Source organism: Mya arenaria, chromosome 3 (genome assembly GCF_026914265.1).
Source record: "Mya arenaria isolate MELC-2E11 chromosome 3, ASM2691426v1".
NCBI classification, from domain to species: domain Eukaryota; kingdom Metazoa; phylum Mollusca; class Bivalvia; order Myida; family Myidae; genus Mya; species Mya arenaria.
In genome coordinates, this window is record NC_069124.1 from 52,754,641 (window position 1) to 52,815,518 (window position 60,878).

Genomic DNA, 60,878 nt, shown 5'->3' on the forward strand with positions numbered 1-60,878 from the left:
TATAATTTTACAATATTTCTTGCGACTTTAATAGAGTTAATATGTTCATAATTATTTACGTTCGGACTGAAAAAGAGAAATTTAAAAAAATGTGACCATTGTTCGATTCACCATACTAAAAACTGCTCTAAACAAGAACACAATCTGTTGGCGTTTTAGCGTTACACTTGTTAGTCTGGCCTTTTGACCTTATTTAAACGGCTTGGTGAAATTGTATTCCGAATCGTTATTTTAATAAGGCAATACTATCACCATAAACCGAGATGCCTCGATTTTTCCAAACACCATTTAATTTCCAATAATAAGAAAAAGAATTGCTTGTATATTTAAGGGGATGCTGCGAGTTATTTTACTGGCGGCTGTGGTTGCAGTTGCGGCTGCAGACGAGTAAGTACAAGCTTCAGTGTCATATATCATTAATATGTACGTTTTAATGCTATAATTATAAATGCATAACATGCATAACAACGCCTCCCCAACCCTACCCTCTTTGAAAATTACATTTTATTACGAACATCACTCATCATCAACAGCACCACAGCAACAACCACATCAACCACACCAACCACCACCATCACAATGGTTTATAAATGTATTTTTAATATATGTTAATAAATAAGTGATTTGATATTGGCCCTGTTATTTGTCCGAGGACAGTCGTATTCAAAGTTTAAACACTAAATTAATTTAAAAAATATTAACGTTTTAATACTAACTCTAAAATAAAATGGCTGCCGTTTCCGAATTTCGAACTGCGAATCTATATCATTTTTTGACCCTGTTTAATTAGCCAATCAAATTCTTTAAAATGCGAGCAATATATCTATATCACTTTTCGGCCCGGGGCCGCTAACTGATATATATATATATATATATATATATATATATATATATATATATATATATATATATATATATATATATATATATATATATATATATATATGAATGCTGTGTTTAGGAGCTAATAATTAAAAGTTAATATTTAATAAAAAGAAATATTGCTTGCGTTGTTTACATTGATTTAGCTTAAAGCATACGTTTTACGGCGGCAGCCAATGGAATCGCCTTTCGGCCATGCAATAAGTACCACGCGTACGTCCGCTGTTCAATAATTTGGTTGGCAATATTTAAAAGGGATTTATGTGTAGAAAAAAGTGTAAATAAATGTTATACAATGAAACAACTTACAAAAAGACAGTTTTAACCTTGAAATATTACAAGTCATATGACATCTAATTTCAGTTAAAAAAGAACCAAATTACAAAATGGAATAATTCTATGTATAATGTGAATTCGGTAATTTATTTTACATATTTATCAGCAAGCAATTTCCTTTCAAATACCAAATATACCAAAGATCACAACTAACATTATCACCAATGGGTTGATCAACATGACACATTTAACATTATTGCCAATTGGTCGATCAAAATGACACATTTAACATTATCGAGCATCGGATACCTTAATTGTTTAAAATTTGCTATTTTACTTCTTAACAGACGTAAAAGGCCCCCTTTAGCGCTGAAAGCATGTAAAATATTAAAACGAATATTGGAAACAATCTTAGTGACTAAAATATCGCGGCACGCTTGCTTCACTCGGCCCGCCCATCATAATCGTTAACATTTGACACAATTTGTTCTAAAATACCTTTGAAATGACCCCTAAAGACCTATATATATATATATATATATATATATATATATATATATATATATATATATATATATATATATATAAAACGTACCCAATCCGGACTTGGAAGACATCCATGTCAATTGCTGGTTGATGTTTCTTAATTTACTTTCCATTTCACTAAAATTGAAAATGAATAATAACACACATAATAATCAGAGTTAAGATGTCCGGTTATGGTTTATATTTCAACATTTGAAGTGCAAAAACTTTAATATACTTGCGGTTTTAATAAAGTGACCGCTGTATAAACTACGAGTGGAGAAGCTTTAAAAGACAGAATAGGGATTACGGATGTTAAACTAGGTAATCCTGCAACAATACTTAAGTGTTATTTTGAAGCAATGAACTAGGAGATAGGACATGATATTAATAAGTTCTAAGCTCTGTCCTAGAGCTGGTATGTTGGGTTTAATTAGGGCCTTGGATGTCATTTTATTAAACCATTGACAATATATAGGCGGATGTCTGGTGACCCCATATTATTTTGATAGCACTTAACATGAATGACCAAAATAAACTACAGATAAAGCGATTGTTTTGTTTTTGTTTAACAACTGATATCGGAGGTGAAATGAGCTGTTTTGCTATCTTTCAAGGTGAAAAAGCTACTTTTTTGTAATATTGTTTTCGGCATGATATTTAAATAATCTTTCTCTACCCTTTTAGAGGTTACCAACACACATATGGGACTAATTGTACTTAGGCATGACTTCATCCATGCATTCATCCATTATTTATGAAATTTACTAAGTTGAAAGTTACCGTAAACGTAAACCACAATATTTGAAAGCTTTATGCGGTCAATAATTTAATCCACTGAGTTGATGAACATAAGTGAAACCATATTGAATTATTATCGATTGTATTATGTCACAACAATTCTGTATCAATAGTCATGTACATGTAGTTAGATTATAACCTTTATTTACAGTCAATGAGATCGCCTATTGCACCTTCGGAAGGTAGTACGCTAAATCTTTAAGCCTAGCAGTCTTGCATCTTAACAGACAAGGTGCCATAATCTGGTTACCCGCCTGCTGAAAACGCTGAAAACGCGTTATAATGTATGGCTGATAGAAAATATTGTGTTAAATCTTAACCTGACGAAGAAGAGTTCACTCGCTTGGTTTAAACATTTTTTTTCGCTCGATCAGCCTTATTAAAATCATTGAGATTTTACACAATTTGTTTGACTAAGATCATAACGTGTTTCATAAAAAAATGAAACCAAGATATAACGTCATGTCTATTAATCTGTAAAATTGAATACTTAACTATAAAACGAAGGCCGATTTGCGATTCCATTGGCAGTAAATGTAGGTCATAATCAAATTTAATTAGGCTTATAATGTCAAGGTTTTTGTGCATCTGAATAGCAACGCAAACATTGAAGAGATACGAAATGGCGTACGTGAGAATCTCGGTGATCGTTATAGTTTTGGGATACTTTTTGAAATCACGGAGATAACCTGTCAGTTTGACGTTGTCTGATAATGTTTCACAAGGTATCTTGTTCAAGTTTTGTAGAGCCTTTGGCAGTCCTTTTTTATACATCCTTTTATCTATATTTATGACCGATATGTGCAGGTGCAATGTTTTTTTTTGCGTATTCACAGACACACTTGACATTATAGTCAAATCAACTTGTTAAATAAACATTGAATGTCAGATCTATACTTTCACGTATATATCATCAACTATTTAACTATGTTAATAGATTTTAGCCTATTAGGCTCTGTAAATAAGTCAAGGAATGACTCAGTATCCCTAACTGTATTTCAATGCTACACATTTCTGTTCATCCTCATTTACAACCTGTTTATTAAGTTGTTACATTACTGCGTTTACATATTTATACCTTATATTAGTTAATTACAATTGCATAACGCTTCTGTAACGCAAATATTTTTTCAACTTTAAACTAACCTTGTACAAACACATGCCATATTTAATTGAATGATTATGTGTTTAGACGATGTACGTAAGTATAAGCCTTAATAAACTGTCTGTGCTGTTTTGTTCTATATAGATCAGATGTTGACTCAAATCATTGGTGAAACACGAACGACTGTGAAACACAGACCAGTTTACTAGTACATATTTTTATCTTAAAACACAAGAAAACAGCTGTAATTATTTTGATTTAATTGATGCAAACCACAAGCCAAGCAAACGTGTTCTTTTCCAGCTCTTACTTGATAATAACGCCAACAGACTTCCGAGCTGGCATTCCACTCGGTATCACTGTCAACATTCTGAATGGAGCCGGCGACGTTAACGTGAAAGCCGACCTTGTCAATGAAGGCACGAAAGCCACGATAGCTACTGGCCATGGGTCATTTACTCCCGGTAAGTTACAGAACGCATGGCGTATTGAAATAATATGAAGTTCATAATTCGCCCAAATATCCCTCCGCGTTATCTATGCCTCAGATAGAAGTCATAGAAGGTCTATGCCGTATATACACCCCGCTCCAGCATAAAAAACATACCATTTTCGATAAAAGTATACTTGTCCAATATGACCCAAGGAGTAGTTGAGTGATAGGATCAAAAGTGACCATGTACAGCAAAGAAGTTAATGTATAGGATAACAGCAATAATAAACACTTTGTTACATGTTTAAAAAATCTTCACATATTATTTTTCTTTATTTTCCAGGTAAAGTGGGGACCTTGACTATATCGGTAAGTTAAGTTTCGCAGCGGAAGAAGAACTCTGAATACTCTCGCGGATTATGTCGCATTTAATGATACACATTCATATTGTTAAACGTAAATGAGAAATATTGATATAGCTCAAGACTTTTAGAGTCACTAAATTTAAGATGATTTAGTGTTTGCTTTCAACTATTGTAACATTAAGGTACCGGACGATGTCCATAGCGGCTCGTATAAGTTACACGTGCAGGGCTCGGGCCACGGGCTTCACTTCTCTAATGAGACGAGCATCACCTTCCAGAGCAAGAGTGTCTCCATCTTTATTCAAACTGATAAAGCCACATACAAACCGGGACAGACAGGTAGGACATCTTACTGTGTTCAGATTTATAATTACAGGCCAGTAGACAAACAGGGGCAAACTTTTTGTTTTCTGGTAATATATAATCACTTATAGAACTAGATTTATATATGAAACTATTTTTCGGTTTATTTAAAGATCCGCTTTGAACATTTTATTGAAAAACTCGCGTGAATATTGTAAAGCATAATACTTAGAAATGTGTTTTGAACTCTTTTACTGATATTTGATTGGTCTAGTGAACTTCCGGGCGTTCGCTGTTTTCCCGACTCTGGGCGTCTACGACGGGACGTATGACATTGACGTTTATGTAAGTAGAAGGAGAACACATGGAAAAATGTACTGAAATACAACATTGATGTTAGGATAGCATTTATTTGCGTATAACGACACTATAGCATAAACATGACATTGACAAGAATCGTAACATTTAATTATTTGTTAAACTTTTTTGTTTTCGTCACCATTACCAGGATCCAAATACAAACAAGATCAAGCAATGGAAGGGCCTACAGGACGCCAGTGGGGTGATCACCAACTTCCTAAACATAGACACACAACCTGTACTCGGAGACTGGAAAATCAAAGTGTCTGCTCATGTAAGTCAATTAACACCGTCCTTCTACGCTTTCAGCGTTTTGATTATACATAGTATGTTCTTACCTAGTTCCTATATATGAGCCACTTTACGAGCGTTAAAAGTTATTTGATGATAAAACATGCTCGAAACCAAATCTTAATTTCACTCAAATCAAACACACCACTTTTAAAACTATATATGATTTATGTTGGAGAAAGTGTCTCAACATTTGAATTATGTACTATTTTATTAAATATAGGATAATTGTTGGTTTCAGTGAAAGTTCGCAACATATTTCAACGAGTGAGAACCAAAAGCTATATCTCACGAGTGGCGTAGCCACAATAAAAATTTAACAGCACTGACATAAACAATTTTCTGTTTAGCATATGCCTAGAAAATATATAAAATGAAAAATAATTGTAGTTTTCCAAAAAAACGATAAAAGTTACATATGCAAATGAGAGCGGAAAAAAAATGTTATTTTACTTTTTTAACTGTGAAATGTCACTTATTTCACTGATAAATCTGTATAGATCACCGGAAGGCAATTATAATGAAGACATACATTGGTATTTTCAGGGAAGGAGCGAAGAAAAGATTTTCGTTGTGGCACATTACGGTAAGCATTTGCGAATCATACATAATAAATGTGATATAAACGCTTATATACTTTTGTTTTTAAGTGATGTATTTGCAAAAAAAGACATTTTAAATTGTTAAATCGTTTTATACAAGTACAAAAGTAGAACTCAAAACTTGCATCTATTTTTACAGTGCTACCGAAGTTCGAGGTCAAGGTCGAGATTCCTTCGTTCATCCTGACATCGGACGGTACTATTGATGGCAAGGTCACGGCTACGTGAGTATATTTCTTTGTACAATTAAAACGAAAACAACAACAAAATAACATTTATATAATTCAATATAACACAGAGCTTAAAATCGCTTTTGAAAAAAACAACACAATAATATAGTAATTTTCAATAAAAATTGCATACTGTCATGAATACGTTATTTAGAAATTGACAGGATCCTATTATAAATATAATAATAATAATAATAATAATAATAATAATAATAATAATAAATAATAATATTCTGTATGTGAACAGTATCTCGATCCAAAGGCCTTAACAAGTAAAACACACTATAACTCATAAACGCTAAAGCCTAAATATTATTTTAAATGAGATCAATTGTTTAAATGAGATCAATTGTTTAAATGAGATCAATTGTTTAAATGAGATCAATTGTTTTTGGAAACAACAGGTACACCTATGGCAAGCCCGTGCAGGGTCAGACCGACATTCAGGTGAAGCTGACCAACTGGTATCGGCCCTACAATTACCATGGCGACGAACCAAGTGCTACACAATCCCTTACGTTAAATGTGAGTTACTGCCCTTTGTACCATAACCGTCATTGTTTTGAAATCTGTAAAACAAAATAATTTTATTGATACATGTCCCTCTATTTTATATACATTTATCTATTAGTTACAGATCTTTAGCTTTTAAACTTATAAATACATTTTCTAAGCAGATTTGAAAAATAATACTTATCAGAATATCAGAAGGTTACATTCAACTGAAACATAAATATCCAAAGGAGAATGGAGAGGCCCAGTTTTCCATCTCTCTGGATGCGATCAAGCAGGGCCAACATTACCTGAACGGACACAAGATTATCGTGCAAGCAAATGTGACCGAGAATCTCAACCAGATTACACTGTCAGGGGACAGCACTGTACAGTTCTACGACCACGCCGAGAAACTGCACTTCCTCGAGTCAAACCCGAATACGTTCAAGCCAGGTCTTCAGTACACTGCCTATGTGAGGAATAAAAGTTTCGTTAATAGATTCGTTAAAACACAATACACCGCATATGCGACAAATAGTAGTTTCGTTCATAGATTTATTAAAACACAGTACACCGCATATTTGAGCAATAGTAGTTTCGTTCATAGATTTATTAAAGCACAGTACACCGCCTATGTGAGCAATAGTAGTTCCGTTCATAGATTTATTAAAACACAGTACACCGCCTATGTGAGCAATAGTGGTTTCGTTCATAGATTTATTAAAACACAATACACCGCCTATGTGAGCAATAGTAGTTTCGTTCATAGATTTATTAAAACACAGTACACCGCCCATGTGAGCAATAGTAGTTTCGTTCATAGATTTATTAAAACACAGTACACCGCCCATGTGAGCAATAGTAGTTTCGTTCATAGATTTATTAAAACACAGTACACCGCCTATGTGAGCAATAGTAGTTTCGTTCATAGATTTATTAAAGCACAGTACACCGTCTATGTGAGCAATAGTAGTTTCGTTCATAGATTTATTAAAACACAGTACACCGCCTATGTGAGCAATAGTAGTTTCGTTCATAGACTTATTAAAACACAGTACACCGCCTATGTGAGCAATAGTAGTTTCGTTCATAGATTCATCAAAACACAGTACACCGCATATGTGAGCAATAGTAGATTGTTGTAGATTAATAAAAACACAGTACACCGCCTATGTGAGCAATAGTAGTTTCGTTCATAGATTCATCAAAACACAGTACACCGCATATGTGAGCAATAGTAGATTGTTGTAGATTAATAAAAACACAGTACACCGCATATGTGAGCAATAGTAGATTGTTGTAGATTAATAAAAACACAGTACAGCGCATATGTGAGCAATAGTAGTTTCGTTCATAGATTCATCAAAACACAGTACATCGCATATGTGAGCACTCGTAGTGTGTTATAGATTCATCAAAACACAGTACAGCGCATATGTGAGCACTCGTAGTGTGTTATAGATTCATCAAAATACAGTACATCGCATATGTGAGCACTCGTAGTGTGTTATAGATTCATCAAAATACAGTACATCGCATATGTGAGCAATAGTAGATTGTTGTAGATTAATAAAAATACAGTACAGCGCATATGTGAGCACTCGTAGTGTGTTATAGATTCATCAAAACACAGTACAGCGCATATTTGAGCACTCGTAGTGTGTTATTGATTCATCAAGACACAGTACAGCGCATATAAGAGCACTCGTAGTGTGTTATAGATTCATCAAAACACAGTACACCGCATATATGAGCAAAAGTACTTTGTTATAGATTTATTAAAACACAGTACACGAAATACCCTTACGACCGGTTATTTTTTTAAACTGTTTTAAGCTACCAGTAACATCACACCGACTGTTCAGACTTTTGTTAAACTTAACAACGTATTTAGCGGAATCGTTGTATATCGTAACTACTCTGAAAGATCCGTGGACGCACTTACGATCTGCATTTTTTTTCCAATAAGATTTAAGACAGCTGTTTTAGCTGTATTTGTATTGTTCCAATACATGAGCATACTATAAAATAGTTCACCTTTATAAGTTAACAACGATGCTGTTAACATCGTTATCAACTAGCACAATGTTCTGAACAATTGGCCTAAAATTATGAGTTTAATAATTTAACTAGAGAATTCCTAGTTATACATGTATTTCATAAAAGTGTGTGACAATTCTTACAATAACGTAATCTCCACATATTCCAGTTGCGGGTGTCCGCCCAAGACGACCAACCCCTGCAGGCGCCCCGTGAATCCCTGCACGTAAAGACGCGGGCCACGTATCGCGAACAGGGTGTCGACCCCACCCCCTACCCCTGGTATCAGGCGCCCTCGCACTCGTACTTCCTTCCCGAGGAATCGCTTATTGTCCCAGACAATGGTATTCTTCCTATACAAGTGGACATTCCGGATAACTCAACGTCTATTTCCATTACAGTAGGTTGTTCTCCATTGTAAAACTTTAGATAGTATTTGAGTATTTTTGCACGAAGCAGCACAGGTGGATCCAGGGTAGGGTGGGATATGTTTGGTGTCAATATCGGAGAAAAAAGGGGCGCATGTCAAAATGTTGCGTCCTTAATTTACGCTCCCTTTAAAATCAATTCCTGGACCAGCCCCTGTGAAGAACGTTATATGATACAATAACTTGGTGCAAACTAGTTTGTTTGGAGTCAAGTTTGGGATTTTTTTTTATTTATGCCAATAACTAATATTGCATCACTGAACTTAAACAGTCTGCGGTAAAGGTTAATAACTAAATAAATAGTCTGCAGGCGCACGAGAACAAACGATTTTACATCTTACCTACGCTTATATGTTATATTAAGACGCATTGATAATTTTCTCAAAATATTTTGCAATACGAAGGTTTTTTACGCATTTTCAGGTCACATACGGGAAGGTGACAGCCTCCTTGTCTCTGAGCAAGAGCTACTCCCCGAGTGACAACTACATGCAGCTTTCCCTAAAGTCTGCCGGGCTCAGGGTACGCATCTTCAGACTTCTACGTGCGAAATAAAAACGATTACAAAATGTATTAAATAGTTTTTGACAGTTTTATATTTTTTATGTAAAACCCATGATAAAACTGCCTGACAATACAATACACTGCCATACAAAAAGAGTCATTATACGAAACTTATATTTTCGAAAATCGAACAAAACATCGTTATAAATTTCGCTGCCATAATAGTATTGTTTGAATTACTTTGTATGGCTTGTTTAAGTATGGTATGTTTTTGTGAACTTTTTAATTCAATAGCGATCGGCTTCAGTAATTAGCCGACACACATACTCCCATTACGTATCTTACAGGCGGGCGACGTAGCTATGTTTGAAGTAACGGCGACTGAGCCCATCTCCAACCTGTCAATCCAGGTATGTAGGCCACCTGGATTTGAAGCAGAAAAAAACCTGAATCAACCAATTTAAACATTGCAGTCATAAACGTATAAGGCTTCGTTATTTTTTGTAAACATTGATCCTCCACACAAGTATACTCAGTGTGTGTATATCACGTGATAAATTGCGCCATAAATGCTACGTCGGAAGGCAACATTTTGCTTCAAATGAAGACTTTAAACAAAGATATCTTACTATTTCTTCACCATTTTTAAATAATCATAGCGCAGTCTACGCCGCTCACGGAGCCCCGCCTTTGGTCTTTAACCAGAGTTTGATTGAACGTTCAGTTTCTTAAAACACTTCGACAAACCTTTTCACAATACGGCCGTCTGTTGGAGCACTGTCAAAACCTTATTTTGGAAACAGGTTTGTCGAAGTGTTTGATAAAACTAATCACCTCATCAAACTCCGCTAATGAAACGAAGGCGGGGCTCTTTTAGCGGCATAGACTGCCCTTTGTTTCATTTAAAATGGTGTTGTAAAATAAAAGTTATCTTTGATTTATGTATTCATTTTAAGCACATTGTTGCCTTCCGATGTAGCATTTATGACGTTATTTATCACGTGGTATACACATACTGATATTGTTATACTCAATGTTCTATACGTCTTAGTAAATTAACTTAAACAATCACACAAAGACGTTCTTTTTTATTATTCTTTATTAATTAATTTATTCAATGGGCTATATATATTAAAAGGTTTGAACGTTTTACGAAATCGAAATTATTGGTGCCTAAACAATACACTTGAAAACATCTTCCCTCCAAATTCGTTGACTCATGTAGGTGATGTCCCGAGGGTCAGTGGTGATGTCCGGCACGGTGACAGGAAGTGCTTTCAATGTCCCTGTAGACGCTAAGATGGCACCGAACGCGCGCGTTATCGCTTATTACGTTAGAGCTGATGGTGAAGTGGTCATTGACAGCATTAGTTTTGACGTCAGCGGTGTCTTCGAAAATCAGGTACATGTATATTTGGATTAAATTAGATTTCTCGGCAAGTGGTATATTTTCCAAATTCCTTGAATACTATGCATTCTTTATTATTTATCTAACAAGAAACACTTTTTCTAGACGTACAGACGTGTTGTGCACTATAACTATTCATCAAACTAACGCTGGACGTTTGATGACTACACGCTTGATATTATGATAAAAAATAATGCAAGACGTTAGCAGATATGAATGTGTATTGATCATGATGACTGTGTTTTGCAGGTGTCCATATCATTCGACAAAACAAAGGCGACCCCAGGAGATACGGTGAACGTTGTGGTGACGGCGGACCCGAACTCCATCGTCAATCTGCTTGCGGTGGACCAGAGTGTTCTCCTTCTCAGGGGCGGAAATGACGTCACACCATCCGAGGTATAATTAAATACATTTATACATAAATAAAATAATAAATTAATAGATAAATAAATAAATAAATAAATAAATAAATAAATAAAAAAAAATGAACGCACTCATGTATTGATAATTAAATCAATAAATCCATGTAAAACAGAGACGAGTTATATGGGATGAAGCTGTATACTAGGTTCTTGATGTAGCATAATAAACGTCTCAAACCTATATTTTAATCTCTCAATTCCTGTTCTCATAATTACAATGACATGATATTTTGACAGGTTGTTGACGAACTCAAATCCTACGACACGATAATTCATCCCCGGAACAACTTCTGTTGCGACTTGATGCCGATGGCCGTTGGTCGCAAGAAGCGAATGATCTGGTGGCCATACCCCACATATTACGGTGGTTCCGACGCCCAGTCTGTCATCCAGGTACAAATTTGCATATAAAATAGGCCTAATAAGTGGGCAAACAGCAGTCGTTCTTTAATTAATATCCCATAATTTTTGTAATAAGTCGTTAAGGATATTTTAGATAATACACTGAGATTCAATGAAAACGCAACACATTTTGGTGTTTCTTTAATCTGAGTGTATATCCAATTTATGATTATCAACAACGTTGTGTTTTATTCACATCAACGTCAGGACCGTAACGTCATTAGCAAATCACGTAAATCTATAAATTGGCTCTGGTTTGGTTAATAGCCTTGCGATATAGTTTCAAGTTTCATATTTTATTAATAATTAACCAGAAGGTCGTAGACCCATGAGGCATAAAGTGCACAATGGTGACCCGACGAATGTTTGTTGTGTGACTATTGATTGGAATTAATTGTCATACCATGGGATTTCTGTTTTAGTAAGTGGTGCGTTTTTATTGACCATCAGTATATTATATCAGCCGTACTGCATGAAATCCATCCTCGAGGATGCATCCAATCATGCCATCTTACAAATAGTTTTAGTTTTAGGTATTAACAACGTGTATCTCAAAATTAAAATGAGCGCGTTGTCACATGCATTCGGATTCGTGTAATGGAGCCTTACTTTGGAAGTAACAAAACCAAATGGCTTAACCGTTTTTGTTTAGAACTCCGGCGTAAAGGTGATGACAGACGCCGTGGTGTTTCATCACAAGGAAGAAATTATTTGTAAGTACACCCACCGTCATAAATATGCCATAATGGATTTATTAAAAACTAATTAAAGACATACGCAGTATTTTTGAGAATAATAAAAACAGATGTGGTTGGCATTTTTTGTATCGCCGATGAAAGGTGTATTAATAAGATGACGTCATATTTTCTGTTCTTACTCATATATGGATACTAGAACCAAAACATACATTACAAGACTAACGTGGAGTCCATCATCTTAAGAACACCGACATTTATTCCTGATATGTTGATCGGTACAGACCCTATGTTCGGTGGAGGAGGGATGGTGGATGGTGCCTTTATGGCCCCGGGAATGGCTCTTCCGAATATGGCTATGGCCGGAGGCATGGCTCCTCAGCCGGCTCCCCAACAAAATATGGCCGTTCAGCGAATCAGAAACGTGTTCCCAGAAACATGGCTCTGGTCTAATTCCACTGCTGGGTAATTGTAGCTTTCGCGTGTTTCTGCTGAACAGATGTAGTCCTATATAACCATCTTAAGCTAGTTAGGTTTCCCTTCTAGTTTATTCATGCTTGCTTGTCCGCATTAAAGTATGACAGCATTGATCTAGCATTGTTCATACACAAGTCATATTACATGTCTGCTACTTCAAAAGTTTCGGGATGCGGCAACGGACAACGCTGCTTTGCCGCTGCGATGGTCGACGCAGTAACGGACAAGGGCTCGAATCAAGCTCCGTTACAAGATGTTACTACACTACGAACCGTATTTCCTGAGATGTGGCTTTGGTCAAACGCAACATCAGGGTAATAAAATGCCGTGAAGTGGCTTCCCTGGGAGCTTATTTGTACACGCAGCATATCTGTTTCGTTGGTGATGGTATTCCACAGCTGAATGGGTGTGCAATGCGTTCCCCGAAACGTTTAAGTGGTCCAGGAGTAATGCGACGGTTGGGTATTTGCAGCACAGTAACGTTAATCACCTACTTTTTTGCATTGTAATGCTCGATATACATTTTAGTATGGAGACCCTGTTGTAAAAATGTCGGCTTGCGGTCAGCATATTTGCACTAACTTGGTTGTCAAAAAGCTTTCTTTAAAAATATTCTATACCAGGTATTGCCTGTCCCTTTCTTTACTCGTAGCAAGCGAATCTGTACCTCAGCAAATAGAACTATAGATATTTTGCTTCGTAGACTTGTTATTTTCGTTAGATACCAAGTAAGAATAGTTTGATCTAACAGATCGTTTGCCGATGCCCGTAGACGCTTTGACAGAAACTTATGCTCTGGCAATTTGCAACAAATTATCAAAATTTGAAATTTCTTTCAAGATATCTCGCTTTGACCTAATGCAACCACCAGGGAATTGAACAGTTATACTGGGTTGCACTGTTTTAATTGTAGTACGAGTCGTTTTATGAATCGCAAGGCACACATATTCCCACTCGTTCTCCAAAGCCTACACTTCGACTACAATGCCAACGTTCGTAGTAGCTACACTTACGGCTGTATGCCGTTAGCATTTATTTTAACAAGAAATAAGAATTATCATTTTACCTTTCTTCTTAACAGTCCCAGAGTTCATGTTCGAGAAAGGATCCATGTTTCCCACAACGCCATTCAATCCATTGGCTAGCACCGGTGAAGTGCAGCCTGTATCTAAAATAAGGAAACTTTTCCCTGAAACCTGGCTTTGGTCAAATCATTCAACTGGGTAACTGAACGCCATCAGTTATTTTTTCTAGTGCTTTTAAACAAAGTAGAGAGCATACAGTATAGCTATCTTGTTTTGGGTGGTGGCATATATCCTTAGGCTTCCAAATCTGGTCGAACGCATGCTTATCCCCATTCCTCAGTCGGCTCCACAAACTACGCATCATAACAAGATGACACTGCAATACGAACATTGTTTCCAAAAACATGGATAATTATGGGTAAAAAAAACATCAGGGTAATCGATGGTCGCCGATTACCGATGCCTTTGTTTTGTATTTTTATACACCAGACTACCCGATGATGGTGGACAGCGCTTTTGGTGGGGCTGTAGGCACTGGCACTGCAGGTGGGGGCTTTCCCCAACCCAACCCGTCTCCAACCCTTGAATCGGTCGATCGGGTCCGCAATGTGTTCCCAGAAACCTGGTTATGGAGTAATACGACTGCAGGGTAAATGCAGCAGGATGGCTTTGTAGAGCTAGCGTCTACGTATACGTTTGCTAGAAATTATTTTCGTACTATCCTAGTTTTTTTTTTGCTTACAGCTTACTTAATGCCCAATACAGGGAATCGATAGCGGTTCTGTGCTGCAGAGTAAATTTTGCACAAACGTGCATGCCAACGATGTCGTGCATAGGAATTAGCGGTTAACGATACACAGCATACCTGTCATTATTCTCAGATATTGAAACGAAAGTCACAAACAACGATGAGGCTACAAAATGATTACTCTCAAGCTATCTATCAACACTCTCGGCAAGTTCGTCGTGTACCTCTACTCGTAAACAAAAGAAAATGTCAGGGTTGGGATTATGAACTTGCTTAAAATAATTTTCAGATCTACCGCCTAATGCTGGTGCGATAGATTTTGCAGCAGGCGCTCTGCCTGGTGGTTTGCCAATGCCCGTTGCCCCTATGACAGGAGCAACTTCCTCTGGAAACTTGCAACAAGTTACCAAAGTCCGAACTGCGTTCCCAGAGACATGGCTTTGGTCTAACGCGACAGCCGGGTAATTTGGAGCGCATACGATTTCTCACGGTGTTAAAGATTGCGCTTAAATATAGTACAAGTAGTGTTTAGAGCCCCAAGAATTACATCACAAGCAGCACAAGCATTACACTCATTAGAAAGCGCGTCGAATGCGTAGCGTGGCTAGAAACCTTATTCCCAGCTCAGTAAGCGTAGATACTACAGCCAATTGTACAAAACCTCGACAAATTGCCAAAAGGATATATTTTGGGTAGTTTGCACAATTAAATGAGTTGATAAGTAATTAACAGATATATATATTGGCCAATCAATTAACATTTTGGCTAACTATTGCCAAACCAAATACAATTATTATAGTTATACAATTGGCTGCAGATAGAAATATACCGGGTAGAAATATCACACAACGATACGGTTTTACGATACCATTTATTTTAGCCTTTGTCTTCTTAACAGACGAGTTCATGAAAGGATCTGTACATGGACCTATGGCTGCGTCATTGCCAGATAATACACCAGCGAGCAACGTCAACGTTCAGCTTGTCTCTAAAATAAGGACAGTTTTCCCAGAAACCTGGCTCTGGTCTAACCACTCGACAGGGTAGCTGGATGATGCCTGTTTTTTTTGCTAGTGCTTTTAGCGTATGCAAAATAAACATGGTCCCTTCTACATGTTCATGCCAATAACTGCAGTCTGCATTGTTCTGGCCGACGGTTCATTCTACAACATTATAGTTGAAAAAAGGAAACACATATCATTACATCTTACCGCAAATCGCACATATTGGTCGACTGATGCTATCCTGCTAACAAATCAGGGACGCAATATTGTAGAGGTGCCTCCTCCTGTTCATATATATGGTTACCGAAACATACATGGTTTAAATGCGGGAAGAGAGGTTTCTGTGCCTCTCTCAAGGTAGTTTTAGCAATTTTTAGTCGAAAATGGTGCATTTTATTGTTTCCTTTCTCCGATATTGGCATGATCAACTTTTCTTTGACAATTTTAGTGCTAGATAAATAATAAATATGGATAAATGAGTATTCTCTTTCAGATGTTTCCAAACTCTCGAATAGGTGGGGTATGCGTCAGATATAAACACATGTCTTTTGAGTGAGGGAATTAACATAAAAGCTAATTTACAGTTTCACCTATTCGATTCGAACATTTGGCAATGGCGGGTGGCGGAATAGGAGGAGGAACCGGTGGCGCCATGCCTTCGCCCCAGGGTGGCCAGGCACCCCTTGCCACCGTAGACACAGTCAGACACGTTTTCCCAGAAACATGGCTGTGGTCAAATAGCACTGCAGGGTACAAATATGAAATATAATGGCACTGTAGAATAATTCCAAGCTAGTGGCATCGTATTCCTGTTCTGCTCATTATAAGATAACGTAGTATGAGAGCTTATGCAGTGCATGACAATTGTGAATGAATGACTCGCTTAACTCGTAGAACCCTTACATGCTAGACTATGTGTAGTGTCATCATCCACTCGCTTCTGGGACTGTGCGTTCGTCGCCAATATATCACTTTTTACTCATACCTCTACTATGTTTACATCTATAGTGAGTTAAATCGACATATGCTTTATCGTTGCATTATATGTTTTATCGTTGTATCATACGCCGAGATGATCGGGCGCAACAGAAACGCTAGTCAATTCATATAAACCACATACACCCAGGCATCCTGATCACTTCTTTTGAAGGTATTGGATCTTTTAGCATGACTTGGTGTTGTCTACCTTTTATGTCTTAAACAGGGGAGTATCATGGCGGATTTCTCGGCGGAGGCGGTGGGTTTAGGCCAGTACCGGCTTCATCAGTAGGAGCAGGAACAGCCACTGGCACCAGTTCACATGCTACAGCGATGAAAGAACCTGAGCGGATTCGAAATGTGTTCCCAGAAACCTGGCTCTGGTCTAATTCTTCGACAGGGTACTTTGTTGTTGTATGCAATTTTCATGGTGGCTGTTCTTGGCACATGAATTGATGGCTGTTGTGGAAATATATTTGCCTCATGATTGTGTATGTTTAAAGTTATACATTAACTATGCTTTAAAGGACAAAAATGACTGAACAATTGTTGACGCCATCTGATCATGAACGCCAGCTGAAAGAACTCCAATGTTATCAGAGAAGTTTAACCTAGAAGTTTCTTAAACATTTACTCTTTATGAACCCTTAAATGCTAGACTATATGTAGTGTATTCACCCAATTAGAGTTGCTAAGGAGCAGGTGTACTATCATCACAATACGTTCACACTTAAGTTGCCCTATTCATGTTGAATGTTGATTCTGCTAGAACATGACGATGCTACTAGCATTAATGCACTAAACACAGCGATGACAAATCCTGAAAGGAATCGGCGGATCTAAAGAGTACCTTTTATTGATACAGTTGTCAACGACAGAGTTCTCTTTGTTTATTCTTAACGTGCGCGACTCAATGAGTCTCCGCCTTTGCCCGACATACTCTTATTTCGGGATTTACTATTTGGTTGGGAAGTGATGTTTTCCAGTTTGGACTCGCTCCTGGGACTGTGCGTTTGTCGCCAATATATCACTTTTTACTCATACATCTACTATACCTACATATATATTGAGTTAGATCGGCATATGTTCTAACGTTACTCAATATGTTTCGTCGTTGTATCATATGCCGAGATGATCGGGCGCCACAGAAACGCTAGTCAATTCATATAAACCACATACACCCAGGCATCCTGATCACTTCTTTTGAAGGTATTGGATCTTTTAGCATGACTTGGTTTGTCTACCTTTTATGTAGCACCATTTATGTACCTTTAACAGGGGAGTATCATGGCGGATTTCTCGGCGGAGGCGGGTTTAGGCCAGTGCCGGCTTCATCAGTAGGAGCAGGAACAGCCACTGGCGCCAGTTCACATGCTACAGCGATGAAAGAGCCTGAGCGGATTCGAAATGTGTTCCCAGAAACCTGGCTCTGGTCTAATTCTTCGACAGGGTACTTTGTTGTTGTGTGCAATTTTCATGGTGGCTGTTCTTGGCACATTGATGGCTGTTGTGGAAATGTATCTTCCTCATGATTGTGTATGTTTAAAGTTATACATCGACTATGCTTTAAAGGACAAAAATGAATAAACAATTGTTCACGCCATCTGATCATGAACGCCCACTGAAAAAAAACTCCAATGTAATCAGAGAAGTTTAACCTAGAAGTTTTCTTAAACATATACTGTTTATGAACCTTTAAATGCTAGACTATATGTAGTGTATTCACCCAATTCGAGTTGCTAAGGAGCAGGTGTACTATCATCACAATACTTTCACACTTAAGTTGCCCTATTCATGTTGAATGTTGATTCTGCTAGAACATGACGATGCTACTAGCATTAATGCACTAAACACAGCGATGACAAATCCTGAAAGGAATCGGCGGATCTAAAGAGTACCTTTTATTGATACAGTTGTCAACGACAGAGTTCTCTTTGTTTATTCTTAATGTGCGCGACTCAATGGGTCTCTCCCTTTGCCCGACATACTCTTATTTCGGGATTTACTATTTGGTTGGGAAGTGATGTTTTCCAGTTTGGACTCGCTTCTGGGACTGTGCGTTCGTCGCCAATATATCACCTTTTTCTCATACTTCTACTATACTTACATCAATAGTGAGTTAAATCGACATATGCTCTGTCGTTGTTTTATATGTTTCATCGTTGTAACATACGCCAAGATGATCGAGTGCAAAAGAAACGCTAGTCAATTTATTTATACCACGTACAACCAGGCATCCTGATCACTACTTTTGAAGGTATTGGATCTTATAGCATGACTTGGTGTTGTCTACCTTTTATGTAGCACCATTTATGTACCTTTAACAGGGGAATATCATGGCGGATTTCTCGGCGGAGGCATTGGTATAAGGCCATCAGTAGGAGCAGGAACAGCCACTGGCACCAGTTCACATGCTACAGCGATGAAAGAACCTGAGCGGATTCGAAATGTGTTCCCAGAAACATGGCTCTGGTCTAATTCTTCGACAGGGTACTTTGTTGTTGTGTGCAATTTTCATGGTGGCTTTTCTTGGCACATTGATGGCTGTTGTGGAAATGTATTTGCCTCATGATTGTGTATGTTTAAAGTTATACATCGACTATGCTTTAAAGGACAAAAATGACTGAACAATTGTTGACGCCATCTGATCATGAACGCCAGCTGAAAAAACTCCAATGTAATCAGAAAAGTTTAACCTAGAAGTTTTCTAATACATATACTCTTCTTACCAATGATCTATTACACCAGTGTTGGTTGTGAGGTTTCCATTCGGCAAACCATAAAAGAATGTCCCTTTGGAAATATGGCTTGAAATATTAATGCTCTCTGCACGTATAGTAGATGTAACTAGTAAACCATCACATTCATTGTTCTTAGTTATAGACACATATGTGGTTCTGTGGGGAACATTTAAGAATATATTATTTATTGTTGCAACTGACATTTGTTTTACACGTTATCAGATGCAAGGTGTATATTTGCACTGTCTTAAAGCATTTATATGGTATTTGTTCTTAGTAGCTTACTGCGATTAATTGTAGAAGGTAGATTTACAAACGAAATCGAAGAAAGTAAATTCAGCTTGTTAAGATGGTGATTCAGAGCATTCTGCAATAAAGAGGTTTCAGACCATCACACATGGAATCGATACCTAAATCCAACCAATAGCTGATGCTTAACCGCGTGTTTCACTTGATGCATCTGCAGCATCCAAATTACATGGAGTACTAGTGTTACAGTATAAGGAAATGCAATTCTTAACAACACATATACACTTCGATCATAGCTTCCAAACCTTAGCTCCAGCTGTCAAAATTTAAGTCAACATCGTTTAAGTACGAATATTATGACTCCATGCTTCAAAAATTTCTGCTTTACAAATTTCCTATTTAAAGCGTTCAAATGCTATCAGACAAATTGGCTGGATACAGTATATTTCTAAATCCGCAAAATATAGTTTGTGCGGTATGAGCAATAGCCAGAAGATAAAGACGTGTATGGTTGTGGCGTGATTGGACTAGGAGCGTTGTGGTGTTGGTCGAATTGCAGGTATACAAACCGCCTAACCTTCAACTTGCACTAACAGCATATTTCAGAGGCAGACAAGCAAGGACACAAGAACAAATACACATTAGTTCATGTGGAGAATCAGAAATGTTAGTTAAGTTTCCTTTCAGCTGATGTTTGTCTTTTAGATATACCGGTTTGCATTTGGGTATGGACATTTTGATAACAGCCTCAATACCTTTGCTCCATTGTATTACACAGCTGAGGCAGCTGTGGCAGGTACACGAAATGTTAATTTTCGTAAAAATAAATGAGTTCAGAAAACAAATCGCTTGGGATCACTCGGAGGTGTTAGTAAGCTCGGTGATGTAGACGATCCAGGTTTCTGTGCTCCACTGCAACCTGGACAACTAAGCACATGTGGGGATGTTTTATTGTAGTGAGTGATCGCAGCTATAACGAACGAGCGCTATTTGAAAACATCGAAAAAATCGTCGTGTAACATTACTTTGTTTTATACATGTATACTCCTAATTTGGTTTCATGTTCTTTGCATACTTATCCCTTTTTGAAATATACATGCTTTAACTGTCTTGCTTTGCAAGTGCTTATGAGTGTACACATATACATATTCAAGAAAACAAGAATAAATACCTTATTGTAATAAAAACATTAGTTTAATTGTTGTAGATGTTTATATACAATCTGTTGAATTTAAATGTAGAAAATAATGTTTAACATAACAATTTTCGACTTTACATCGCAATTTTTAATAAATAAAAATAGGTTCCTTTGCAAACAGACCAACAATACAAATAAGATATACTGTATAAAAACACAACTTTGAACACCTTCAAGTTGTGCACACCTACATCTTGTGTTACAGCGCGGACGGCAGTGTGACAATCAGCACCACCGTCCCTGACACCATCACTTCCTGGATCGCCAGCGCATTCGCCGTCAATGCTTTGACCGGGCTGGGCGTGGCTGATTCGCCTGCAAAGGTGGGCATATGTTTAACTTCAAAACAAAACAATATATGTGCGGAGGAAAGTTATTATTTTGAAAAACAGTTATATGGGCGAACTTGTTTTATTCTGAAATCGCGTTACCCAAATCCAAAAGTGTGTCAAAATATGCATGGATATACAGAATGCATATCGAAGTATGCTGCACGCTATTCATGTGCCTAGTATCTTGATTACTACGAGCTTCCTGTTGCCTTTTAACCGATACTCAACCAACGAATGAGCTTAATTAATACGTAAAAGCCAACATAATTGAACTAAGCTTATACATCCCTTAATTAACGAGTCTCTTCCGCAGATCGAAGCATTCAAGCCGTTCTTCGTGAGCTTAAACCTGCCCTACTCTGTTGTGCGGGGAGAACAGCTTGCTCTGCAGGCTAACGTCTTCAACTACATGGACCAGGATATGGACGTACGTATACCAGTCCAATTTGTTCTAGCACATTTTGATCCGTATCTACTGCTTACTAACGAACGCGAATAAAGAGAAAGTCCATGTCACCTACTGCTTACTAACAATTGTGAGAACGCTACTATTCATAAACGGATCTAAATTGCTATCTTCTAATTTTATGACGTTTTGTTTGAGTACCATCTTACCTCCTAGTAATTTGACCTCCAGCTTTTTCTAATTCCAGGTCCTTGTCACACTGAAAGCCTCCAATGACTTCAAGAGTTTGGTCGTGGACTCCTTCGGAAACGTGAACTATGTCTCACAAGCCCAGACTGAAAACGTCCATGTATGTTGCGCGAATTAGGACACTAGTGGTTTTTATTCCACACTGCCCCCAGTAAAAATTACTAGGCTATATAAATAGTAAATGACATTTTCATAATGAAAAGTTTTCTTCATTTACCATTTTGCAAAATGAATATATTTATGCCAGGGCTTTGCCATGGTGATATTTTAATGTTTACGATTGAACTATATGAAATGGTTTTGAATTATTAAACATCCTGATCAAGATAGTAAATCCATGTCACCTCAACTGGTACAGGCATGCTATACAGTATACTGTTTATATTAATAGGCAAGTAAAACATACATGTACAGCAAGCCAGATATGTAGGACACCGCATGTACTCATATTTTGTTGCAGGTGCCTCACGGTACTGCCAAATCCGTGTTTTTCCCGATCGTGCCAGCGGCCTTGGGCAAGATTCCCATGACCGTCACCGCCCAGTCGCCTCTCGCCGCCGACGGCGTACAGCGACAGCTGTTGGTTGAGGTATGTTTTGGGCTCTGACCTTCTATAGTTCTATCATCATTATTGATCATTATCGGTAATAGTTGTTTGCTTTAAAATAACTGCCATGTATTTAAAATTCGCCTTAAACTACAGTGTGTTTTCGTGGCTTTGTTTATCAAAAAGAAACGTAGTCATGCTTAATGGTGCGGCGTAGAAACATAAGCCATATTGCATATCTGTTTTCGTGAAAAAGGAGTTCACTACAGTTTGCATTTAAGTTTGTACAACTTCAGAAAACCCACACCTTTGCTTCACAAGTCTTGTGAAGCAAAGGTGTGGGTTTTCTCTACACTTGGTCGTTTGGCATGTTGATATCACGTTGGTATTGACTACGTGTAATGTATTGGGCGTCTCCTTGTTTCTTTGTTGTTAAGGCTGAGGGCGTTCCCCGCCAGTTCAGCAACCCTGTGATGGTTGACCTGAAGAACGTTAGCACTTTCGACGAGACCGTTGACATTTCACTCCCAGCCGGCGTCGTCGCGGGATCACAGAGGGTCGTCGTCTCAGCCATCGGTAGGGAGCGGCCAAATATTACAACAAAACAAATAATGGTTTCAAAAGTTGTTTACTTTTTAAATATCAAAACACATCTGCTAAACCCACTCTATGTTTAAGGATGATTTGGTCTGCAGTTAACATGCGTTTCATATAAGGGAATGCATGTGTGATTTTATTTCTGACTAGAAACGTTCTCATTATTAATATTTTTCAATACTTTTAAGTCTCAAACATTTTAGTACATACATAAATGCCATACCCCTCTGTCTTGCCTATCAAGGTGATCTATTGGGCCCCACGGTCAACAACCTGGACAAGTTACTGCGCATGCCTACCGGATGTGGCGAGCAGACGATGCTCGGACTTGCCCCGGACGTTTTCGTTACCAACTACCTGACATCCACAAACCAGCTGACAGGCGATATTGAGGAGAAGGCTATAGGGTTCATGGAGTCAGGTAGAGACGATATTTGTGTTTCTTGCTACAAATACTGTTTCCTATAAAATATACGTATATTATACAGTAAAATCTGACAAATAAATTGATAAGTTGCAAACATGCATGGTATTTTAAGCCAAAGCGATGTATGCAACGTGCATGATTGATACGTTTTAATTAAGGTTGAACAATAACCGTACTCAAACACTAAAGCATATACAATTGATATCTCTCTAGGATACCAGCGGGAGTTAACCTACCAACACAAGGATGGTTCCTTCAGCGCTTTTGGTGACAACGACAAGTCCGGCAGCATGTGGTAGGTTTAAACAGTAATTGATAAGTAGTTCATGTTGATAATTAAAATGTTCTAACCATAGCTTGTAGCATTTTAAATGATTCTTGCGTATATTGGCACACATCGTTCCAATTGCTTTCACCTACAATTGAATGTAATAGCTTACTCAAAGAATACTATTTGATATATTTTACATTGGTAGTAACATAATCATACAAATACTATCATTCAATAAAACACAGAAGCGGGAAAAAAGTGTATCTGGCATTATTATTATTATTATTATTATTATTATTATTATTATTATTATTATTATTATTATTCAGGTTGACGGCGTTTGTGACGAAGACGTTCCACCAGGCTAAGAAGCAAATCTTTATTGACGACGAGACAATCAAGCGGGCTGTGGACTGGATGATTGCCCGACAGAACGCCGACGGTTCATTCCCCGAGCCGGGCAGGGTCATTCACAAGGACATGCAGGTCGGTTTAATACAACAAACAGTTTCAAACAGTTTCCAGATTTGTAAATTTGTTAAAGATGAACTCAGACTCCCGGATAAGATTTACCACAATTAATATTGTTTTGATATTCCAAAACGAATGAATAAATGTCGAAAACAATGGTTCATATGAGGGATACCGAGTTTTTTTTAAAAAATGAAATGAGCGTTAAACACGGTATTTCTAACTTATGAGAATATAGAAGACCACAGTAAATCTTTTAGCATTCGCCAATCATTTAATATTTTTTGCGCGTTCTGCTATTAAATTCACGGCTACAATCTTGTTATCAGTAATTAATATTGTCCATAAATGCATTATTTAGTAAGTAGTTAAAGGTTTATCAGTCGAAATTGAGGTTTATTATACATGTGTATGTATTAATTTTGAATAAGATTGTCACTTTAAAGTTGTGATAATGTAAGATACTATAATGTTGTCAAAGAAGTGTCCAAACAACATGGATTGAAGAACTGTTTTCACAAAGAAATTTGTGATTTCATCCGCTACAAGTTGCCTTTATGAATTATGTGTTTGCATGTGTTTTAGGGTGGTTCTGCCTCCGGTGTTGGACTGACGGCTTTCGTCCTGATCGCACTTCTTGAGAACAACGACCTTGGTGATGTAAGTAGGAAAACAAAAGTTCAAATAGCTAGTTAAAGAGTTGGAATTAACAGGTTGAAAATAATTTCTAAGTTATTGACAAAATCTTTACTAGACATGACTAAGGTGAAAAATATTTTTGGGGGGCAAAGGATACATGCTTATTTAGATACGAAACAAAACTCATGACATTTAATACACATGATTCTATTTTTTATCCAATAAAAAAGTGCAGTACTGTGTGTTGAACATGTATCGATCCTGAATGTTGTGTGTATATATATATATATATATATATATATATATATATATATATATATATATATATATATATATAGTGCTATAGTCTCCTTTTTTTTTAAAAGAAGCTATATCTATTATGTCGTTGTAAGGTGTATTTATGAGACTCAAATAAACTATTGAAACATAATACCCATACGGTTTTGAATGGAGATGAAAACAATGCTTATATAATACAATGAAAACTACAGTGACAATCACAGTAGTCGAAACTACAATAAGAAAACATGTTTATAAGCAAACGGCAATGGCCCAATCGACAATGAACTAGAGACACAAACTTATAAATACCACCAACAGCAGTCGTATATAACTAGTTTCCCTGGATTTTCGAAAAAAAAGGCTCGTTCCAAGACAACAAATAAAAAAAACGTTGTCAAAACGTTCAATCTGTGAGAGTGCAGCTTTAAAGGCCACAAGAGAATAACGGAAGACAGAAGAACAAAAAAAAAATAATAAAACAACAAGCAGTAAATTGATAAATATTGAGGTACTACATTGGGACGGTCGATGACAACATTCAGGGTTTCAATCGGGTTGAATTTAGTTTATATGACAATAACTTCACTCTGTTCCTATCAATATTACAAAACATAAAGTATTAGCCTTATCAGAGCAAGCACCATCTCCAAAATATAAAGAATGAAGTAAAAAAATAACATATAAATATATGACAATAATTGAAGTCATATTTTAGACTTAAACTTTTTATCTCAGGGCATCCAGCAGCGTATCAGCAGGTCTGTTTCCCTGGCCACCACGTACATGGAATCTCAGATCGCCACCACCCATGACGACTATGTGTTGTCCCTGGCTACCTACGCTCTCACCCTCGCCAAGAGCAGTAGCGCAGACGCCGCCTACCAGAAATTGCAGAAAGACGCCATAATTAACGGTATGGTTGCTATATTTTTAATTTGGAAAAAACTACAGTATGTAGCAGTCTTTGTGTTTAAACAGAAATGACAAGATTTTTTATACGTTTTCGCAATTTTCTTACTAGACGGTCCTTTATGAAGTATAAAGATCGCGTTCTCTTTGAAGGTAGGTACTTTAAAAAGTAGTTTAGAATAATCCCAACAAAAGGTAAACAAATTAATCATGAGAGTAATTTAATGAAATCAAAGATTTTAGAACAATTCTAGCACTTGTGAAACTTTTATAAAGACTTTAACTTTACCAAAGACCAATGATCAGAGAGGTTTGTGCTTATACCAAATGGGAATTTCGAGAACATACTTCAAAATCTCCAATACGTCCTTCAAGTTGTATATTTTTTGTATTTTCTTAAACCTCTAAACATGAAATAAATAAACATTCTTGAACATATTTAGCAAATTATGATGCATACATCATAGGTTTTTTTAGATCACCAAACAATGAAACTAGATCAATAAACAATAAGTCCTGAATTTAGAATACATATACATGTAACAGTCCCAATATACGACTAGTTCGTTATATATATTTTAGGTTAAGATAAATTTCATTTGCCACTGGGATATGATCATTGATAAAACTTCTAAATATCTCTGTAGGCGGCACCATCCACTGGCACAAGGCCCAGACATCCACGACATCAAGTCACTGGCAGCCCTCTCACTCGCAGGCGAACCCTATCGATATCGAGATGACGTCATACGCGCTTCTCGTGGAGGCCATGCGAGGCGACATGTCAATGGGTATCCCCATCATGAAATGGGTCACCGGACAGAGGAATTCCAACGGCGGCTTCAGTTCCACACAGGTATTTTACTACGACATACCAATTTATTCTATTTGGAAATAAAATTTAATGTGAATTGAATAAACTCGTATGTGATCTATAAATCAGATTGGATGTTTTTGCTTGGCTTACATCCTCAAGACGAACTTATACGCACAAACAGCAATGTTCGGGTGCATTATAATATTATAAATGCACCAGTCACTTAAATCCACGCCCCCCAGGTCCAAGGAATAGCGGGGACTTTGACTTTCGGTCCAGCCAAGCCCGGGCAAACTGCACATGAAACCTTCGCCAAATGCCCCCGCACCCAAGGGACTCTAGGTAAGGCCCTTTCCCCACTATATTTAGCGGGAAGACAAAACCACCGCATTCACCCGGCACTGCGGGGCCACCTGGAAGGTAAAAACACGGCCCATTTCCCCGGTTATCCCCGGTATACCCCCGGACCTGGGGGTCCGTGTTTACAATTGACTGGTGCATGACACTGACACAGTCTATTGCATCCTCATAGAAATGGTGTAATTCGCAGTTTAAACTGTTGAATTTTTAATGCCCGGTTTAAAAAAAGTTGTTTTTTTATTTAATCATCGCATTTTTTATTAAGGACTTTTAATGAAGCTATGAATTCTTATAATGTATACATCTTTCTCCCTAGGACACTGTTGTAGCCCTGCAGGCTCTGTCGGATTTCGCAGCAAAGATCTACTCGAACACGTTCGACATCACGGCGACAGTCACCGCGGGAACATTCACGCACACCTTCAACATCAACAAACAAAACGCTCTCGTTCAACAGTCTGTCGTGGTAGGTAGCAGGATAAGTTTATGGAACAATGATTTAACGTTTATACCGTATTTCTTGCACGTGCCATATTGCAAATTTGATCGTTTGTCTTGGTCATTGCACTTCTTTCAATATTAACAGTACATATTGAAAAACATGGGCATCTGTTGTTTTCCAGCTCCCGTCAGTGCCAAGTCGCGTCCAGATTCACGCTACAGGTCACGGGATGGCCCTTCTAGATGTATGGACTATTGTGTCTGCTGTTATTTTTAATAATTTAAAAGTTTATAATGTTGTTCAATACCGTAACGTATAGATATATCTTTGTAGATTTCCTATGAGTTGCACCTATACCTTTTCACAAATACGCATTAAGAATATTTTTATGTCATGCATAGAACTATAAAAAAGCTCAATATTGCTCACTTTTTGCATTGTGTTGCAGGTTGGCCTATCGTTTAACGTGGAACAGGAAATTGAGTTGCCAACATTCCAAGTGGATGTTACTCTGGTTACCGAAACTATCGACATGCTCACAATCAAGACGTGCACGAAGTGAGTGCGGTGTGCTTGACATCGAATTGTTTTTACCCCAATTGATTTATATTTCAAAGTTATATACATGGGAAATGAAAATGGAGTCGTAGCAATATAACTGTTTTTAATTCTGCTAGGTGGCTACAGACGGGAGCGAGCGGTATGGCTATCCAGGAGCTTGGTATCCCCACAGGGTTTGAGGCGGATCTGGAGAGCTTGGACCAGTTCACAGAGATCAAGCGAGTCGAGACACAGGACAGGAAAATCATCCTTTACTTCGATGAGGTGATTTGGTTACTAGTCAATTTTCAAGTGAAAACGCAATCTTGAATTTGTTGGACTTTCGAATTTATAGCAAATCACACAACCATTTGATCGCAACATATTGAGTTTAGATAGAGATTATGGTATCAAGAGTATGCATATATATTAATGTGTTGCCTTCTGACGTAGCATTTATGACGCAATTTATCACGTGGTATACACACACTGGTATATAAACCGCCTGATTCATTGACTTATGTTGTTGGTCAAGATAAGAAGATTAGTGTTTGAAATTCCAATAAGAACTTTTAATTATTCACTCTGTTTTGAAAAAAACATATTCCAAATTGGTTTTGCTTCAAATATTTACTTGTCATTTTCAGATCACACCCACGCCGCTGTGTATCACCGTGGATGTAATTAGGACCGGTATGGTGGCGAAGTCGCAGCCCGCCGCTGTCCGCGTGTACGATTACTACCAGCCGAGTACGGATACTTTCTTATAAACAATTCAATAATTTTAAGACCCTTGTAAAAGAAATTTGCAATTCGGTCATCAGAATTCACCTCATACGATGCAACTTGGCTTAAACGCATCTTCTAAATTTAATGAAAAAAACAACATAAAAATAGAAACTGAAAAAAAATAGAAAAATTAAGATATCATTTTTTTTTTTACAACGTTGGCTTTATTTCGTTTAGGTAACCAGGTGACGTCATTCTACCAGTCCCACGTTCTACAGAACGCCGACATTTGTGACGTTTGTGCAGACTGTGGCTGTGCCGTAAGTCTGATTACATCTACTCACATTTAGTTAACGTATGGTTTTAAGCAAACTTATTATATCATAAACATGTCTCAATCTTTTAAACATAAGAACCTTAACATTTCTTTCAACATTTCTCCTTAGCTAGTATTGTTGATGGTCCTAACCTTAATGCCGCCGTTGTCGTTTGTTCAAAAAAGGATGTTTTTTATAACTAAAAAAACGTCAAACATAATATGAGTCCAGGGGTGGTATTCAATATTCATCTTTAGTCAATCGTATGGATTTGCATCATTGACTTCATTCACTCTATTGGTCAGTTATTAATAACAAGCAATCCGATTAGCTACATCGTTTTTAGATCCAATTAAGACCAACATTGAATACCAGCCCTAGAATAAATATTGACAATGACTGTATGCATTTACGTGTTACGATGAATCATCCGTTTGGCAGAAGTAATTGATAAGGCTTTGTGTTTTCCTCCAATTTTTCTTCTTCGAAAGTATTGTTTTCATCTTGATCTTCTTCATTTATATTCTTAGTTTTTTATGTTTAAATACTATTTCTTTCCGTTTTCAGTCTACAAGGCGTTAAGATCCATTAGATGAAGGGCGCATACCGAATTTGCAGAACATTGGCTCTCGAGTGTGTCTAAAAACTGTGATATGAAAACCATAAAAATAATACAGAAATGAAACTAAATGTTGTTCCTAAATCAATATGTGTGTTTTTTAATGTTGTATGTTCATGCTATTATTACAAGTACATGTATGCTTGATTTTCTGAATAAATACATCATGATTATGTATAAAGGGAATTCTAACTACAAAATGTATTCAATATAAGCTTATGCACCAGTCATTTGTATCAACCCCACGGTCCGGGAAAAAACAGGGACTTTGACTATCGGTCCAGCCAAGCCCGGGTAAAATCCCCGCCCTGCGGAGACGAACTGGAAGTAAAATCCCAGCCAAATGCCCCCTCACCCCAGGGTCTAAGTAAGGCTTATTCTCCGCTATATTTAGTGCGAAGACAAAACCACCGCATTCACCCGGCACTGCGGAGCCACCGGAAAAGTAAAAACACCGCCCATTTCCCCGGACCTGGGGGGCCCATGGTTACAATTGACTGGTGCATTATTATCAAGGGGTATAGCGGTTTCAACTGTCTCATGATAATATAGAATATTGCTTATTTTCGGAAAGAACATATTTTTGAATTAAGTGATTACTCAAGTACATTTCTCAATTAAAGAAGTATTTCTGGCAAATGAAGTTTAACCGTCCCGCAACACAAAACGTATTATTTGTATTTGTAGCTGTCACTGAGTGCAAAGCAAACAAGTGAATCATCATAGATCTGCCTTTCAGTACATCATTCTATAAAACATGCTTATTTTTTCTTTTTCTATATTAGCTTTAAAAAAATATCTTGGCCCTCGACGGCTGCCATCCTCTAACAGATATATGTTTTGTACTCATCTGACCGTTCCTCGAACTGTTTACATGCACTTTGTAATGCGTGTTCGGCAGCTTCACAGTTTGGCTGCTATCTCCATTCTATGATAATGAAGGTGATAATTTCCTCAGTACAAAAGCTACTAGCATATACGTTGGGTAAATGATACAGATGAATTTCTCTTGTCAACTAAGCGTAATTTTACTCAGAATACCTCCCCATTTTAGGCTAAAGTTATCACACAAGTTCTTGTTTCGGTTCTTAGTGAACGGAGTACACACTTTAAGGTGAGCCCGCTATGGCATTTGGAGGCCCTTTACCATTTTTATCGAAAACAACCTCGGATGTATTTTGACGGTTTACATACCCCAAAAGTGGTTCGTTTAAGTCCGTGTAGTTATTTTATTTAGCAGTTAAACTTTATGACTTAACTCGTTGGAATCTTAATTATGTTTGCAATAAAACACTTCACTGGCAATCTATTTGAATTAGGATCAATAAATACAACTCTGAAACACTACATTTAATTAATGATAAATTACGAACTACTTCAATTGATGTACCGGCATACATCCGAGGTTGTTTTCGATAAGATTGGCCGCGGAGTTCCGAATGCCCGCTAAGTACGCCCCTTCAACGAGGGTAATCCAAACAGTTATGTTATAAATGATAGAACTTGTTTAACCCATTTTATTTAACATCTCTATTCGTACGTGCTATTACGCCTTTATCTACAAAATATTTAAGGAACAAATCGCAGAAATTGATGAAGCAATGATAAGGTGATCAGGCAGTATATTTCGTGTACAGAGCCCAACATTTTGACAGTGTATTGATGTTAGAATCGTAGTTACTTCATGAAGAAATCAAATTTCCATGTATACTCAACTGGAGTTTGTATGATGTTAACAGATAAAATGACAATGCTGCAAGAAATTAATAATGATATTAAAGCTGCACTCTCATAGATTGAACGTTTTGACAACTATTTATTTGTCTTGGAACGAATCAATTTTGGCGAAAATCCATGGAAACCAGTAAAATAAGACTGCTTACCAAAAATAGATCGCATATTTTTATATTTAAGATCAAAAACTGATGTTTTATGCCTTTTACTTAAACAGTAATAAAACATTAATTTTCGAACTGAAATATGAAAATCTACGATCTGACTTTTTATCAGCAATCTTATATCATTGGTTTGCAGATATATACGCAAAAATTTGGTCTTTTTAAGACAAAAAATAAAAAAAGTTGTATAAATGGTAATCTGTGAGAGTGTAGCTTTAAGGCTTGTCAATTGTGTAGATAAGATGACTACCGATCGCAAACTCACCTTTGTTTATTATGATTTTGCAGTAGATGAGATGGTATAACGAGGTATGTGATGTATTATTGTAGGTATCGCTTATGAAGTAAGAATTTCAGAATGTCGTACATTTATTATTCTGACTCAGAAATACAACTTAGGTAAAGCAGTTTCCGAGCTCATTAGAACAAAGGGGAGAAGGTGGTTATTTCTGGACAAAAATGAAATTGTCCTTCACCTTTATTTCTTTTCAATGAAAGGGGAGACTCGTCTGATTGTTCAAGACAGACTCGTTACGGTAAGTTGGAATACAGAAATGCTTCGTTATACATTGGTCATATAGAACGTAAAAACAACAAAGTGATTTCATGGGTCATGGGAGTGTCGAGAGCCAATGTTCTGCGAGTGTCGCAATTAATTTAAACGTTTTATTTGCAAGCTCAAACAAACATTGCCTACACTAGGCCTATAAGTTTTGAACTGAATACTCATAGTGTACTTGAATATTGCCTCGTTTGATACGCGTGTTGGTCCCCTTGTGAATACTGAAATATAAAAAAATGACACAAGCCCAGTATTTAAAGGCTGCAAATAACAGTAAGCTATACTAACGAACGCAGCAATAAGTAACTGCCTTGAAATGCGGAGCACACATTCTAATAACGTCACTTTATGATGTCAGCCTGGTATTGAATACTCAACCAGGTTTTCAACTTCAATGCAAAACGGAAATTTCAAAACTAAAAAATAATAGGGTTCGAAATAATAGGTTTTGCAGTGTTAAAAGTATAACAGCAACAATGACAAATTGTATTGACAGAGAATTGCACTGGAAAAAGTCATCCTATATTGTAATGAGATGTTATTGGTTGAGTGTCAATGCTCAAGCGAAAATGTATACATATATAGTCTTAAAATTGGAGACTTTTGACATAAACTATCCAGTTTGAAGAGTTTAGAGTTTATTTACATCAAGGCAATGTGACCATGAGTACACATATAATGATGACACACATATTCCAAAATGGAGTCACGGTACAATATAAATTGCATAGTTCAGGAAATGAACATATACCAATCACACACCATCGTATGATCAGAGCAATATAAAATTATTATCAAGTGTGTATAATTCTCCCCACTTATGGATTTATGTCATTGGTGCCCTTGCATTTTGTGTCTGGTATGGTGGCAGGTCGCAACCAGCCGCTGTCCGCGTGCACCACTACTACCAACCTAATACGAACACGTTTTTACAAATAATTTATTTCTAAGATCATTGTTAATGAAATTTGGAACTCGGTTATCAGAATTCACCTCATATTCTACAAACAATGCAAATGAGCTGATCAAGAAAGATACCTCGACCAGTGTAGATATGTAGACCGGTATGTCATGATACTGAGACATTTTTTAAAACATAAATACATCTTAATAATTGATATAGAGCACACAAATAAGATAATGAGCTAATGAGTGTAAATAATGCTAGTGAATCATCCAAGAACTTTCTCGAAACCTCTCAAGTCCCTTCTATGAGAACGTTTATACTTTATAATACACTGTTTTTCAAGTATCAAAATAAAATTTAAGTATGTATTTTGGCTAACTGAAATAAGCTACTTATAGAGCCTGTTATGCTTAAGAAGTTACGAGAAATTGAGGCCAGTCTTTCATGTCATCATAATGCTAATTGTAGCGATTTCAATAAATCTCAGATATGGACTGATTCCATCCTTTGAGAGATACTGTACCTACTTGACCGTTTCTTGACCCGTACTTTTACTTCTTGCCATGCGTCTTTGACCTATTTACAGTTTAGCTTTTAGTGTTGTTTTTTTCTTTTATGACAATGTAGGTCATACTCTAAGGGTACAAGCCTCTAGCGGCTTCAGGGAGAGGTTGGCTTAAATGGTCTTAGAGAAATGTTTATGTCAATAGTACAGAACAAATAAGCATGACTTACACTAGAATAAACCATTTAAGATTAAAACCTAAAACTAGCCTCAAATGGATAATGTTGCTGAAGCTTTCATCTATAACTACGAAAAAGTGTAGAAATTAATGAAAACTGTCGTATACATTGGCCCAATTAAGAAGTGCAAAATTAAATGAAGAAATCATTTCTCACTAGTAGTCAAAATACGCTCTTAGATAAATAATTATTCACTTATGTATGACTTTAATGGAGCTCTATAATGCAATAATTTAAATGAAATAATATATCTAATCTTCCAATCAGGGAGATGGTAAAAGGAGATTGGCGATAAGCAATTGTAAATGGAGCACATTTTTCAGTCGTACAAAGAATTGGAACTAAGAAAGGGCAGTTTCCTGTTATATTGCAATTTTAAAGACCATAAAAATAGAAAAGGTGGAGTGATATTCTGGACGAAAAAAGTGTGCTAAAACTTCAATTATTGTCATTGGAATTAAGTTGTTGTAGATACGTTTTCCTATAAAATAGACTTATAAAATGCTTTTGGGCGGAAATATGATACTAGATATGACCTTATGAAATAAAGGATTCAGTGCATTTTCAAAGGGAGACTTCTCTTGATAGTTTTAGACATTCTAAACTGGTATTTTCATAAAATGCCTATTGCATAGTGATGATTTAATATCGCACAATGGCCACTAGTGATCAAGCATACACTTATGTCTCATAAAAACAGGTTAAGGGTCTGAAAGATACTTGCACAAGACGTCTAGCGTCACTGATGACCATCAAATAGGTTCCGGTATGAAAACAACAGCAAATTCTGTTCAAGATACTCTCTATAATCTCTATATAAAACAAAACTATTTTTTACTGAAATTAAATGGTATATATTCAGTCGCTACAAATGCTTAATCATTTGAAGTGGTCATATATCGCCTAACTTTGGTCATACAAATGCGAAGCAGACCTATTTTCGCATACGCCCACAGTTACTTGAATTTTGGACTTTTTAGTTTCATCCAGTTGAGCAATCACAGTCAAGCAATCTGGTTCTGAAGTTGATCTCTAGGCCTGGGTATTGAAACATAGGCTTTCTTAAAACCTTTAAGCCATCTTCTCAATACCCTATCGTCTTATCTATTTATTTAGGTACATTTAAACAAGGAACTATAGATTTCGAATGCAATCAAGTAATTTTAATGTAAGGACGTCAATTTTTTGAAACAGTATAACATGTGAAGTTCGGTTAAGAAAACACATTTAAAACAAGAAATAATGCTGATAAGAATAATCTGAGAATACTGCACTTTAGTCGACCTTTGTCCTGTTATTTATTGACAGTTATTCCGTACTTTATGTAGTTTTGCCACACAGGACGAAGTAAAACACAACATACAAACTGCTAACTCTGTGGCAACGTCAATACTTTCTTAATGTGATCTTTAGGAATCATAATTCTAAAACAAAGGCGTACCTATCGTTTGTTATGAAGAATGGTAAAAAACCACAGAATATTATGGCTGAAATTGAATTCTCGTCAAAACCTGTTTCATCCCATGTTTTGATTATAAGACTGACTTACTGAGATGAAAATTAAGTGTGCGCTGTGATACATACGGATTATGAACAAAACTCTGATGCACGCTTAGACCAAATCCTAACTGGCTCTAAGAAATCATTAAGCCGTAGTTTTCCATTAACTCGAAAGTTTGATAATTTACTTATTATATTTACAAACGTCCTTGACAGCCATTTTCTTTTTTCTATTCAAAATGTATCCATCAAAAAATAAGTCCGACCACCTTTGTTGATATTTCTTGTTATAATAAGTTTCTCGAGAATAGTTTTCTATATTGTAAAGTCTTCAAAATAATCATTTCGTCTACGTAATTGGAGATTTTTCAATAAACGTAACATAAATGAATAATTCTACGTACCGGTGATGCAAAAAAAAACGAAATCTTATAACGTTGATATCGCTATGAAATTTCAAAATTCAAAGTTGTTTTTCAGGAACCATGTTAATACGACGGCACTTTAAGCTGCACTCTCACCTTTTGAACGTTTTGACAACTTTTTTTTATTTTTTATCTTGGAACGAGCCAAATTTTGCGAAACTTATTTTTCCAGATTTCTTGCATACCGGACGTGTGTTTCCCATGTGAGATGTGTCACGCGCAACAACGACCCACTTCTTATTTCTTTTATTGTATGGTTTATGAAAAAGTGTATTATGCAATTTCAATAAAGCGCAATCAAAAATATAAGTATTCAATAATTTTGATTAAAATTGAAAATAAATAATCGTAAAAGCGCGATTTTTAAAGGAACTATTTGACGTCGATAGTGATTTAAAATTACTGCGCTTTATGACTTCAGTATACAACGTCGCACCCGTTTTTTTGGTGAAATGTACAAAAACGCGTTTTCTACGTCAATTTTTCAACAAATTCATAATCTTATGTATGCAAGAAAAAATATCAATTATGTGTTTCCGGTACGGATAGAAAAATTCGACCCTAGGGCACGCTGCGTGGAATTTCCGTATGATTGTTGTTGTTTTTTCTGCGAACAAATCAGCGTATATACTGTACAAATTAAGATCAATTTTAGAAGTGTTTTGACGATCTGGCTCAACAAAGAGTAATTGCTTCACAAAAGCTGTTGTTAGCAGAGCGTTTATCATTCAGAATATATTATGTGAATAAAAGGCCATTGTGTTGACCTTCATATATGTCGCTTATCTTATCGACAATAAACCATGAATAGAATCGAGTCAGGGCAACTAAATCAAAATGTTCCTTTATTTTGCTTGTCTTTTGTTGTTCTGTTCACCTCGGCACCAAACTCTGGCTTCTGAGGACTGCGTTGGGAGACAGGAATTCGAAGGTAGTGTCTATTGAATAATTTCTAAATATGTAAATAGCTTGTAGCTATGCCTGTTCGTTTGTGTAATGTGTGTTGCACAAACAATCGTGTGTTTATTGACGTAACAGAACATATCAACTTAATCAGTATTTTGCAAAATCGACTGGTTAATAAGTGGAACCAATGTCGAAACATAGTGCAAATCTAATGGTGTGCTTTTCAATTGAAGGCATACAATACATATGTTTAAAGAGATAATGTATTTACCGGCGTCATAATTAATAAATTAAATGCGTTCTTACAACGAAAGACCAACGGTTCACTTGTCTCGAAATTCTTAAAAATGTTCAGATTTGCCTGTGATGTTAATCATTTATATTATAAACAAAAGTACTGTAACTAGTTATGTTATCTAGCCGTACTAGATGTGGTTGGGGAACTTCAGAAAGAGGTCGATCAACTCCGGCAAACGGCGTCTCGGCAAGGGGACATCATCGATACGCTTACCACACATAATGGTAAATATGTCGAATGTGCGGAATAACTACTATAAATATGCTTTTGAAAAGTGGTAATCACACATCTTTATCAAATATCTATCACTACATTATGCATTTATTACAATCTAAAATGTTCTGAACAAGACCTAGCTTGCTCTATTTTTATATTTAAATGCGTTACGAAAATGAAACATATTACTGAGCAGACAGACAGACAGACAGACAGAAATGTTTATTGTCGTTAACATGTTATTTAACAGTTTCTTGACAAAATATAGAAAATATAAACACACATATAACTATTCAGTATGGTCTCAACGATGCATGGCCTAAAAACAAAGAAAAGAAAATAGAATAAGTGAGTTATATTTGTCATATTACTGAGCACACTGCTAGGTTCAATGCCTCAATAACCTCGTCCATTGTAGAACTAACGAAGCGTTTCGTTCTGGGTCAAGAGGGTCCAATTGCCTTCACTGCGGGAATCGCCCCAAACGTTTTGACGCACGTGGACAAAAACGACATCATCCGCTTCGAGACCGTCATCACTGACTTCGGTGGCGGATACAATAACCAGACAGGCATTTTTGTAGTACCGACTACCGGTCTATACATGTTCGCTTGTTCACTGCTCGACGACTCGGTTTCCACGAACGGCAACATCATGACGCATGCGGACATCGTACAAAACACGAGAGTTTTAGGACGAGTGTTCGCGGTGGCCGAACCGGGCGGCCATAGAGACCAGGGCGCAAACACAGTGTTCACACATGCGACAGCGGGCGACCAGGTGTTTATCCGCCTCATCGACGGGGTCAACATCGGCGTAGGTGGCTCTCTGTACTCTACATTCTCCGGCTACCTGATGATGGAAATGTAATAACCCTAAGAAAAAAAATAAATAAAGCAAGCACCTTACTTTTAGTTACTTCTTAATATGTTTTGGTTATGAACACAAATTTTACAAGTTTAAGTTGTTTTAACGGAGCGACATCCTCGGCACCCGGTGTATTATAATCTATTATATAGGTTATAATACACTGGGTGCCGAGGATGACGGAGCGACAACGGCGTTAAGCCAATAGTAAGCCAATATACGGAATACGGCCCATGTAGTCCTTGGTTCTGAATGGCTTGTTTGAAGAGACGAACTATAAATTGTATAATTATGCATTTCTTTCTTTGAAACATCAGAGTGAGGTGCTACCATTCTAATATAAGACTAGATGCAGATATAAAGACGCCAAAAAGATCACAACATTGCTGTTTATAGCACATACTTGTCATTTCTAAGACCCAAATTTTGAAAATGTTTTTGGTAACTCGATCACATACCTGAAAACCAAAGATTAGAATTCCGCGCGGCGGCGTTTCCCTTTGAGTGAGATGATCTCCTCCAGCTGTCGGGCAACAGTTCGCTCTAAATGTTTGATCCTGTCCGCTTGAGGGATTAATACGCTTCTCATTTCCTTCAACTGTTCTCGCATGTCGATAATGGCACGTCTGTCGTCGAGAATCATGTCGAGAAACGTGGATTCCAACAAAAACAATGCTTCGTCATTGACGTCTTGGGACGCATCTTCACAAAGAACACACACGTTCAAACAAAGGTGTAGTAGAAAAAGTGTATATATAGTTTTAGAATTAAACATGTTTAAATCACTTGAAACGGTCGTCGAGTGTCTTATTTAATAAAATCAATATCTTTTTCAATATTCAAAGCTTTATTAATTAACACAATACACACAATTGTACCGTATAGTGTCCGATGTAACTAACACGACTGGTTTAAAGGACAATTGATAAAACGTCTAGCGGCATCATATATTTAAAGACATCACGCTGATGTATCTACTGAACTGAATAATTTAAAGGACCAATACACATTGCTTTTAAACTCTAATCAATATAAAAGTAGACCACGGCTTAAATGCTTAAATAGTATTACCCAAACAAGGGTAACCCATCCTGAACTTAAAGGTATGCCCTAGAAGGCATTGGATTTTTATTTTAATCATGTACTTGAAAGTATTTCAAGTTAGCATTATTTGCAAGTAGCAGAATTACTCCAATAATCTATTGATCATTCAAATTTTGTTAAAGTTTATTTTTGTTGGTTTATTGTTGTTTTTTGTCATTATATTTATTCTGCGTTCAATTAACACAAGCAGTTATTTGATTTCATTTTGTATGGACGACTCTAAACTAAAAATCTTGAAGCATGCTATATGGGCCTTTACGTGTACCTTCCGTGTCATCAATAGAATAGCTCGATCACCAGGTGATGGCCCGTGTACCGTCGTAAATCCTTCTTATCAGCTTCAAACATGGTCATATCACTGGGGAACAGTTTAACCTAAGATAATTATCAACGGACTTAATAGATAAAGTATTGTATCTATTGTCAAAAACGTATTGTTACCATTGTCAAAAGTACGGATTATACATTGTGATGCTGATCAAAGCGGTTACAACTATAACGTAGTCTTACTAATATAGTTTTACTTTTGATGACGAAGCCAACCTTTAAAATGTTATCGTTGGCTTCGTTGAATAACATAGGTATGTTGGTTTTGCCATTGCTAACATAGTAATAACACCTTTTCCTTTTATAATAAAGTTCTAAAATAGAACTTTATGTGTATCTACTATTTACCTTTAAGTAATGTTTTAATCTGGAAGCCATTCCTATACATAAGGCTAAACTTACCCTTTAAGAAGTTAAGAAACCAAGTCGACTTACGGTCACTCATTTTCAATACACGCAGCTATGATTTCCAACATCGAATACATTGTCAGAGAAATGTCTTTTCGGAGCTAAAATTGCACTTTATTCACATTTCAGAAACACATTTATATTGAATGGTTCCAGTTGTTGAATAGAGGGTGCAAATGTTTTTTTTATGGACTCGTTCGTATATTTTTTCTTCGATACAAGTAATTTAAATAAACGGAATCATTAAGTTCACACTGTTTTTAAAACGTTTTGAAAGCAATGAAATTAATTTGGAGCAGGGAGGGGGAGGGGGGATGGACCTATGACATTCACTGATTTTCTCACTTAACAGAAGGTCAAAATGCTACAATCACGTTAAGATTAAGAACAAAAGCTTAATATCTGTACTTTTCGAGTTATTTATGAGAAACCGCCGAAATCCTTTGTTCGGTAAAAAACAAGGATCTTAACCAATGTAGTGTGTTTCTATTTTTTGCGTTTCGTGCACATATAAAATGATGTAACGACAAAGTGCAAAGCTCTTCAGACCCTGCTTTGCCTTTTCTTAAAAGTGGCGGGCCTACCCCAACAAGGCTACATACAAACATATCTTCATCAAAGGACATCGACTCACTATCAGAATGTCGCGTATAATTCTTACCTACGGTATTTGTTTTTGTGTGTGTTCGCCGTACAATTATGCATAGTTCAAAATTAAATATCATTTTGAGATATATTCGCTAATCCAATCTTGAAATATTTAATAAACATGACTTCACACGCCCTAAAGCGATACATATTAAATATCCATAATATTATATAGTTTAAGTTTTAAACAGCAAATATTTCAGAACCTATGCTTATTCTGACTGAATCTACTTGTACAAAGTCATTACAACGAGTATATCTTTAAACCACAGTGAATAACGTCAACTCTTTTCTTTCTTGTCTTCTTTCTTTCTTTCTTCTTGCAGATTTATATCTCGTTATTTTCTAATATTGAACACGGATCTCCTAAATTAAGTAGTCCGGCAGATAAAAGCCAACTTTTAACTTAACCGTGCAGTCGCGTATATACAAAATGTTTATGCATTTTTTGTGTATGTTAGACTTTATTGTTAAGCTACTAATACAGTTTTTAACCAATCACCAAAAGTAGCAATTTAATGGTCTTCACGGTTCTCAGTTAATACGCTTCGTGTAAAACTAATCAACTACATGTATGTATATTACGGCATTGATCTTGGATATATGCTTACTTGTTTATTTGTATGATATCGTTGTAATTGTGTGTTAAGATAAAATTGCAATTTCAAGTACAGAAAACTTTCAACAATGGTACACAAACTATCATCATGAAGGTTCTTTTTCACTAAATACGTTGAGCGTAATACGTTTAAGAATCTTTGTCTTCACTCAGCTTCTGGCTTGGACTTGATTTTGTTTATCGAGATTATATTTAAATTGATTGTATGTATAACTCTCAGAACTCTTTTAAAGAACATAACTCAATTTGTAATAAAGCGAAACTATGTGCGGAGTTTTATTCAATTATTAAGGACAGCGGGCCTCAATATCATACAGTATGGCAAGGTTTGGGAAGTTTTCTTCAAATTATTCAAAAACGTGGATAGTTGTATTTGAATGTAGTAAAACATATGTTAATAGCTAGATATTTTTGAAGTAAATATTGGTTCTAACTTGAAGGTAGTTGCTCTATGAATACGGGAGATCGTCTGCCTTTAACTATGTAAAGCATTTATTTACCATATTTGTGCTTTCGTCCCATAGAACAAATCAAAATGTCAATAATAATCACATGGGATGCATCTGACATTGAAAATTGAAATAAATGAAGGAGCCTGCAACATGTTTCAATCATGTCTGTCAAGAATTGCATGCACGCACCCAAACCTTTAACTATTTCGCGATTCAACAAGGATTACCATCCATGGACAGCAGTGTGATGCATTAACTATTTTAAATAACTAAGAAATAGAGCAGGATTTCCTATAATGAACAAAGTTTTAATTTTTATAATTTGAAAGAGGATTGTAAATATTTTTTTCAGAACCCTTTTATTTAAGAACGGTCAAAACCAATGACATTCGGAACTCCGCGGCCATTTTTTCAAAAACAACCTCGGATGTATATGGACGGTTTACATACTTAAAAAGTGGTACGTTTAAGTCCGCTGCAAATAGATCGCGTAGTAATCTTATTTAGTAGTTAAAATTTATGACTTAACTCTTGGGAATCGTAATTATGTTTGCAATAATACACTTCACTGGCAATCAATTTAAACTGAGAGCAATGAATACAACTCTTAAACACTACATTTAATTAATGCTTTTATTCAAAAAAATACGGACTACTTCAACAGATGTACCGGCATACATCCGAGGTTGTTTTTGAAAAAATGGCAGAGGAGCTCCGAATGAACCAATGAAAGGCATACATCCTTTGCAATATGTTTTTCGTGTAATTAAGGGTTGAACAAATTTTACGAAGGAACATTTTACAAAAGTTGTATTGAAATTCCGTTTCCATTATACAGAAGATTTTCGACAATATGACTATGGTTTTATTTAAAAATGTTCCAATCTATTAATCCAAAAAGCCTTGTTAATAATTGGTAATAAAAAATAAAAATATGGAATAAAATAATGAAAATAAATAACGTCAATTCACTTGAAAAATTTAGATATCCTTCTTATGATAGAAGCAATCACTGCAATGCCACAAAATGTTATTGTTTGGATAATGGGAAAACCATGTATGAAAGAGCACACGAATGATGTACAAGTGTTCATGAAGAAAATATTCATTTCATTACCTTCGAATATTTTTAGATTATCGTCGTTTATTCCTCTGAAATAACTTTTCTAAATTGAGTTAGTAGTGCATTTTCAGGAAGTTGGATTTACTACATTTAAACTTAGTGCATGTTATCTTTAGAAAATGACTAGGTCTATCTTAAAATTATATCAAATTTAGGTTTGATTTATTACTGTTAAAATAGTAGTATACAAAAGATAGATAAAACCACTATTAATTCTTTGTAGGGCAGTCCCTTGTCGTTTTTAAATTAAAACAAAATAGTCATTCCGTTTGGTCACGTGATCAGTTAATTAATAAGGCAGATCTCTTTGGCAGTCCGTTTTAATGGCGGATCCGTGGACTAAAGGTAAGTTACTAGACTGTCATCACGGGGTCGCATGGTCGATTACCCGCCGCAACAATACAAATCAATAAAATACTAATCGTATTTCGGGAAGGACGTTAAATGGGGTTCCCGTGTGACAGTGATACGATACACTGGTGCACGTTAAAGTACAAGGGTAGCTCTAACCAGCATTACATTCTGTCTGTGCACTATGTTAAACTAAAATGACTAGAAATCTTATCGGAGCAGTCTCGAAATGGGCCTTGTCCGATGCGAGTATAAATATACTTTCACACGACCACCAGGGTGCGAAAGCTCGCGGTTTTTAAACCTTGTCTGCGTCAAACTGAAAAATGTAAAAAAAAATGTACCAGAAGCTTCCTTGCCTAGCGCTCGGCATTAACAGGGTTGTAATGGAAAAATGGTGTTCTCATAAACCCAGGCAAGTTGTATCCCGTATCGGTACCGAGCATATTAAAGAACCAAGTGGTCTCCTCGCTAAGAGCTTAATATGTATTTCACCTGTTTTTACAAGTCAACACAATTTATGTCGCAATGGCGTCATGACAAGCCATAATGCTGCCAATAGTGCTGTTACATATATGTCCTGTTTCTTTCCATTACACATTTGATTTCATTTTCCAAACTAAGTCCATCTATATTACTTTGAAAAGTTTATTTAAGTCTTATAATACAACATACGAATGAAACACATACAAAGGAGTAATGTACATATTTGTCATAACAATTTATTTATTTACAGAGCAAGATGCTAGAAGCGAATGCTATTTTTTTTTTTAAAGCAAGGCAATAACGTGCACTATCATGCATCAAGTTTCGTTCCCGTTGTCATTTTTATATGGTATATTGATCAAATATGCATCAGAAATATAATTATACAATTCATGGAGATTTTATTATTCCTTTTCATTGACTTTGTGAAATAGCAATCATTAAGGTTTGTGTAATATACTATTTAGGGTGAAATAAATTTCAACACAAGATCAAACACATATATATAAAATAATAGTCTAAGAGAAGAAATCGAATATGATTATGATATGATTCTATAATACACCAATAATGGAATCAGTTCACTACAAATTAACCAGAGACAAACTAAAAACATTACAATAAATAGCATGTTACAGTTACACTAAAAAAAACAACTCAAAAGTAAAAATACATATTCGTACTTTAGAACCTTTCCTCATGCTTTATCCAATAAATATCTTTCTGTCTACGGAGGTCAACATCTGCCAGAGGGACAACCCACTCCCGCACCAGTGTTCGCCTTTTCAGGACTCCTTTCTTCAGAAACAACTTTACCCCGACCGTCAAAGACTTGTATTGTGATTCGTTGAAACCCTTGAATTTGGCAGAAGCCATTTTGATTTGCTTCGCTTGATTTGCAAATACAGACACCGTCTGTTTCTGAAGTTTATCAGGTAGGAGGCAGATTTGGGCTGTTATGTTGCATTTTTTACCGGCAAATTCTTCCAGCAGTTTTCCCTGCTTTTCCACTTCGACTTTCAGCTGCTTTGAAACAGGCAGATAGGTGATATGGCAGGCGAACCAAATGCAGAATGTGTTGGAGACCATTCCGAAGGTTGATCTGACTGAAACTAAACTCGTGCTCGAGATGATACTCGGAGATCCACACTCGCGCATTATGTTTTTAAAGCAGGATTCCACTGTTAGAAACTCGTGCGAATGACTGACCTTCCGATATAGTTTCTGTGGAGAACGAAGTTTAAAGGACGTTGCTCCTCTTGCAAGAATAGGCGTCAAACACGGGACGTCTTGGATCAGTACCACTGAACTTATTGAATGTCTCTGGCTTTGAATGTACTTGCTGATATCGTCGTCGTTTTCGGATCCTTCCTCAAAATAGATACCATCGCGGATGTTTTCGACGTATGTTTTAATATCTATCAAAGGTATAAGGTTATTTGCATCCATCAGTTCAGAAGATTGTTCAAGAAAATCAGTCACCGACAAGCAGCAAGTTGATTTCTTTTCTGTGTCCATGGTACCGCTTTGATTTTAGCAAATATTTTCCTGAGTAGAACAGAAAGTGGCCTATATTACATGCAGACTTTATCGTCTTATATACTGTTAAAGATAGGGTAGGCGATAATAGAAGCTACGTCTTAACAAATAACATGAATAAGACATCTACGTACTTTCTTTGTTCGACCTAGTTAGAGTTTTTGTGGAGTTCAAGCGTTTTCTTTTTTTAAAAAGACGCAACATACAAAAGCTCAAATGAAAGGTATCATTACGCGATGGACATATTCTGACCAAATCAGATCTTTGTGATTAACAGAACCATGAAACAAGAGGTCAGTAGGTTGATAAGAAATAGACTTATGAATATCTTAACAACTTCAAAATCGGGGAACAGAAACACATTTATCAAAAGAAACAATAATTTGAAATGCAAACAGCATAATTATACCTATGTAGGTAAAATATGTAAATTTAGGGCTCACAAGCACATAGTTCAACTAAGGGTTGATAATTGATATTAATAATGCAGGCAATGTAAATTGAGTTTCGGTAACTTGTAAGGATTATGCTATGTGTATGTTTTATCTACTCTAATACAACTATTTGCATAAGTTCGTATATAATTATTTTAACGTTATTGTAACTCCCAGTTCGCTTTTTGTTGGAATCGTTGGAACCGTTTCAATTATAAACACCTATTATTAGGTGTTTTTTATCATGTATTATTCATATGCATTGAATCGGGTCGTAGTGGGATATGCCCTTTACGGACTGTACGGATTACGATGCGTGGTGGGATATGCCCTTTACGGTCTGTAGGGATTACGATGCGTGGTAGGATATGCCCTTTACGGTCTGTAGGGATTACGATGCGTGGTGGGATATGCCCATTACGGACTGTAGGGATTACGATGCGTAGTGGGAAATGCCCTTCACGGTCTGTAGGGATTACGATGCGTAGTGGGAAATGCCCTTCACGGACTGTAGGGATTACGATGCGTAGTGGGAAATGCCCGTTACGGACTGTAGGGATTACGATGCGTAGTGGGAAATGCCCTTCACGGTCTGTAGGTATTACGATGCGTAGTGGGAAATGCCCATAACGGACTGTAGGGATTACGATGCGTAGTGGGAAATGCCCTTCACGGTCTGTAGGGATTACGATGCGTAGTGGGAAATGCCCATTACGGACTGTAGGGATTACGATGCGTAGTGGGAAATGCCCGTTACGGACTGTAGGGATTACGATGCGTAGTGGGAAATGCCCATTACGGACTGTAGGGATTACGATGCGTAGTGGGAAATGCCCGTTACGGACTGTAGGGATTACGATGCGTAGTGGGAAATGCCCTTCACGGTCTGTAGGGATTACGATGCGTAGTGGGAAATGCCCTTCACGGTCTGTAGGGATTACGATGCGTAGTGGGAAATGCCCTTCACGGTCTGTAGGGATTACGATGCGTAGTGGGAAATGCCCGTTACGGACTGTAGGGATTACGATGCGTAGTGGGAAATGCCCGTTACGGACTGTAGGGATTACGATGCGTAGTGGGAAATGCCCGTTACGGACTGTAGGGATTACGATGCGTAGTGGGAAATGCCCGTTACGGACTGTAGGGATTACGATGCGTAGTGGGAAATGCCCTTCACGGTCTGTAGGGATAACGATGCGTAGTGGGAAATGCCCATTACGGACTGTAGGTATTCCGATGCGTGGTGGGAAATGCCCTTTACGGTATGTAGAATGCCCTTCAGGGTATGTAGGTATTACGATACGTGGTGGGAAATGCCCATAACAGACTGTATGTATTACGATGCGTGGTGGGAAATGCCCTTCACGGTCTGTAGGGATTACGATGCGTAGTGGGAAATGCCCATAACGGACTGTAGGGATTACGATGCGTGGTGGGAAATGCCCTTCACGGTCTGTAGGTATTATGATGCGTAGTGGGAAATGCCCATAACGGATTGTAGGTATTACGATGCGTGGTGGGAAATGCCCTTCACGGTCTGTAGGTATTATGATGCGTAGTGGGAAATGCCCTTCACGGTATGTAGGTATTACGATACGTGGTGGGAAATGCCCATAACAGACTGTATGTATTACGATGCGTGGTGGGATATGCCCTTCACGGTCTGTAGGGATTACGATGCGTAGTGGGAAATGCCCATAACAGACTGTAGGGATTACGATGCGTGGTGGGAAATGCCCTTCACGGTCTGTAGGTATTACGATACGTGGTGGGAAATGCCCATAACGGACTGTAGGTATTACGATGCGTGGTGGGAAATGCCCTTCACGGTCTGTAGGGATTACGATGCGTGGTGGGAAATGCCCTTCACGGTCTGTAGGGATTACGATACGTGATGGGAAATGCCCTTCACGGTCTGTAGGGATTACGATGCGTAGTGGGAAATGCCCTTCACGGTCTGTAGGGATTACGATGCTTGTTGGGATGCTCTTCACGGTCTGTAGGTATTACGATGCGTAGTGGGAAATGCCCATAACGGACTGTAGGTATTACGATGCGTAGTAGGAAATGCCCATAACGGACTGTAGGTATTACGATGCGTGGTGGGAAATGCCCTTCACGGTCTGTAGGGATTACGATGCGTGGTGGGAAATGCCCTTCACGGTCTGTAGGTATTACGATGCGTAGTGGGAAATGCCCATCACGGGCTTAAGGTATTACGATGCGTGGTGGGAAATGCCCTTCACGGTCTGTAGGGATTACGATGCGTGGTGGGAAATGCCCATAACGGACTGTAGGTATTACGATGCGTGGTGGGATATGCCCATAACGGACTGTAGGTATTACGATGCGTAGTGGGAAATGCCCATAATGGACTGTAGGTATTACGATGCGTGGTGGGAAATGCCCTTCACGGTCTGTAGGGATTACGATGCGTTGTGGGAAATGCCCATAACGGACTGTAGGGATTACGATGCGTAGTGGGAAATGCCTATAACGGACTGTAGGTATTACGATGCGTGGTGGGAAATGCCCTTCACGGTCTGTAGGGATTACGGTGCGTGGTGGGAAATGCCCATAACGGACTGTAGGTATTACGATGCGTGGTGGGAAATGCCCTTCACGGTCTGTAGGGATTACGGTGCGTGGTGGGATATGCCCATAACGGACTGTAGGTATTACAATGCGTGGTGGGAAATGCCCTTCACGGTCTGTAGGGATTACGATGCGTGGTGGGAAATGCCCATAACGGACTGTAGGTATTACGATGCGAGGTGGGAAATGCCCTTCACGGTCTGTAGGGATTACGATTCGTGGTGGGAAATGCCCATAACGGACTGTAGGTATTACGATGCGTGGTGGGAAATGCCCTTCACGGTCTGTAGGTATTATGATACGTGGTGGGAAATGCCCATAACGGACTGTAGGTATTACGATGCGTAGTGGGAAATGCCCATAACGGACTGTAGGTATTACGATGCGTGGTGGGAAATGCCCATTACAGACTGTAGGTTTTACGATGCGTGGCGGGATATGCCCATAACGGACTGTAGGGATTATGATGCGTGGTGGGATATGCCCTTCACTGTCTGTAGGGATTACGATGCGTGGTGGGAAATGCCCATTACGGACTGTAGGTATTACGATGCGTGGTGGGAAATGCCCATTACGGACTGTAGGTATTACGATGCGTGATGGGAAATGACCTTCACGGTCTGTAGGAATTACGATGCGTGGTGGGATATGCCCATTACTGACTGTAGGTATTACGATGCGTGGTGGGAAATGCCCATTACGGACTGTAAGGATTACGATGCGTGATGGGAAATGCCCATTACGGACTGTAGGTATTACGATGCGTGGTGGGAAATGACCTTCACGGTCTGTAGGTATTACGATGCGTGGTGGGATATGCCCATAACGGACTGTTGGGATTACGATGCGTGGTGGGATATGCCCTTTACGGTCTGTAGGGATTACGAGTCGTGGTTGTCCAGTGCCCTTAACGGACTACTTGTACTGGTGAGAGAACGGACTGCAAGATTACGTGTCTAGATGGGAGAGTGCCCTTAACAGACTGTGAGGATTATGAGTCGTGGTGGGTGAGTGTTCTTTACGGGCTGTGAGGATAACGAGGATAACGAATGTTAAGAGCTATGCCCTTTACGGACTGTGAGGATTACGATTCGTGGTTTAACAGTGCCTTTTACGGACTGTGAGAATTACGAGTCGTGAATGGATATGCCTTTTGTCGACTGTATAAGGAATTAGAATGAAAACGATCCTAGTGGGATAAGCCTTTTGCGGACATAGTCCTGGTGGGAGAGTGCCCTTTACAGACTTTAAGGACTACGAGTAATGGGAGCGATATGCCTTTTGGAGACTGTATCAGGAATCAGAAAGTTACAGAGCCTGATGGGATAAAGATAAAGCCCTTTGCGGACATAAGTACTGTGTGCGTGTGTATGAGTAGAGTTAACGAACGGGTTTTAATTGGAATAAAATTGAAAATTCAAATGTGCTAAATGAACAACAAAATATCAGAAATTCTCTAAAATGGCTAACAACTAGCAAAATAAATATTGTGTAAATAAAACATATAGTCATACAATAGTTCTTTATCTTGCTCATAAACCGCCCTTATAGTAGTATCTGAGTCACTAACATATTTCATCGACTATGGGCAATGTCGGCAGAACGGTTTAATGAGAGGAATGTAAAAGGTGTACATATCAATAACACTTGTAAGGAGTTAACAGTGTCTTGATTAGTTGAATTAAGATGCTGCTGCAAAAATTAACAGTGATTGCCAAATAAACATTTAAAGGTCAGCGGACTAAGATGCAGCATATAATCCAGAGCAAGAACCGGATCGAGGTGACCAGCTGTTTAAGCGTAATAAAAGGAAATGTAATCTTGCAGGAAAAGTAGAAGTCGGAAAGATCATTTAATTTTAAAGTGCAATGTGTTTGCGATTTTGTATAACTATATAAAAAATGAACAATCATTGATGTTTATCAATATTATTATATATTGTAGAGCTTTATGATCACCATATACAAATCTGATACATCATCAACGTCAATTTTTCAATCCAAGGGAGAGAGACAGAATATTAGAAAGCAATGATAAGGCACATAGTGTTTACCCTTAATGTTGAATATTATAGCATTTAACAGTTAAACTCCATAGTAATATGTTTTGAAAATTTGAAATTTGTTATATGAACACTTATTTTACATGTCCATTATTTATATTTATCTTAATCGTGGCCAAAATAAATCAATTATAAGTTTCGGGGAAAAGTAAGGTTTGAAAAAGGGATCCCAACCAAAGTTTGTGCATAATAAAAAGAACAAGGACAATAAAGGACAATAAAATGTATAATGAACGATCCCAGAGAGATGAGATCCAGAAATGCAAAAAAGATAGAAATCGAATTAAAATTGGAAACGCAAAACATGTCAAAGCGTTGTGGACGTTTAGCCAGGACTGCGGGATGGGAAAGAAGTAATATTTTAACACACTTAAGTGTTTTACAATTTAAAGAAAACTTATTAAAGAGGATTCGATTGGCCAAAGAGGGATAAAGGAATAAATTTCGAATATCAAAACTTGAGAGTGGGAAGGCATCTTGTCAATCTGTGACATAGTTCAAATGCTGGCAGAGGAACAGGTATGTATAATAACGCTGGAAGCACAAGAAGTATGGCCAGAAGTGGCAGAGGAAGAGGCATAATGTTAACCGAACATTTTTGGAAGTGAATAGTTTGACGTACGGCCAATGACTTACAAATGGCCAACCCCAGGGCCGGTATTCAATAAGCAGCTTAGATATAACTTACTGAATGATATTGAAGTGCATGAATAGTATTACAATGAGCAATACGTACAACAAAAAGGTGTATAAAACATTTAAAACAAATAATATGTAATTAAACATGCAAAGGGATCGCGCTACGAGTTATGCCAACACCTGTTTCGACCCTCCGTCAAATCACGAACTTAATAATCTAGCAAAGATGTGTTATTGCAAAAAATAAAAAAGTTCATATCATAGTATATTGTTCATATGTACATCTGTTTGGATAGAAAATGTCATGGGAATATTTTAGGGAAAGATGTGAGAAAAAGAAATTTTGAAAGAATAGGATGATAGAGAAGAAGGCTCTTGCTACTTATTTTGTTAATTGAAATGATGCGTCATTTTGATGAAACATTGAACTTCTCTCTTATCTCCCGAACCGCTGTCAAGATCGAAAAGTAGTTTAGCTGTGCTCAACGGTTGATGCTGTCTTGTGTTTCTAAACATAGCTAATCGTTACCATGTGAATAGTGTACAACGGCAGAAGAAATGTTCAACGTCTTTGATTACTTTACAATTTGTACATAGCGGCGATTCTCCAACATGATTGTAAAACAAGATGGAATCTAAATCACTAGAGTTGGTTCTTAGTCTCGCATGTTGTACGGATAGGCAACGTTCAACACAAAAATAAAAAAAGACAGTACAGCGGTTTGTTTGAATCGTTTTCTTTATTTTACGATTGAAGCTCAAAAATGTTGGTGATTACCTCATGTTCATATCAAGTGAATCCCATAATGACAAAACAACAAAGCCTTCAGCGGGTATTAACTTCTAAACGCTCATTCATTTTTACAAAATATTCATTCGCTCAATTAATAAGGATTAGAATCATTTACGCCAGGTGGAAATGCTCTGAAAACTCGTATGTAAACAAACAAACAAACAAAACAGTTAATTTGCAAGAAGGCCAGTAGCCCATGCAAACATCACCCAAAAGAACTGTTTGCAAAGTACAAGTGCCAATTAGTGAGCCTGGGTAAAAAACAGCATCTGTCTAAACAAAGTTTCTTATTAAAGTACAGGTACATACACTAACACTGATACACTATATATACAATACAACAATTAACAGACACAAAATCTAAAAGGCATACAATGTTATTTACCGACGAAAGGTTTTTCTTCTTGCATAAGCTGAGTATAAAAAGTAGGTATTTGTTGGGATTGAAAATTGACCGTAAGTATGTTGGTATAGTAAACTTAACTTTTGCATTTCTCTTCTGTCCGACAAAGAAATCCATCTAAGTTCCGTCTAGAAATCAAAACTAAACGCGTAAGTCTAGTTACAATTTATGCAGCTTCGTATTGAAGGTTTTTCTATTGTTTCCTTTTTACATATTGTAATATATCCCGGACTTTCGAGACTTATTCAAGAATTGGTCATAGGTAGGATATATAAATTCGATTTAACGTTTAACGCTGCTGCTTATATTTACCTTATGCTTTCATTTTTAAGTATGTTGCGCGGGAAATTTTCTTTTGCCATTCTACGTTGTGGCATTTGCATTAATGGCGGTAAAGATAGGGACACGTTATTTTTTGTAGCAATTGTCGAAATCCGTATACTTTGAATGAAAAGATGACAAAATGATTATGTTATCACCCTGTTGTATATTTAAGCTCAACCGTATCTGATTGATGAGGTGCGAACGCATTGCATATTGGCATTTGAATCGTTGTACTAATATTGGCATATTTGATTTGTTATGTTTATATTTGGGACATATTTTTAATTCGAGTTTTAACATGCAAGGATATAAACTATAGATGAAAATATGCACTTTATATCTTGGAAGAATAAGTCAATTATATTGTAGTTAGCAATTTAACTAATTTTGAGAAAATTTAATAATTATCAAGGGAGGGAACTCTTTCTCAGCGCCGAATGTTAAATTGTCCGCCCTTTATTTTGGCGCCTTTCTCACTTGTTCTCTAGTCTTAATCCGGTTCGGACCAACGGTCTGCTTATTCACACGGGACCTACAAGAACTTAAAGACTCAAATTCGCTCATTTCTGTTATTTTGTGTATTTTATTCATTGCAAGACTGTCCTGTAAATATTGAAACACTTTGTTTATATGCCCAATTTTTAAGCCGTAGCATGCAATCTCTCCAAAGTATTAAAAACTATATTAACGGGGCTCGTATTTACCATGTCTTGCGAGGAGAAGTTTTCCCTGATATTTCCAACATTTCTTTGCAACTCACTTACAGAGGGCTAGGAAAGTTACTATTTCATTCCCCAAAGCAGGCTCCGCTTATAACGCCAGATATTTTGTAGCAAATTTATGATGTTCTAGATTTTGCTATTCCATTTCATGCTACGATATGGTGCTATTTTTGTTTGCATTTTACATGATGTGCAGGAAATCAAGCATAGTTCCTGATTCTAGTGTTAAGTTTGATAAGTCTAAACACCTGTGTAGAAACGATGTGTCAGTGACAGATTTTGGCATTGTTGTTTTACTTAAGTATGCTAAAACTAATCAATTCGGGGACAACAACGTAGTTATTCCGTTGTGTAAAAATGACTCTTCTTCTTTATGTCCAGTAAAAGCGTTTCAAAACATGTGTAGGTTCCATTGGCACCCTCAGAACCGTTGTTTGGTACAGTTTCCGGTGGGGGGGGGGTGATCCCACTTGACGCGAGCTGCGTCGATCGTATGTTTCGACGTATTATGACGCAACTTCCGATTGCTCACGCTCACGAATACACCATGCACTCCTTCAGACGCGGAGGAGCTTCCTTCTATTTTTAAATGCGGTGTGCCGGGGGAACTTATTCAATTGTTTTGTAACTGAAAATCCGACTGTTACCTACGCTACCTTAGATTTTCATTTTCTAGCATGACTGACGCGGCACGGCTTGTCGCTTTTGCTTCCTAACTTAGATTGTGGTATTTAAGTTCAGGTTTTGGCCGTTTTTTGGGAGGATTTTGGCTGCTTTTGACAAAACTTTATATCTATGTTAATTTCATTTCCAATCTAGCAGCCCATTATTTCGGCCAAATTAAATTTATATTTTACATTTGTCTTTGTTTTTCCTGAGCGCAATAATTTAACTAATTTTGAGAAAATTTAATAATTATCAAGGGAGGGAACTCTTTCTCAGCGCTTTGTCATCTCGACTACAGTATGCTTATAGCATGGGAACATGGAGCATGGGAACAAAATGGATTTCGATTAACAATCGTCCAAATATTGAGAGACACAACATGGATTTAACAGACGAATCCGAGGTTCGGCTGTAATGAGGGTGTTGTTCATTGTAGTTTTCTCTTTGATAGTAGTCTGTCTGATATACAATTGTATTATTCTGACTCCAGGGCCCTTTTGGCCTTTATCCAAATATGATGAGTCGGCCATTTAAGAAATCAGTATCAATTTCCAAGCACGCGAATGTTTTATATAAAATGTCTCCCAGTGTTGAAATTGAGTGATAAATATTCAACTCTAAATTAAATGGCTCTTGCTAAAACATAAATGTTTTGCCCATTATTTGAGTGATTCAAGTTGATTTATCAGCATGTCAGATCATTAGGCCGCAAAATATCTTCCTGTGAGAATGGACGCTGCTGTTAACTCTCCTTATATATTAAAAGCCAAAAAAACAAAGACATGTTAACAATGCATTTCGGGTTATAAACAAATGCCATCTGATTAGAATAGGCAAATGTGAAGTTAACTGTACAAGCCATTCACGATATTTGATGATTTCAGTGTTGTTGTTTTTTATTTCACGAGTGTTTCTATGATCACGAGCGGGATGAAATACGATCTGACACTGGAACACCATTTTGTTACCTTTGCTTACCATTTCTTTTAAAGATTAAATATAGTTAAAGATATTTATCAATAAACTTTAATTTATGTATTTATGTAATAAAAATAATCTGAATAACGCATGAATATTTATTAATGAAATTTTAATGGTCGCCATTAGTGCATCAAATATTGGAATTATGAATGCTGATACACAGTGCATGACTACTATTTTCCAACTGTACGGGTTTGTTAAATGCAATTTAATCAATCTTACGGTCGAAAATCGGTCTAATTCGCTTGTAGATGGGTCGATTTCCAAATTAAAAAGTGAGACATGCATCGTTGGTGATATTTCACGTGTAACATATTATGGAGGGCTTATTCTAGCTTATAGATCGATGTGTTGTAAATCTTGACACATGCCCAGTTATCGGAAATTCAAAAATATACCCTGTTCTGAGGCACAATCAAAAGCTAAAACAACAATGAATAAGTAAAATGAACATGATATCAAATCGAATGATTGAGCATTTGTTTTGCCTTTAGGATTGATTTTGTATAAGAGAAAACATCTTTCTTTAAACAAAATCAATTTTCTTTTTTATTGACATTGTTTCACATAAATTTATAATTAGTGATTTCATGGTGCGATAATCAACTTAGGTCAAAAGTAAGTAACACAACTTATTTTAAAACAAGTTCTTTAAGGTTGTTATTCTCGTTTGCAAAAAAATATTTTTAGGGTAAGCAGTTGTATTTCAATGAGTTCATATTTCACAGATATGCATGAAATAATGAGGATATGTCAGTGTGCCCATAACGGACTGTAGGTATTACGATGCGTGGTGGGAAATGCCCATAACGGATTGTAGGTATTACGATGCGTTGTGGGAAATGCCCATTACGGACTGTAGGTATTACGATGCGTGGTGGGAAATGCCCATAACGGACTGTTGGGATTACGATGCGTGATGGGATATGCCCATAACGGACTGTAGGTATTACGATGCGTGATGGGATATGCCCATTACGGACTGTAGGTATTACGATGCGTGATGGGATATGCCCATTACGGACTGTAGGTATTACGATGCGTGGTGGGATATGCCCATAACGGACTGTTGGGATTACGATGCGTGATGGGATATGCCCATAACGGACTGTAGGTATTACGATGCGTGATGGGATATGCCCATTACGGACTGTAGGTATTACGATGCGTGATGGGATATGCCCATTACGGACTGTAGGTATTACGATGCGTGGTGGGATATGCCCATAACGGACTGTTGGGATTACGATGCGTGGTGGGATATGCCCTTCGCAGTCTGTAGGGATTACGAGTCGTGGTTGTCCAGTGCCCTTAACGGACTACTTGTACTAGTGAGAGAACGGACTGCAAGATTACGTGTCTAGATGGGAGAGTGCCCTTAACAGACTGTGAGGATTATGAGTCGTGGTGGGTGAGTGTTCTTTACGGGCTGTGAGGATAACGAGGGTAACGAATCGTTAAGAGCTATGCCCTTTACGGGCTGTGAGGATTACGAGTCGTGGTTTAACAGTGCCTTTTACGGACTGTGAGAATTACGAGTCGTGAATGGATATGCCTTTTGTCGACTTATAAGGAATTAGAACGAAAACGATCCTAGTGTGATAAGCCTTTTGCGGACATAGTCCTGGTGGGAGAGTGCCCTTTACAGACTGTAAGGACTGCGAGTAATGGGAGCGATATGCCTTTTGGAGACTGTATAAGGAATCAGAAAGTTACAGAGCCTGATGGGATAAAGCCCTTTGCGGACATAAGTACTGTGTGCGTGTGTATGAAAAGAGTTAACGAACGGGTTTTAATTGGAATACAATTGAAAATTCAAATGTGGTAAATGAACAACAAAATATCAGAAAATCTCTAAAATGGCTAACAACTAGGAAATAAATATTGTGTAAATAAAACATATAGTCATACAATTGTTCTTTATCTTGCTCATAAACCGTCCTTATAATAGTATCTGAGTCACTAACATATTTCATCGACTATGGGCAATGTCGGCAGAACGGTTTAATGAGAGGAATGTAAAAGGTGTACATATCAATAACACTTGTAAGGAGTTAACAGTGTCTTGATTAGTTGAATTAAGATGCTGCTGCAAAAATTAACAGTGATTGCCAAATAAACATTTAAAGGTCAGCGGACTAAGATGCAGCATATAAACCAGAGCAAGAACCGGATCGAGCTGACAAGCTGTTTAAGCGAAATAAAAGGAAATGTAATCTTGCAAGAAAAGTAGAAGTCGGAAAGATCATTTAATTTTTAAGTGCAATGTGTTTGCGATTTTGTATAACTATATAACAAATGAACAATCATTGATGTTTATCAATATTATTATATATTGTAGAGCTTTATGATCACCATATATAAATCGGATACATCATCAACGTCAACTTTTCAATCCAAGGGAGAGAGACAGAATATTAGAAAGCAATGATAACGCACATAGTGTTTACCCTTAATGTTGAATATTATAGCATTTAACAGTTAAACTCCATATTAATATGTTTTGAAAATTTGAAATCTGTTATATGAACACTTATTTTACATGTCCTTTATTTATATTTAAATCGTGGCCGAAATAAATCAATTATAAGTTTCGGGGAAAAGTAAGGTTTGAAAAAGGGATCCCAACCAAAGTTTGTGCATAATAAAAAGAACAAGGACAATAAAGGACAATAAAATATATAATGAACGATCCCAGAGAGATGAGATCCAGAAATGCAAAAAAAAGATAGAAATCGAATTAAAATTGGAAACGCAAAACATGTCAAAGCGTTGTGGACGTTTAGCCAGGACTGCGGGATGGGAAAGAAGTAATATTTTAACACACTTAAGTGTTTTACAATTTAAAGAAAACTTATTAAAGAGGATTCGATTGGCCGATTAAGAGGGATTAAGGAATAAATTTCGAATATCAAAACTTGAGAGTGGGAAGGCATCTTGTCAATCTGCGACATAGTTCAAATGCTGGCAGAGGAACAGGTATGTATAATAACGCTGGAAGCACAAGAAGTATGGCCAGAAGTGGCCGAGGAAGAGGCATAATGTTAACCGAACATTTTTGGAAGTGAATAGTTTGACGGACGGTCAATGACTTACAAATGGCCAACCCCAGGGCCGGTATTCAATAAGCAGCTTAGATATAACTTAACTTTAACTGAATGATATTGAAGTGCATGAATAGTATTACAATGAGCAATACGTACAACAAAAAGGTGTATAAAACATTTGAAACAAATAATCTATAATTAAACATGCAAAGGGATCGCGCAACGAGTTATGCCAACACCTGTTTCGACCCTCCGTCAAATCACGAACTTAATAATCTAGCAAAGATGTGTTATTGCAAAAAAAATTAAAAAAGTTCATATCATAGTATATTGTTCATATGTACATCTGTTTTGATAGAAAATGTCATGGGGATATTTTAGGGAAAGGTGTTAGAAAAAGAAATTTTGAAAGAACAGGGTGATAGAGAAGAAGGCTCTTGCTACTTATTTTGTTAATTGAAATGATGGGTCATTTTGATGAAACATTGAACTTCTCACTTATCTCCCGAAACGCTGTCAAGATCGATAAGTAGTTTAGCTGTGCTCAACGGTTGATGCTGTCTTGTGTTTCTAAACATAGCTAATCGTTACCATGTGAATAGTGTACAACGGCAGAAGAAATGTTCAACGTCTTTGATTACTTTACAATTTGTACATAGCGGCGATTCTCCAACATGATTGTAAAACAAGATGGAATCTAAATCACTAGAGTTGGTTCTTAGTCTCGCATGTTGTACGGATAGGCAACGTTCAACACAAAAATAAAAAAAGACAGTACAGCGGTACGATTGATGCTCAAAAATGTTGGTGATTACCTCATATTCATATCAAGTGAATCCCATAATGACAAAACAACAAAACCTTCAGCGGGTATTAACTTCTAAACGCTCATTCATTTTTACAAAATATTCATTCGCTCAATTAATAAGGATTATAATCGTTTACGTCAGGCGGAAATGCTTTGAAAACTCGTATGTAAACAAACAAACAAAACAGTTAATTTGTAAGAAGGCCAGTAGCCCATGCAAACATCACCCAAAAGAACTGTTTGCAAAGTACAAGTGCCAATTAGTGAGCCTGGGTAAAAAACAGCATCTGTCTAAACAAAGTTTCTTATTAAAGTACAGGTACATACACTTACACTGATACACTATATATACAATACAACAATTAACAGACAGAAAATCTAAAAGGCATATAATGTTATTTACCGACGAAAGGTTTTTCTTCTTGCATAAGCTGAGTATAAAAAGTAGGTATTTGTTGGGATTGAAAATTCAACGTAAGTATGTTGGTATAGTAAACTTAACTTTTGCATTTCTCTTCTGTCCGACAAAGAAATCCATCTAAGTTCCGTCTAGAGATTAAAACTAAACGCGTAAGTCTAGTAACAATTCATGCAGCTTCGTATTGAAGGTTTTTCTATTGTTTCCTTTTTACATATTGTAATATATCCCGGACTTTCGAGACATATTCAAGAATTAGTCTTAAGTAGGATATATAAATTTGATTTAACGTTTAACGCTGCTGCTTATATTTACCTTATGCTTTCATTTTTAAGTATGTTGCGCGGGAAATTTTCTTTTGCCATTCTACGTTGTGGCATTTGCATTCTTGGCGGTAAAGATAGGGACACGTTATTTTTTGTAGCAATTGTCGAAATCCGTATGCTTTGAATGAAAAGATGAGAAAATGATTATGTTATCACCCTGTTGTATATTTAAGCTCGGCCTTATCCGATTGATGAGGTGCGTACGCATTGCATATTGGCATTTGAATCGTTCTACTACTATCGGCATATTTGATTTGTTTTGTTTATATTTGGGACATATTTTTAATTCGAGTTTTAACATGCAAGGATATAAACTATAGATGAAAATATGCACTTTATATCTTGGAAGAATAAGTCAATTATATTGTAGTTAGCAATTTAACTAATTTTGAGAAAATTTAATAATTATCAAGGGAGGGAACTCTTTCTCAGCGCCGAATGTTAAATTGTCCGCCCTTTATTTTGTCGCCTTTCTCACTTGTTCTCTAGTCTTAATCCGGTTCGGACTTGTGTTTTAGTTAATTCATACCCAACGGTCTGCTTATTCACACGGGACCTACAAGAACTTAAAGACTCAAATTCGTAATTTCTGTTATTTTGTTATTTTATTCATTGCAAGACTGTCCTGTAAATATTGAAACACTTTGTTTATATGCCCAATTTTTAAGCCGTAGCATGCAATCTCTCCAAAGTATTAAAAACTATATTAACGGGGCTCGTATTTACCATAATTCGGGGACAACAACGTAGTTATTCCGTTGTGTAAAAATGACTCTTCTTCTTTATGTCCAGTAAAAGCGTTTCAAAACATGTGTAGGTTCCCTTGGCACCCTCAGAACCGTTGTTTGGTACAGTTTCCGGTGGGGAGGTGATCCCACTTGACGCGAGCTGCGTCGATCGTATGTTTCGACGTATTATGACGCAACTTCCGATTGCTCACGCTCACGAATACACCATGCACTCCTTCAGACGCGAAGGAGCTTCCTTCTATTTTTAAATGCGGTGTGCCGGGGGAACTTATTCAATTGTTTTGTAACTGGAAATCCGACTGTTACCTACGCTACCTTAGATTTTCATTTTCTAGCATGACTGACGCGGCACGGCTGGTCGCTTTTGCTTCCTAACTTAGATTCTGGTATTTAAGTTCAGGTTTTGGCCGTTTTTTGGAAGGATTTTCGCTGCTTTTGACATAACTTTATATCTATGTTAATTTCATTTCCAATCTAGCAGCCCATTATTTCGGCCAAATTAAAATTATATTTTACATTTGTCTTTGTTTTTCCTGAGCGCAATAATTTAACTAATTTTGAGAAAATTTAATAATTATCAAGGGAGG

At 37.1% G+C, this 60,878-nt stretch overlaps 2 protein-coding genes across 11 annotated transcripts; both read left to right on the forward strand.

Annotated features, from left to right (window-relative positions):
- Window positions 1-334: 334 nt before the first annotated feature.
- On the forward strand, window positions 335-30,125 carry LOC128228019 (CD109 antigen-like). 9 transcript variants are annotated; one of them, XM_052939031.1, is made up of 36 exons: window positions 335-387; window positions 3,893-4,053; window positions 4,366-4,391; window positions 4,570-4,726; window positions 4,965-5,035; window positions 5,199-5,324; window positions 5,888-5,927; window positions 6,083-6,167; window positions 6,578-6,698; window positions 6,917-7,141; window positions 8,878-9,108; window positions 9,560-9,658; window positions 9,988-10,050; window positions 10,866-11,042; window positions 11,298-11,447; window positions 11,711-11,866; window positions 12,528-12,588; window positions 12,855-13,035; window positions 21,196-21,313; window positions 21,636-21,749; window positions 21,976-22,077; window positions 22,438-22,566; window positions 22,962-23,100; window positions 23,366-23,542; window positions 23,762-23,843; window positions 24,149-24,305; window positions 24,876-24,950; window positions 25,947-26,124; window positions 26,768-26,976; window positions 27,614-27,763; window positions 27,921-27,983; window positions 28,188-28,297; window positions 28,417-28,564; window positions 28,927-29,029; window positions 29,246-29,328; window positions 29,893-30,125. In XM_052939031.1, exons 1-36 carry the CDS (start codon window positions 335-337, stop codon window positions 29,905-29,907), a joined length of 4,335 nt encoding a protein of 1,444 aa, XP_052794991.1. In that variant the 3' UTR covers window positions 29,908-30,125. The 9 variants fall into 9 exon arrangements, with proteins under 9 accessions (XP_052794991.1, XP_052794997.1, XP_052794999.1 ...); XM_052939037.1 differs by lacking the exon at window positions 12,855-13,035 and adding an exon at window positions 13,211-13,361; XM_052939039.1 differs by lacking the exon at window positions 12,855-13,035 and adding an exon at window positions 14,129-14,270.
- A 6,670-nt stretch (window positions 30,126-36,795) lies between these two features.
- LOC128229296 (complement C1q-like protein 4) lies at window positions 36,796-38,308 on the forward strand. Of its 2 annotated transcripts, none has more exons than XM_052941129.1 (3): window positions 36,796-36,911; window positions 37,307-37,408; window positions 37,819-38,308. In XM_052941129.1, the coding sequence occupies exons 1-3, from the start codon at window positions 36,818-36,820 to the stop codon at window positions 38,268-38,270; spliced, it is 648 nt and encodes a 215-aa protein (XP_052797089.1). In that variant the 5' UTR covers window positions 36,796-36,817; the 3' UTR covers window positions 38,271-38,308. The 2 variants fall into 2 exon arrangements, with proteins under 2 accessions (XP_052797089.1, XP_052797090.1); XM_052941130.1 differs by having other exon boundaries at window positions 37,849-38,308.
- The last annotated feature ends 22,570 nt before the right edge of the window (window positions 38,309-60,878 follow it).

What these genes read in the sequence shown, in the direction of transcription:
- LOC128228019 (XM_052939031.1), top strand. Translation starts at nt 335, where the DNA reads ATGCTGCGAGTTATTTTACTGGCGGCTGTGGTTGCAGTTGCGGCTGCA. An exon ending in CCATGGGTCATTTACTCCCG is followed by an intron (nt 4,054 to 4,365) that starts GTAAGTTACAGA and finishes TTTATTTTCCAG; the next exon opens with GTAAAGTGGGGACCTTGACT. An exon ending in ACATGGACCAGGATATGGAC is followed by an intron (nt 21,750 to 21,975) that starts GTACGTATACCA and finishes TTCTAATTCCAG; the next exon opens with GTCCTTGTCACACTGAAAGC.
- LOC128229296 (XM_052941129.1), top strand. Translation starts at nt 36,818, where the DNA reads ATGTTCCTTTATTTTGCTTGTCTTTTGTTGTTCTGTTCACCTCGGCAC. An exon ending in TGGGAGACAGGAATTCGAAG is followed by an intron (nt 36,912 to 37,306) that starts GTAGTGTCTATT and finishes TATGTTATCTAG; the next exon opens with CCGTACTAGATGTGGTTGGG. An exon ending in TACGCTTACCACACATAATG is followed by an intron (nt 37,409 to 37,818) that starts GTAAATATGTCG and finishes CGTCCATTGTAG; the next exon opens with AACTAACGAAGCGTTTCGTT.